This window comes from Pristiophorus japonicus, chromosome 18 (genome assembly GCF_044704955.1).
Source record: "Pristiophorus japonicus isolate sPriJap1 chromosome 18, sPriJap1.hap1, whole genome shotgun sequence".
Classification (NCBI taxonomy): Eukaryota; Metazoa; Chordata; class Chondrichthyes; family Pristiophoridae; genus Pristiophorus; species Pristiophorus japonicus.
In genome coordinates this window covers 18,030,922-18,103,010 of record NC_091994.1, presented here as the reverse complement: position 1 = coordinate 18,103,010, position 72,089 = coordinate 18,030,922, and the positions used below count along the sequence as shown (strand labels likewise).

General features: G+C 44.5%; 1 protein-coding gene across 1 annotated transcript; it reads right to left on the bottom strand.

The window, feature by feature from the left end:
- Window positions 1–30,737: 30,737 nt before the first annotated feature.
- Window positions 30,738–65,637, bottom strand: fstl3 (follistatin-like 3 (secreted glycoprotein)). Its single transcript, XM_070859712.1, has 5 exons — window positions 65,430–65,637; window positions 58,283–58,468; window positions 45,741–45,959; window positions 36,711–36,938; window positions 30,738–33,749 (listed from the first exon to the last, which is right to left on the bottom strand). The coding sequence occupies exons 1-5, from the start codon at window positions 65,512–65,514 to the stop codon at window positions 33,673–33,675; spliced, it is 795 nt and encodes a 264-aa protein (XP_070715813.1). The 5' UTR covers window positions 65,515–65,637; the 3' UTR covers window positions 30,738–33,672.
- Between the last annotated feature and the right edge of the window lie 6,452 nt (window positions 65,638–72,089).

The window sequence follows — 72,089 nt, the reverse complement described above, 5'->3', positions numbered from 1 at the left end:
CCAATTGGAAAACCGCAAATGTAACGCCCTTATTTAAAAAAGGAGACAGACAAAAAACAGAAAACTATAGACCAGCTAACAGCTGTCGTTAGGAAAATGCTGGAGTCCATTAAAGAAAGCAGTAGCAGAACATTTGGAAAAGCATAATTCAATCAAGTAGAGTCAGCATGGTTTTATGAAAGGGAAATCATGTTTGACAAATTTTCTGGAGTTCTTTGAGGATGTAACGAGCAGGGTAGATAAGGGGGGACCAGTGGATGTGGTGTATTTGGATTTCCAGAAGACATTCAATAAGGTGCCATATAAAAGGTTACTGCACAAGATAAAAGTTCACGGGATTGGGAGTAATATATTAGTAGGGCTAGAAGATTGGCTGACTAACTGAAAACAGAGAGTTGGGATAAATGGGTCATTTTCCGGTTGGCAAACAGTAACTAGTGGGGTGCCGCAGGGATCGGTACTGGAGCCTCAACTATTTACAATCTATATTAATGACTTGGATGAAGGGACCGAGTGTAACGTAACCAAGTTTGCTGATGATACAAAAATGGATGGGAAGGCAAATTGTGAGGAGGACACAAAAAATCTGCAAAGGGATATAGACAGGCTAAGTGAGTGGGCAAAAATTTGGCAGATGGAGTATAATGTGGGAAAATGTGAGGTTATCTACTTTGACAGAAAAAATAGAAAAGCAAATTATAATTTAAATGGAGAAAAATTGCTGCAGTACAGAGGGACCTGGGGGTTCTTGTGCATGAAACACAAAAAGTGAGTATGCAGGTACAGCAAGTAATCAGGAAGGCAAATAGACCATTTACCTTTATTGCTAGGGGGATAGAGTATAAAAGCAGAGAAGTCCTGCTACAACTGTATAGGGTATTGGTGAGGCCACACATGGAGTACTGTGTGAAGTTTTGGTCTCGGTATTTAAGGAAGGATATACTTGCATTGGAGGCTGTTCAGAGAAGGTTCACTAGTTGATTCCAGACATGAGGGGGTTGACTTATGAAGATAGGTTGAGTAAGTTGGGCCTATACTCATTGGAGTTCAGAAGAATTAGACGTGATCTTATCGAAACATATAAGATAATGAGGGGGCTCGGCAAGGTGAATGCAGAGAGGATATTTCCACTCATTGAGGAAACTAAAGACAAAGAGCCCGAACTCGGTCCAAGCCAAGGCCGCCCAAGTGCCACCCAAGGGGCCACCGAGAGACCGCCGGTACTTTACCTGAAAGATTCCTCTAAAAGAGGTGGCAGTACCATCCAGCAGCCAAACAACGGCTTATGCCGTCAATCTGGGCGGGAGCTCTCAATTTCGGCGGCAAAGGCTCTTGCCCCCGCCAAGTGCTGCCGAGAATGGAGTCGGGCCCAGGGAGGGTGGAAGACCTGCAAATAAAAATCATAGGAAACAAAATAAAATGGAACACCTTCAGGGGACCCCATTCAAGTAAGTTGCTGTAAAAAAAAAATGTAAATTATGTTCACTAACCTTTTTTTCCCATGCTTCATATTTACCGTCGGGGTTAGACCGGTCTCCTCGCAGCGGTCCTTCCCCCTGCTGGTGCTGATTCCCGTCGAATCCCACCGCACCAATCTGGCAGCTCGGCGGGCGGGAGGCCACTTAGTCGACTTGGCCACCAGAGGATATCAGCGGGCAGTTCCCGGCGGTACTCCCCTCCCGCCCACTCCAGCTCAAGTAGAAACTGGCAAGGAGAGGAAAACGGCAGCAAAACTCGGCGGCAGCAGGCGGCAGTGGGCGGTAAGGCCTCCAATATCGGGGCCTTAGTCTCAGAATAAGGGGCTGCCCATTTAAAACTGAGATTAAGAGGAATTTCTTCTGAGGGTTGTAAATCTGTGGAATTCTCTGCTGAGAGCTGTGGAGGCTGGGTCTTTGAATATATTTAAGAGAAACCCAAGGCAAAAAACAAAAAGGGCCACATTACAGCAACATTCTAAAGGGGCAAAGTGTGTTAGAAAGACAAGCCTGAAGGCTCTGTGCCTCAATGCGAGGAGTATTCGAAATAAGGTGGACGAATTAACTGCGCAGGTAGCAGTTAACGAGTATGATGTAATTGGCATCACGGAGACATGGCTTCAGGGTGACCAAGGCTGGGAACCCAACATCCAAGGGTATTCAGCATTTAGGAAGGATAGACAGAAAGGAAAAGGAGGCAGGGTGGCATTGCTGGTTAAAGAGGAAATTAATGCAATAGTAAGGAGGGACATTAGCCTGGATGATGTGGAATCGGTATGGATGGAGCTGGGGCATTCCAAAGGGCAGAAAATGCTAGTGGGAGTTGTGTACAGAGCACCAAACAGTAGTAGTGAGGTTGGGGACAGCATCAAACAAGAAATAAGGGATGTGTGCAATAAAGGTACAGCAGTTATCACGGGCGACTTTAATCTACATATTGATTGGGCTAACCAAACTGGTAGCAATGTGGTGGAGGAGGATTTCCTGGAGTGTATTAGGGATGGTTTTCTAGACCAGTATGTCGAGGAATCAACTAGAGAACTGGCCATCCTAGACTGGGTGATGTGTAATGAGAAGGGACTAATTAGCAATCTTCTTGTGCAAGGCCCCTTGGGGAAGAGTGACCATAATATGGTAGAATTCATTATTAAGATGGAGAGTGACAGAGTTAATTTGGAAACTAGTGTCTTGAACTTAAGGAAAGGTAACTTCGATGGTATGAGGCGTGAATTGGCTAGAATAGACTGGCAAAGGATACTTAAAGGGTTGATGGTGGATAAGCAATGGCAAACATTTAAAGATCACATGGATGAACTTCAGCAATTGTACATCCCTGTCTGGAGTAAAAATAAAATGGGGAAGGTGGCTCAACCATGGCTAACAAGCAAAATTAAGGATAGTGTTAAATCCAAGGAAGAGGCATATAAATTGGATAGAAAAAGCAACAAACCTGAGGACTGGGAGAAATTTAGAATTCAACAGAGGAAGACTAAGGGTTTAATTAAGAGGGGGAAAATAGAATTCAAGAGGAAGCTTTCAGGGAACATAAAAACTGACTGCATAAGCTTCTATAAATATGTGAAGAGAAAAAGATTAGTGAAGACAAACGTAGGTCCCTTGTAGTCGGATTCAGGTGAATTTATAATGAGGAACAAAGAAATGGCAGACCAATTGAACAAATACTTCGGTTCTGTCTTCACGAAGGAAGACACAAATAATCTTCCGATTGTACTAGGGGACAGTAGGCCTAGTGAGAAGGAGAAACTGAAGGATATCCTTATTAGGCGGGAAATTGTGTTGGGGAAATTGATGGGATTGAAAGCCGATAAATCCCCGGGGCCTGATAGTCTGCATCCCAGAGTACTTAAGGAAGTGGCCCTAGAAATAGTGGATGAATTGGTGATCATTTTCCAACAGTCTATCGACTCTGGATCAGTTCCTATGGGTAGCTAATGAAACACCACTTTTTAAAAAAGGAGGGAGAGAGAAAATGGGTAATAATAGACCGGTTAGCCTGACATCAGTGGTGGGGAAAATGTTGGAATCAATTATTAAGGATGAAATAGCAGCGCATTTGGAAAGCAATGACAGGATTGGACCAAGTCAGCATGGATTTATGAAAGGGAAATCATGCTTGACGAATCTTCTGGAATTTTTTGAGGATGTAACTAGCAGAATGGACAAGGGAGAACCAGTGGATGTGGTGTATTTGGACTTTCAAAAGGCTTTTGAAAAGGTCCCGCACAAGAGATTGGTGCGCAAAATCAAAGCACATGGTATTTGGGGGTAATGTACTGATGTGGATAGAGAACTGGTTGGCAGACAGGAAGCAGAGAGTCGGGATAAACGGGTCCTTTTCAGAATGGCAGGCAGTGACTAGTGGAGTGCCGCAGGGCTCAGTGCTGGGACCCCAGCTCTTTACAATATACATTAACGATTTAGATGAAGGAATTGAGTGTAATATCTCCAAGTTTGCGGATGACACTAAACTGGGTGGCGGTGTGAGCTGTGAGGAGGACGCTAAGAGGCTGCAGGGTGACTTGGACAGGTTAGGTGAGTGGGCAAATGCATGGCAGATGCAGTATAATGTGGATAAATGTGAGGTTATCCATTTTGGGGGTAAAAACACGAAGGCAGAATATTATCTGAATGGCGGCAGATTAGGAAAAGGGGAGGTGCAACGAGACCTGGGTGTCATGGTTCATCAGTCAGTGAAAGTGGGCATGCAGGTACAGCAGGCAGTGAAGAAGGCAAATGGTATGTTGGCCTTCATAGCTAGGGGATTTGGATATAGGAGCAGGGAGGTCTTGCTGCAGTTGTACAGGGCCTTAATGAGGCCTCACCTGGAATATTGTGTACAGTTTTGGTCTCCTAATCTGAGGAAGGACGTTCTTGCTATTGAGGGAGTGCAGCAAAGGTTCACCAGACTGATACCAGGGATGGCTGGACTGTCATATGAGGAGAGACTGGATCAACTGGGCCTTTATTCACTGGAGTTTAGAAGGATGAGATTCTGTCGGGACTGGAAAGGTTAGATGCGGGAAGAATGTTCCCGATGTTGGGGAAGTCCAGATCCAGGGGACATAGTCTTAGGATAAGTGGTAGGCCATTTAGGACTGAAATGAGGAGAAACTTCTTCACTCAGAGAGTTGTTAACCTATGGAATTCCCTGCCGCAGAGAGTTGTTGATGCCAGTTCATTGGATATATTCAAGAGGGAGTTAGATATGGCCCTTACGGCTAAGGGGATCAAGGGGTATGGAGAAAAAGCAGGAAAGGGGTACTGAGGGAATGATCAGCCATGATCTTATTGAATGGCGGTGCAGGCTCGAAGGGCTGAATGGCCTACTCCTGCATCTATTTTCTATGTTTCTATGTTTGTAAGGCGGAGATAGACAGATTGAGCGACAAGGGAATAAAGGGTTATGGGGAGCGAGCAGGGAAGTGGAGCTGAATCCATGATCAGATCAGCCATGATCTTATTAAATGGCGGAGCAGGCTCGAGGGGCCAGGTGGCCTACTCCTGCTCCTATTTCTTACGTTCTTAAAACCAAACGCGTCATGAGGAAGAACTTTTTTATGCAGCGAGTGGTTAGGATCTGGATTGCACTGCCTGAAACGGCGCTGGAGACAGATCCAATCGTGGCTTTCTGAGGGAACTTGACAGGGTAAATGCAGAGAGGACGTTTCCCCTTGTGGGGGAATCTGGAACTAGGGGGTCATAGTTTCAGGATAAAGGGTCACCCATTTAAAATGGAAATGAGGAGGAATTTCTTCTCTCAGAGTGTCGTGAATCTTTGGAGTTCTCGACCCCAGAGAGCTGTGGAGGCTGGGTCATTGAATATATTTAAGGTGTAGATAGACAGATTTTGGAAATATAAGGGAGTCAAGGGTCATGGGGAGAGGACGGGGAATTGGAGTTGAGGCCAAGATTAGATCAGCCATGATCTTATTGAATGGCGAAGCAGGCTCGAGGGGCCAGATGGCCTATTTCTGCGCCTGTTTCTTATGTTCTTTCAAAAGGGAATTGGATAAGTAGCTGAATGAAAAAAAATTGCAGGGCTACGGGGAAAGAGCAGGCGAGTGAAACTAGCTGAGGTGCTCTTTCAGAGAGCCGGTATGTGCTCAACAGGCCAAATGGTCTTCTTCCGTGCTGTAACCATTCTATGAATCTAACACCAGGCACATCAATCAATGTTGTAGAAGACCTACGGATGGAACAGGCTAACCTGATGGTATGGTTTTAGACTATACTTAGTCCAGCAGTAAGCAATGAGTTTTTACTACAGTCTGCAAAATAGGGATTTTATATTCAATTAATCTGTTGCCAATTTTTGCTGGTCATCTTTTACCTTTGCTTGTCCCATTGTAGAATTTACAAATTTGCCAGGCCAGAATGAGGTGTTTGGATTTTTCATGGACAAAATGTTCGACAGGGCCCACTAACTTCTTTGCCCAAATTCTCAATATGTGTTCCCAGCACACAGATATCGACAAAAAGCGACATACTACAGCTGCTGGCAATATGAACACTCAGCAAGCCAGGCAGCATCTGTGGAAAGGTCTGATGAAAGGTCATCGGCCTGAGCCATTAACCTTTCCTTCCTCTCTTCCCAGATGCTGCTTGAGCTGCTGATTGCAGCATTTTCTGTTTTTACATGTTGGGAGTACAATATCTTAAACTCTACCCTTTGATGTGTTAACTGTTCTGTAAAGCAAGGTATCATCAACAAAGAATTCAATCTACAAGATGCACTGCAGCGATTCCCCAAGGCTTCTTCGGCAGCACCTCCCAAACCCACGACCTCTACAACATGGAAGGACAAAGGCGGCAGGCGCATGGGAACACCATCACCTGCAAGTTCCATTCCAAGTTACATATCTTGACTTGAAAGTATATCACCGTTCCTTCCTCGTTGCTGGATCAAAATCCTGGAACACCTTCCCTAACAGGACTGTGGGAGTACATTCACCCACAGACTGCAGTGGTTCAAGAAGGTGGCTCACCTCCACCTTCTCAAGGGCGATTAGGGATGGGCAATAAATGCTGCCTTGCCAGTGACGCCCGCATCCCAGAACAAATTGTGTCCTCTGGTTCTCAATCGTTCTGCCAATGGGAACAGTTTCTCTCTATCTACTCTGTCTAGAACCCTCATGATTTTGACAATCTCTATCAAATCTCCTCTCAACCTTCTCTGCTATAAGGAGAACAACCCCAGCTCCTCTAGTCTATTCATTTTAAATGCACTTCTAATTTAACCTGTAGTATATCTGCAACAATTTAATTTACTGATGTTGCCGACAAGTGCCTTCATTCTAATGTATTTTCAAAATCAGAAAGCATGGGAGAAGGGCCAAAATTCATAGTGCTCAACACCACCAATTAATGATTGGCAGCGTGAATTTTCAATGTCTGAAAATTGCAGGAAAAGACTTGCATTTATATAGCGCCTTTCACAACCACCAGACGTCCCAAAGCACTTTACAGCCAATGAAGTACAGTCGCTGTTGTAATGTAGGAAACATGGCAGGCAATTCTTCGCACTGCAAACTCCCACAAACAGCAATTTAATAGTGACCAGATAATCTGTTTTAGAAATGATGTTTGAGGAATAAGCATTGGCCAGGACACCTGGGATAACTCCCTGCGCTTATTCAAAATAGTGCCATGGGATCATTTACATCCACCTGAGAGAGCAGATTATGCCTTGGTTAAACATCTCATCTGAAAGATGGCACCTCTGACAGTGCAGTACCACACTGGAGTGCCAGCCTAGATTTTTTTTGCTCAAGTCTCTGGAGTGGGACTTGAACCTACAACCTTCTGATTCAGAGGTTGAGGTGCTACTAACTGAGCCACAGATAAGGAGGAAACCTTAATGGTTTCATGTCAGTTCCAATCTCCTATTCTGTGCAACCAGATCTCCAAGGCTATGTTAGTATCTCCAGTATCTGGAAGAGTGTCCACAAAATGCCACACATGCATACTCAGCACTTTGTCTCACATGTGCACAAGCGCACATTGACACACAAGCGCACACATGCACTCAGCCTTAAGTTTGTGAAGGGCAAATTTATAAATTCGTATATTGGGAATTCCGGCAAAGAGGTCAGTGTGCCCTGCAGGACATTCCATCCAATAAACTTAATGACAGAAAATCCCATGGGATGTACTGATCAAATGTCCAATGCACAAATTCACAAGATTGCCCCATCAGAAAGACAATAGTGCTTCAACAGATCACCCAAGCGCTTAATTAACCTTAATCGTAAATTTTTAAAAGCTGACTTTGCACTGTGTCACCCGGTCACGCAAGGACAGCCAATTTGCATAATTTTCTGGCGGCCCCCAGGAGGGTTGCTTAAGACATGCCAAAGTTATCAGGGCTGTGATGTCAGGGGCCAGCAGCCAATGAAGGGCTGCTGACTACCTGTTGTCCACCGGTTGATTTTCTGCCATGAGAGGAAAGAGCGATCCATTTAATCCCATTCCCTGGCCCTCTCTCCATACTTTTACAAAGGAAAGCTACTTCAAATATTTATCTGGTTCCCTTTTGAAATACTTTATTGCCATTTGATTCTTTTCATCTCTGATCTCTGGAGTTTGTTGTGCATCAATGCACAAAAAGAAGTATTTCCAAATAATTATCTTTACGACACATTGGCTGGAAGGATGAGGATGGAATGGGAGGATGGGGTCAAAGGCGGGTCACTGTTAAATTTGTAATGATTGACAGCGGGTCAGGACCCCGCTGCCAACCCACTCCATGATCGTCTCCCAGGTGTCGGGTCTGTCAGTGCAGAACAGACCCGACACCAAGCGGCGGGGGAAACAATTTAGATAATTAAGAGCTTGTTGATCGGTAATTAAACACCATTTTGAGCTGAAGTTATGATTTTTCCAGCTTTTTCACGAGGTTTATGGCGCTCAGAGATCACGTCAGGTAAGTAGGTCAGGTGTTCAATCAGAGGTGAAGGTGCTACCAACTGAGGTACTGGCCGACACACTTAAGGAGGAAATCTTAATGGTTAACCAGATCTCCAAGGCTATGCTGATAATGCTGGCATGCTATCTCCAGCATCTAGTATCAGAGGCTGAGTATACTGTGGTGAGTGTCTCACCTCCTGCCTCCCCAAATCCTTTCCAACATCTACAAGGCACAATTCAGGAGTGTGATAGAATACTCTCCACTTGCCTGGATGAGTGCAGCTCCAACAACACTCAAGAAGCTTGACACTATCCAGGACAACAAAGCCTGCTTGGTTAGCACCCCATCCACCACTAATGTGTCTGTAAGCACTCTAGTAATGACTCCACGAGGCAAGGTATTGTACTTGAGCTGTTATAACCTTCGTCCATTTATTACAGCTCCTGAGTGAGGGTACAGCATGGTGAGCTCCCTTTTATACCTGGTTACCTGTCATGTACAGGTGACCCCTAGGTCTCCACCAGTTGCACCCTCTGGTGGTACAAGCACAGTGTATACAGTGTGAAGATACATCCAGCAGTCTTATGTAATTGTACATTGAGTGTACAGGGTATATACTTAAGTTATACATACACAACAACCACCATCAACATTCACTCCCTCCACCACCAGTGCACCATGGCTGCAGTGTGTACCATCTATAAGATGCACTGCAGCAACTCGCCACGGTTTGTCTGGCAGAACCTCTCAAACCCGCGACCTCTACCATCTAGAAAAACAAGGGCAGCAGGTGCATGGCAGCACCATTACCTGCAAGTTCCCCTCCAAGTTACACATCATCCTGACTTGGAAATATATCGCCGTTCCTTCATCGTCGCTGGGTCAAAATCCTGGAACTCCCTCCCTAACAGCACTGTGGGAGCACCCTCACCACAGAGACAGCAGCGGTTCAAGAAGGTAGCTCACTACCACCTTCTCAAGGACAACTAGTGCCGGGCAATAAATGCTGGCCTTGCCAGTGACGCCCACATCCCGTGAACAAATAAAAAAAATGTCAGCACAAAAAATGTTTAAAGTATGTTTTCAATTGATAAAAGTACAGATGACTTATAGAGGTAGATTTTTGTCTTTACTGCCTGGATGTTAGGCATTGCTTGGACGGAGCACAGACAGGAAGGTTAGGTGGGGAAGATAGCATGCCCCTCACATGTATAATCTAAGGCAGACTTTGATTGATGCCCTCAGTTTTCAACAGCAACAATTTGCATTAATATAGCGCGTTTAATGTATTAAAACATCTCAAGGTGCTTCACAGGAGGTTATCAAACAAAATTTTGACAGGTGATCAAGAAGCTTGGGTCAGGTTGGGTTTTAAGGAGCATCTTAAAGGAGAGAGAAGTAGTGTAAGGGGTTTTCACAGGGTTGTTGTTGTGCCTTGGGTGTCTCTCTCTGGGCTTCTGCCCTCACAGCTTATGCCTGGCCTGTGAGGTACCCTGAGTGCTGCAAGAGCACTCCTGGAGAGACTGTGTCCACAGCTTATGAAGGGGGTTTTGAGACTCGTGCGTCCCCACAGCTTATGCCTAGCCTGTGAGGCACCTGTGAGTGTCAAACACTCCTAACCCCTTCTTCCCTAGCCTGTGACACACAGTTGAGCGTTTTCGAGGCGCTCCTAGCTTCCCTTACACGGTTCTGACATAAGACTCACGATCAGGAGATGTAATACAATAGAACTGAGACAAGGTGATTCCAAGAGGAACTTTAGGCTTCCAATTTATTTGGCAAGGTGTAACTCAACAAAACAGCAATACACCAACAAAACAATCCCCCTAAATCCCACTAAACGGACACAACGAAAATCTTTACACCAGTTTAGCAGTACAATGCCCAACCTCCCACCTTTCCTGGCCTAACTGAGTTGGGAGTTCTGGGGACCAGAGGTTATACTCACTACTGTGCCTTCCGCAGTCTGGTGGTTTGTTTCTTCTATCTTCAGTGTCTTCGGACACTGGTTTTCCTTCCGTGTCGAGAGGCCTGTGGTTGTGGTTGTTGAATCAACCAGGGCAGGGAAAATCATCACTCCTCTCCCTCACTACGTCAGAAACCCCTTTTTTATAGCCAGATTATCCAGTCCGCCTCTCCTGCTGAAGTCGATTCTTCTCATTGGTGGACTTTTGATTTTGAAAAATGCAACAGTTTGAGGTTTTTAGGTTTTTTCCCCCACTGATCTTAACCTACTCAAGGTTTGAGTGGGTGTTGATTGCATTGGCCTCCTGTAGCCATTGTGCTAGTCTGGCCTGAGCCAGATATTTCTATGCCTGATGAAAAAGGTGTTGGAATATGTATGAACATAGAAACATAGAAACATAGAAAATAGGTGCAGGAGCAGGCCATTCAGCCCTTCTAGCCTGCACCGCCATTCAATGAGTTCATGGCTGAACATGAAACTTCAGTACCCCCTTCCTGCTTTCTCGCCATAACCCTTGATCCCCCGAGTAGTAAGGACTTCATCTAACTCCCTTTTGAATATATTTAGTGAATTGGCCTCAACTACTTTCTGTGGTAGAGAATTCCACAGGTTCACCACTCTCTGGGTGAAGAAGTTTCTCCTCATCTCGGTCCTAAATGGCTTACCCCTTATCCTCAGACTGTGACCCCTGGTTCTGGACTTCTCCAACATTGGGAACATTCTTTCTGCATCTAACCTGTCTAAACCCGTCAGAATTTTAAACGTTTCTATGAGGTCCCCTCTCATTCTTCTGAACTCCAGTGAATACAAGCCCAATTGATCCAATCTTTCTTGATAGGTCAGTCCCGCCATCCCGGGAATCAGTCTGGTGAACCTTCGCTGCACTCCCTCAATAGCAAGAATGTCCTTCCTCAAGTTAGGAGACCAAAACTGTACACAATACTCCAGGTGTGGCCTCACCAAGGCCCTGTACAACTGTAGCAACACCTCCCTGCCCCTGTATTCAAATCCCCTCGCTATGAAGGCCAACATGCCATTTGCTTTCTTAACCGCCTGCTGTACCTGCATGCCAACCTTCAATGACTGATGTACCATGACACCCAGGTCTCGTTGCACCTTCCCTTTTCCTAATCTGTCACCATTCAGATAATAGTCTGTCTCTCTGTTTTTACCACCAAAGTGGATAACCTCACATTTATCCACATTATACTTTGTTTAAATGCTAATGTTTTCAAGGGGCAAGTTTCGAGGGTATACAGTTCCCAGACAATTTGATTAGTTCCAATGTCCAAACTGGCCCTTTTGATATTGACTCCACCCCTTTTCTTGCAGACCTTTAAAAAAATCCCAAATTCGATTAAAGTTCATAGTTTCTTCCATGTGCACTTTAGGATTTCAAACTTTCTGGTAGATAGTTCCAAATTAAATTCCCTTTCCTATGAGTCCAAACACGGGGGGGTCTCCATTTGTGTCCCAAAGTTTTCCTTCCATCGGTTTCAATTCACAGCACAGACTGATCCCACAGCCCTTTTCCTTCTGGGTAAAATGAGGGGTTTTCGTCCTCCCCTACATAATCCCCCATCTGACACAGTCAGACACCACTCGAGTGTGTCAAAGTTCAGGGTGGTGAGAAAACCCTAGGTCTCCCAAATTGCCCAACTTTCCCCAGTTTAACTCTAAACTGATCCCGTCAATATATATCGTAATTCCTTTTAACGCGGTACTAAACACAGAAATCCAACAGGTTACAATACACGACAGCAACATACATATATGTACTTAAGGTTACAGCAGTAATTGTACATTGAGTCTCATTTCGGTCTCAAACGTAAAACAAAGAAACCTGCCCTGCAAACTCCCCAGGAGCCATGTATGAAAACGCAGTCATCCCTGGAAATAACAAAACCGCCTAAGTGTCACGGTCAAGCTTTGTTTACACGCCTTGAGTGTTTAGCAACGGCTCTCCTGGCTGTGTAGTAGCCTGAGGAACTGCGTTCTTTTTCTTTTTCTCCTGAGCTTACAGCTTGTAACTAGCAGATAAGCTACAATCAGGAGTTGGCCGATTACTAAGGCATGCGATCCCACCCGGATCCATGCAGGTATGTCTGCCCGTATTCCCAAATCCCACCATGCTGGGGGTTTAATCTGGGCAATCTCCCCTGCTAGAATTTCAGTTTTCTGCTCCATGGTGTAAAAATGTTTTTGAGACAAATCCACTGCCTGGAGGAGGGCTGTAAGTTTCTCAGGTAGTGGGGCAATGGGATAGCCAAACTGGGCGACATATTGTTGTAGATGGCTGAGGTTGTTTTGTACCGTGAGGTGAATCGTGGAAGGTTCAGGGATGGGTGTGATTCTGGTGTGTGCCACTTGAACCTCTGCCCTGGGTTTAAAGCAAAAGCTGCTGTACGGAATTGGACACCACCTTCCCGGTCCGTGTTCATACCGTTGGGCACTTGTGGTGACACAATATGTCCCACCGCCTACATATGCTACCTATGGAGGCATGTGGTTAGGGGCCATTACCTCCATTGTGCAATTGATAGGCTCTGCCCCAGCAGTGCTGAACCCGCACTGTGGCCTTGCAAAAGCGTTCAAGTGCTGGGGGCACAGGATTACCTGTGCTCCCCTGCTCCGACAACCCGAGAGGTCTGTACCTGTCACAGTGTGCTCCCACATTGTGACATAAGGTGGGACCTCTTGGAATCGAACATGCACCCCTCCACGAATGACTCCCACATTCTCCACTCGGTGCAGGGGTGCTGGTCGTGGGGACGCCCCCATCACGGGCATCCTGACCACCACACCCATGATGGTATGATTTGACTTTCCACAGTCCACCGGTACCGGGTAGGCTTCCGATGCTACACAAAGTTGGCAAGGACTCAAAACATTATCGTAAGGGTGCAGTGCTGCTAAGTGCTGGTTGCTGATCCAGGAGGGGACCTGTCCCTGTCTCAGATCCTCAAGGTTACTCCGTCCCTCTCCCAGCAACCAGGCCCCATAGAGCACGCACACCTCATTTTGGGCGGCTTGATCGGAGGCGTTTCTATCCTCCCGAATCAAGGCGTTTACAGCCCTGGCCTGCGCCTCCAATTGAGAGATAATCTCCTTTAAGTGAACTGTCATTGCCACCTCTTCGTGGAGCGCGGATCCCACGACGGTATTCTCGTCCCCCAGGACTTTGCGCAGCTGATTCTTTAACCCATTTATCTGGAGGGCCAGCTGCATGTTATCCAAACTGTTTATGGCGGACGCCCCGGTGTTAAACCCCGTAAGAATGTCATTTAAAGTGCCACGCCTCTGCCTGCCCGGTTCGGCCCTATCCCACTGTTTATACAAGTCTGTCACTTTGACATCCCCAAAGTCCAGTTCATAGAACTTCCGGAACATCTCCCGCAGCAGAGCCTGGTCTAACAGCTCAGTTTCCCGGGGACACCACGTAGGTAGGCGGACTTCTGTCAGATTTAGCACCACTGATGCCACTGCGTAGTGTACCCCCTGATAAAATAGTTTCTCGGTAGGGACCAACACTAAACCATTCCCCGGCCCCCTGGTTGTTGTCGGGCACTCGTGTGGGACGGTGGGCTTGGCCGTGGGTGGGGGCTTCCTTTCCCGAACTACAAGTTCAGTGGCATTTACTGGTACCCGGGGATTAGGGATCACACACGCCTCCCCGCTGCGATCCCATACCACCCCATCCCCGACATCCTGCCACCACCTATAAAAAGCAATGGAGACCCCCTCTGAACACACGCGAGTGGATCCCCACATACACAAATAAATTCCTTGGTCGTGCGCCCACCATTTCTCCCAGCACACCGTGACCCCGCCAGATGACCCACTGATGGTTCGGTAGGTATCATTATCCAGACGTTCCCAGTCCGAGTGTCGGTCTCTCATTTTCCTCTTGAGCTTTCTGAGCCACCACCACCGTCCCAGAGGTATGTCCCCTCGGCAAGTTAGGCATACCTTCCTGCCTTCTGTCACTCTCACTCTGGAAGTGGCCACAGTGATCTCCGGGCAGGGGATGGAGGCCTCTCCGTAGGTAAAGTCCTTATGGTTGGAGTACTTGGTGGAGTTCGATCCCAACCACCCAGGCCATTTCCCCTCATGGGAGTAGGTGACCCGGCCATCCACCACCGGAGTCCCTTCTCCTGTGGTCACTGTCGGCGCTCTGCCCCCGGAGCATCCGAAAACTAGGGAGTCCTCGGTGTCCCCTCGGTGCCCGGTGCAGATCCTTAGCGATACCAGCATCACTAACGGCCAGTAGGGAGGTGTTGACATCTGAAAGGCAAGAAGAACATGGCCTTGCCTTGAGAGACCTCTCCAGGCTCGGCCCACTTAACATGTTCCAAACACAAAAATGCTGTACCCAACCGTCACTGCCTTACCTAAACACATATACTCACAACACAAAGTAACAAAACAGGAAGTGAAAATATATACACCGCCACCCGTCCCCGGGTGGCCAGGCTATATCCTGTCACTGTACAGGCGTCGTCGACCACTTGGCTGACCGTACCCTGGGGACCAGGATGTCCTCCGCTGAGGGGCTCGTATGGTCCCCCTAAATGAGTCTTGTGCTGCCCTCCAAGGCCGTCCCGAGCCCCGGATGATCGGTGGGAGACCCTTGCTAGCGCAACAGAGCACCCTCCCTGTTGTCTTTCGCCGTATCAGTCTGGGGCGGGAGGCTAAGTTAACAGGGGACCACGGCGCCCTGGGCTGTGGCACTCTGTTACTCCTCCTTACTGTCGGTGCAGAGTCCCACGTTATGGGCTGCAGTGCCATCTCCTCCACCTCTTGGGCTAGCCCCAGCTGATCCACCATGGGAGGTTCAGCTTCCCCTTGAACCTTGCTAATGGTAGAGCCTTTCTCCCTGCTTCTGTTAGTGGGCTGGGAACCTCTACCCAGTGGTGGGATAGCCTTACAGGAGCAGTGAACCAGCCCCGGCTGTAGAGCTTCGGGGCCCGCTGCCTCCTCCGGAGCCTCCAAATCCACCGGGGCCTGTTCTTCCCCCAGTGCCTGATTCCCTTCCCTTGCTCGTCCCCTCTGTTTTTTACCTCTTTTGGGGTCAAACAATTTACACTGATTAATGTGATACCACTTCACCCGGCGAGGCAGTCGAACCGCATAGACCATAGGGCTAGCCTTGTCGACTATGCTGTATGGTCCCATATATAATGCTTCAAAAACCCCGACCCGAGCATAGTTCCTCACCATTACCTGGTCCCCTATCTCCCATTCGTGGTGTTTGCTGGGTTCTAGCAGCAATCGGTTACTCTGATGCTGTCTGCCCATGTTACTAGCAGCCTGCCAGTGAATCTGTTTCAGGTGTTCAAACAGGTTCCTGACAAACCGGTCCCGGTTCACCTCTCGGAGCTGCCCTTCGGTGAGAACCGGCGCCAACACATGCACTGGGGTTCTCATGATCCGGCCCGTCATCAGCTCATGGGGTGAGTACCCTGTGCTCTTTGACTGACTGGCCCGGATTCCCATGAGGACCAACGGTAAGACCTCCACCCACTTGTTTGGTGAGTCTCCCGTCTCCTTGCGCAGCCTTTCCTTTAGGGTCCGGTTCAGGCGTTCTACGGGGCCTGAGGACTGAGGGTTGTAGGCGACATGCCATTTGGCTCTTATCCCCAGCACCTTTAGGGTGGCCTGCATCACCTGGCCGGTGAAGTGGCTTCCTCGGTCGGACTCCACGATTTGAGGTAGACCCCACCGAGAGAACACCTCCCTCACCAGGATTTTTGCAGTCCCCACCGCGGTAGCTGTTCGGCAAGGGAAGGCTTCCACCCACTTGGAAAACACATCCACCAGGACAAGGCAGTATTTATAACCTCCCTGGGCGGCCGGTAGGGGTCCGATGTAGTCGATCTGGATCGACTGCCATGGTCCCTCTACCCGCCTGACGTGTCCTATAGACGCCTTCCTTTTCTGAGGGTGCAGCGCAAACCAGACAGCCCGCACAGAAGTTGCGAACGTCTTCCCGGAGGCCTGGCCACCACCCTGCCTTTTCTACCCGTTGCCAGGTAGATTCTGGCCCAGGGTGTCCCGCACCTGGACCCTCATGGGCCAGCTGAAGGAATTTCCTCCGGTGTTGTGGCGGCACTACCCATTTGTCCCCTTTAAACAACATGCCTTCCCGCACAGCAATATCTACAGCACTGTATGGGCCCTCTGCCTTTTCCCCCCTTTTGATAGCAGCCAAGGCAGCCTTCAGGATCGGATCCTGCATCTGGACTACTTTAAGGTCCGGGGCCGCAGCCGCCCCTACGCCCCCTTGTGTCCCTGGCTTGCTTCTTGCTGCTGCTATCCTGCCTGCCTCGTATGGGTCCCATGGGCGACCTGTGCGAGCACCTTCCCTTGCCAGCAGGTCTGCCTGCTGGTTACCTTCCCCCCGTGGCTCAGTTTTGGAGTGGGCCTTTACCTTATGGATATATACATCCCCGGTTTCTCCCACTGCAGCCACGATCTTTTCTAGCAGGGGTTTGGTCACAAGGGGCTTCCCATCCGCAGAGGTGTACCCCCGGCGTGACCAAATCGCCAGATACTCTGTACATGAATTGCAAGTGAACATGCTGTCCGAGCAAATCGTGTATGGGGTAGGGAATTCCTCGGGGTGTGTGACCACATACATCACCGCCGAGAGTTCCGCCTGCTGGGCGCTCAGGGTGCATGGGAGTTTAAGAGCCAAGGCAATTCCTGCCTTGGGATCCCAAACTCCGCAGCCCGTGAGTCTTGTACCCGCGGACACTGAACTGGAGCCATCAACATAGATCTCGCGGCCTGTGGGGTGTATCCCTGCCCGAAATCCAAAGTTAATGTCCCATACTCCCTCCACAGAGCATCGATGCGGCTGCCCTGGATAGATTAAATTTGCTGCGAGCCTGGGCTCGCAGAGGCCCTTGACCTTTAAAGTGATTTGGGAGAGGAGGAGGGTCCAGCGAGTGATTCTAGCACTGCTCACTGTCCCATCCTTAATCCTCCCGTCCAACAGCATCTGCGTCGGGGTATGATGGGTGAGGAGTGTAATGGGGGATATTCCGGTAAAGATCTGAGCTCTCTTTACTGCCCAGTGGGTGGCAAGCAAGTGCCTCTCACAATTGGAGTATCCCTTTTCTACCTCCGTGAGGACCCTGGAGGAGTACACCACTGGTCTCAGCTGACCGTTTCGCCCCTGGAGCAACACTGCACTTAAGCTGTCGCCACTGGCTGCCACCTCCAGGAAGAATTCCTCCCCCCCATCAATTGCCCCTAGGGCTGGTGCTACCTGCAGGTCTCTCTTAAGACGGACAAATGCTGCCTCACAGCCCTCGTCCCATTCCCACTCGACCCCCTTATGTAGGAGTCTGAGCAGAGGGGCGGCAGTGGCTGCATAGTCCTCGATGAAGTCCCTACAGTAGCCAGTGATTCCCAGGAAAGACCTTACCCCCGACACATCCCTAGGGACAGGGAGTTCCTGCACTGCCTTTCTTCTAGCCTCATCAATGGCCCTTTCTCCTGCCCTTATCGTCAGGCCCAGGAATTTTACCTCTCCTAGACCTATCTGGGCTTTCTTGGGGTTAACTTTAAAACCCCCTTCCTTCAGTAATACCAGCAGTTCGGCCAGCAGTGGACCGTGTTCCTCACTGCTGTCTGTGAACAACAACAGGTCGTCCACATACTGGACCAGCTGGTGTGGCTGGCTGAAGCCTTTTAAGCAGTTCGCCATGCATTGGTGAAAAATGCTGGGACTATTATGAAAGCCCTGTGGGAGGCAGCTCCATGTATACTGCTGTTCCCGGAAAGTGAAGGCAAACTTGTACTGGTCTTCCCTCCGTACAGGGATAGACCAGAACCCGTTGGATATGTCCAACTCTGTGAACGTGGTTGCGGATGCAGGGATTTCCCCTATCAGATCCGCAACCGCCGCTACTGTGGGGGCACAAGCTGGGATGTTTTTATTGAGCACCCTATAATCCACCGTAGCCCTCCAAGAATTATCCGGTTTCCTAACCGGCCAAAGCGGGGAGTTGACATGGGTGGCTATGGGTCTCAAAACACCCTGCTCGACAAGCGAGCTTAAAGCTGTCTCCAAGTCTGCTTCTGCCTCTCGGGGAAAGCCATACTGCTTTTGCGGGCGCGACATGGGATCCCCATCTATTCGAACCTCCACTCCTGTGACTCTCCCACAGTCGTGTTTATGGGTGGCAAATGCTGCAAGATTTGCTTGCACATAGTCCCGGTACTCGGCCGGGGTGTTACTGACCAGAACCTCCAGGTCGTAACCCCCTTTTGGCTTCATTGTACACAGAGTCCCTTTTCCCTGTTTCTTATCAATAACCATGACTTCTCCCTCTGCTCCCATGCCCACTGTGCCCCATAGACAGTGATTCCTCAAGTCTACTAGGATCTGGCGAGCGATGATAAAATCAGCCCCCAAGATCCCTTTTCCCACCTGCTCCCAGTTCATCAGGACGCACTTCCATTGTGTTTGGAGTGCTCCTAAACGAACTGCAAGCGGGACTGAGAAAAACCCAGCCTTCTCATTACCTGTGAACCCAACTAGTTGATACGGCACCCCGTTTGATAGAGGTGAGGTTGCGGGGTCCTCCGAATGGACTATCGTGCTGGAAGCACCAGTGTCCAAAAGGTAGGCACCCAATACACCCTCAACCTCCATCTTGACCCAGGGTCGTCCCCAGGGGTCATATTCTAGTGGGCACAGGTATGCAGGCTGGGTCTGGGCTAGTCACGGTCTCTGTACTGGCAGGGTTGCTGGTGCTTCCCTGCCTGTTGCCGTGGCTACCTTCCCAGTCCCCTCTAGCGCTGTCCTCACTGCAGCTACTATCTGGTCAAGGGATAGTGAGGAGCTCACTCCACTTCCCTCACTCTGGGCGGCTCCTGAAGGACTTCTCCCCCCATATCTCTTTACTGGGCTCCTGCAATCCCTTTTAAAATGCCCAGCTTTCCCGCACCCGTAGCACACACCCTCCTTATCAATCGAGCGGCCACCCTCCTGGTGCCATTCCCTTTTGGGAATCGAGTTGGGCTTTACTTCATTTACCCGACCTTTGGAGGTTTTCTCCTCCTCCCCTCCTCCATTCCGTTGGACCAGTGCCAGTTGCCTGACCACTGCTTCCTCGGTGAGGTTGGGGTCCCGGGAATCGAACCACAGTTCTGCCCTGGCCTTGAGCCGGGGCAAGCAGTTTGCCACCAGCATCCTCAGCCAGCGGCCAGTCTGTACCGCGGAAAGATTCGCCCGGTCGAGGAGCTCCCCACAGGCTGCGTGGTATACCACCCACAGCCTGTCCGCAAACGCCTGCGGGGTTTCCCCTGCGAGCTGCCTTGTCCTTTCGACCTGTTCGAAAGGACTGCCGTCATCGAAGCCCATAGCCTCAAGGACGGCCCTCTGGACCTCAGTAAATGTACGCTGTCCTCTCCGGCATTCTGCCGGTAGGGCCTGGTACAATTTGCTGTCCAGAGAGAAGAGCAGCAGCTTGGCTGTCTCTTCCTCGTCGCACCCATTAATTTCCCCTGCCTGCGTCACCTCCATGAAGTGGATAGACGGGTCCCCGCTGCGAGTGAGTTTGGCCAAATGGGCCACCATGGCCCTGAGTGATTGAACTCCATGGGGAATAATAAAGTCGCTCTCCAGTGCTCCCCGACCTTGGCCACCTGCCTGTGGAGGACCGTACTTGCGCTGCCTGACCGGGCACATCCGCCCTGGTTCAGGATCTTTCTGCGCTGGTCCCTCTACCTCCGGCTGTCCCACCATACCCGGTGCAGCAGACAGTGCCTGGTCGCCTGATCCAGCCTTTAACTGACCCTCGGCTGGAGCCTCACATCCCTGCTGCTGAGCGGGACACATTGGTCCTGCCCCCAGCCCTGGGTATGCTACTACCTGCGTGCCCCGCCCCTCCTGGTACCCCACCAGACAAACCACCGGTGCCTCAGGAGGCGGTCGGGCGTCTCTTGCCTTTGGATTCTCCTCTACCCCCCAATACTCTCCTTTGTCCCCTGTGGACCCTCCAGGTCCTATCAGGGCGACCATCCCCTTTGCCTGGGATAAAGCGTGGGTGAGAGTTTTAATCCTCTCCTGGCAGGGACCGTGATCTGCGAACTCACTGCTACTGGCCACTTTATAGGCTGCCTGTACGTCTTTTAATTTATTCTCCAGTTCCCAAATTTTCTGGGTGTGCCGAGAATTCTGTTCCCGGAGGGACCCCTCACTACCCTTGGCCTCAGTGACCTGACACTGAAGATAGTCCCGGCTATTTCGGAAGGTCTCCTCCAACTGCCGGTTCCTTTGCTGCTCCCCAGCTAATTCGGCCAGCAGGTTGTCCCCAACCACAGCCCGGATAGCAGAGAGCTCCTCTGATTTCTGAAGACTCTGTTCCAAGTCCTTCACCCGCTGGTCGAGCTTTCGGACTTGGCGGGTGAGGCAGATAAGCCAGATGGCCTTTTCCACCTTGTGGTTGTGGTCCTTCCCTGCTGTCCACTGAGCAGCAGCATCCACTGGGCGCTCTGCCCGAGTGAGGGCTTGTACCCAAGGTTTGGTGAGGTTCACCTTGCCAAAAATGTATGAGGAAATTCTCTCCTCCATTTTAGTTTCCTCTCTTATCACCTCATCTGTTATATTAACATCTCCTGTTTGCTTATGTCCCTTCGTGGTTGCCATGTTCTGTAAGGGGTTTTCACAGGGTTGTTGTTGTGCCTTGGGTGTCTCTCTCTGGGCTTCTGCCCTCACAGCTTATGCCTGGCCTGTGAGGTACCCTGAGTGCTGCAAGAGCACCCCTGGAGAGACTGTGTCCACAGCTTATGAAGGGGGTTTTGAGACTCGTGCGTCCCCACAGCTTATGCCTAGCCTGTGAGGCACCTGTGAGTGTCAAACACTCCTAACCCCTTCTTCCCTAGCCTGTGACACACAGTTGAGCGTTTTCGAGGCGCTCCTAGCTTCCCTTACACGGTTCTGACATAAGACTCACGATCAGGAGATGTAATACAATAGAACTGAGACAAGGTGATTCCAAGAGGAACTTTAGGCTTCCAATTTATTTGGCAAGGTGTAACTCAACAAAACAGCAATACACCAACAAAACAATCCCCCTAAATCCCACTAAACGGACACAACGAAAATCTTTACACCAGTTTAGCAGTACAATGCCCAACCTCCCACCTTTCCTGGCCTAACTGAGTTGGGAGTTCTGGGGACCAGAGGTTATACTCACTACTGTGCCTTCCGCAGTCTGGTGGTTTGTTTCTTCTATCTTCAGTGTCTTCGGACACTGGTTTTCCTTCCGTGTCGAGAGGCCTGTGGTTGTGGTTGTTGAATCAACCAGGGCAGGGAAAATCATCACTCCTCTCCCTCACTACGTCAGAAACCCCTTTTTTATAGCCAGATTATCCAGTCCGCCTCTCCTGCTGAAGTCGATTCTTCTCATTGGTGGACTTTTGATTTTGAAAAATGCAACAGTTTGAGGTTTTTAGGTTTTTTCCCCCACTGATCTTAACCTACTCAAGGTTTGAGTGGGTGTTGATTGCATTGGCCTCCTGTAGCCATTGTGCTAGTCTGGCCTGAGCCAGATATTTCTATGCCTGATGAAAAAGGTGTTGGAATATGTATGAGGCATTGTTTAAATGCTAATGTTTTCAAGGGGCAAGTTTCGAGGGTATACAGTTCCCAGACAATTTGATTAGTTCCAATGTCCAAACTGGCCCTTTTGATATTGACTCCACCCCTTTTCTTGCAGACCTTTAAAAAAATCCCAAATTCGATTAAAGTTCATAGTTTCTTCCATGTGCACTTTAGGATTTCAAACTTTCTGGTAGATAGTTCCAAATTAAATTCCCTTTCCTATGAGTCCAAACACGGGGGGGTCTCCATTTGTGTCCCAAAGTTTTCCTTCCATCGGTTTCAATTCACAGCACAGACTGATCCCACAGCCCTTTTCCTTCTGGGTAAAATGAGGGGTTTTCGTCCTCCCCTACAGTAGAGAGGCAAAGAGGTTCCAGAACTTAAGGCCTCAGCAGCTGAAAGCATGGCTGCCAATGGTGGGATGGTGGAAATCAGGGAGGCACAAGAGGCCAGAATTGGAGACGTGTGAAGGTCTCGTAGATTCTCTGGCTACAACTGGGACAGATAGCAATGAAACGAGGCAAGGGCAGGACGAAAGAGATATGTTGGAGGAGGATGTCGTGGTCAATCATGTCAAAGACTGCAGATAGGCCAAGCAGGATGAGGAGGGGTAGTGCACTGGGGACTATCAGTGTGCTAATTGTGCTCATTCACAGCAGTCCTTGCTCCATACCTAACTCGGAGTGAAAGACTGATACATGCTGTAGGGTAAAGAATATCGCCCTCACAGCAATGACAAAAATTAATCCAGATCCTCTTAGAAATGATCCAGATTTCACAGCTTTCACTTCATTTCCTGCAGGGAATCGGGCCCCGGAGTGTACGAGGATCACAGCACTGCATATACAGCATGCAATGCGCCACTTACTTCATGGATACGATTTGCATGCATTTCCAGACCTAATTTTGGGGGAAGAAAATAGTGGGAGATATAAATTCCTTTTCTCATTCGGGAGGAAAAGTCTGGGAAATTAATGATGAAAATAGGTAAGAATTGATTTTAAAGATCCCTTATCTTTCTGACATGGTAAGTCCTCACAAATAAAGATAATATGGTAAATTAAGCAAACCTGTAAAACAAGACAAAATGTGGTATATACAAGATACAAGATGGGACTTGATTGTTTATATCAAAGTAACCCACCAGGGAGTCACACTTCAAGCACATTAAATATGCCAGACATTACTTAGTAGTGGATTCATTTTATTGAAACCACCAAGTCTTATCATGTGTCCTCTATATACTTAAAGACTGAAGGCAAAAGCGGCTGGATTTTCGGCTTTCTCCGCTCCAGGGCGAAAACTACCATTAACGTTACCAATTAATTGCCTAACTTTCGGCATTTGGGGTCAGGTGCGCAGCGCAAAGGGAGGCGCAAAAACGGGATTCTCGCCAACTTTAGTGCAGGGCCGAGAGAGACTTTGGGAGGGGGAAAAAAACCAAGACAAAAATTCAAAAAAATATTTTGAAAACATTGCCAACACCTTTACCTGACAAATCGGTGCAAAAATATAAAAAAATAAAAACTGTAACTTACCTTTCAGTTTTTCCAACTTACCATCGCCGACAGGGCAGGACCGCCGTGTTTTCCCTGGCGTGCTGGTCGGGTGAGTCTCGAAGCTCAGACATTGTCGCAATCTGAGTCGTTACCCCCCAACCCCCCGCCCCAGCACAGCCCTCCCCGGCGGTGCTTCTCAACGCCACCGCAAAAACCGAGCCGAGGATCGCGACTGAGCAAAAAAACAGCTGAGCACCGGATTTTTTTGCTGCGGAGAGTCAAAACGCAGAGGTGCATCATGAACATTCTGCAGAATAGTATCTGTAATGGATCTATGCAACAACGTGACTTGCCCATTATAAAGTGATATATAGAAGAATGTATTATAAAATTCACACAATCAGCTTGCAGACTCTGTAGGACAAACAATGTTAACATTTTTATTTTTGATTCCGTCGTACAATGATATTTGCACAGTACCTTACACTGCATAATCAATTAAGTCCCAAAAAGAAAGATCTGCATTTATATAGCACCTTTCATGACCACAGGATGTCCCAAAGTGCTTTACAGCTAATTAGTTACTTTTGGAGTGCAGTCACTGTTGTAATGTAGGAAATTCAGCAGACAATTTGCCCACAGCAAGCTCCCACACACAGCAATGTGATAATCTGTCTTTGTTATGTTAATTGAGGGATAAATATTGGCCAGGACATCGGGGATAACTCGCCTGCTCTTCTTTGAAATAGTGTCATAGGATATTTATGTCCATCTGAGAGAGCAGATGGGGCCTCGATTTAACGTCTCATCCAAAAGATGGCACCTCCAACAGCGCAGCACTCCTTCAGTACTGCACTGGAGTGTCAGCCTAGATTTTTGTGCCCAAGTCCCTGGAGTGGGCCTTGAACCCACGATCATCTGATTCAGAGGCAAGAGTGCTACCCGGAGAAGCCGTGTAGTGCTGCCAATCCCGCTGCCGATCCCGCCCGAGTATTGCCCCGAATACCACTCTAACAGGAAGTGAACAGCGCGACATTGCACTCCACTTCCTGTGAAGGGCGGTAACCCCAATTTTGCGGCCGAGGCAGGACTTCCGACTGGACGCAGGAAGTCCCTTCCTGACTGGGTCACCATCTCCAAACGGGACGCTAGGGAATTTCTCCCCCATAACATATTAGAAATGTTTGGTTTGTTTCAGACATTTTAACAAAATTTTGTATTTTTCTGTTTGTTATTTGCTTGTATTATTGACTGTGGACTTTCATTCTAAGATAATCTGTGTTTCCACATTTCACCTATCCTTCTGTTTATTTTACCGTCGCAGAATTGTTACTTTAGTGGGTGTTCAGATAATTATTATAGAACTAAGAGAAACAAGGTATTATCATATCTTTTGTCCTTTAATCACTCCTGCTTTCCACCCTATCACAGACCTTCTCTTTTGTTCTTTCCTCCCCTCACCCCCCCTTTCCCTGCCCCGGCACTTGCTTAAATTACATCTCTAACTTTTTACAGTTCTGCCGAAAGGTCACAGACCTGAAACGTGAATTCTGTCTCTCGCCACAGATGCTGCCTGAACTGCTGATTATTTCAAGCATTTTCTGTTTTGGTTTCCGATTTCCAGCATCCGCAGTATATTGCTTTTGCAAGAGAAACAAAATATGATTTCAACCAGCAGTCCGAAGTTCATGTGAGTTGATTGAATGCCACTGAATACAAGTCCAGTTGTCTTACTAATTCCACATGGAATGGATTTTTTAACCAAAACACCTGATGCAAGTTCCGTAACAATACAGACATACTGCATTTGCATGTGAATACAAAAATAGTATTCTCTCTCCCCATTTTTAATGCTACAAGCCTCAAAGATTTCAACCTCTTTAGTGTCAGCTGTGGCTTAGTGGGTAACACACTCATTTCTGAGTCAGAAGGCTGTGGGTTCAAGTCCCACTCCAGGGACTTAACTACACAAATCTAGACTGACACTCCAGTGCAGTGCTGAGGGAGTGCTGCATTGTCGGAGGTGCCGTCTTTCGGATGAGACGTTAAACCGAGGCCCTGTCTGGCCTTGCAGGTGGATGTTGCTACTTTGCAGAAGAACAAAGGAGTTATCCCTGGTGTCCTGGCCAATATTTATCCCTCAACCAATGCAGATTATCTGGTCATTATCACATTGCTGTTTGTGGGAGCTTGCTGTGTGAAAATTGGTTGCTGTATTTCCCACATTACAACAGTGACTACACTTCAAAAGTACTTCATTGGCTATTAAGTGCTTCAAGATGTCCGGTGCTATATAAATGTAAGTCTTTCTTTCTTTTTTACTTAGGATTAAAATTTAAGGTGCTCTTGAAACACTGCTCCTTGTTTGAATGTTTTCCAATATGACACTATTACCAATCACAGCTAGCATTTCCCTGACAGCCACACAAAAAACAATTTTACCTTTCTTCCATGGTCACGGAGGAGTATCCAGGGATAGAAAATAGGACATCAATACAAAGTATTTTTTAAACAGTGAGAGATTGGGAAATGTTGGTGTTCAGAGTGGTCTGGTTGTCCTTGTACATGAATCACTGAAAGTTAACATGCAGGTACAGCAAGCAATTAAGAAAGCAAATGGTATGTTGGCCTTTATTACAAGAGGATTTGAGTATAATTATACAGGGCCCTGGTGAGACTGCACCTGGAGTATTGTGTACAGTTTTGGTCTCCTTACCTCAGGAAGGATATACTTGCCATAGAGGGAGTGCAATGGAGATTCACCTGACTGATTCCTGGGATGGGGGGATTGCCCTATGAGGAGAGATTGAGTAGACTAGGCCTATATTCTCTAGCATTTAGAAGAATGAGGGTTGATCTCATTGAAACTTACAAAATTCTTACAGGGCTTGACAGGGTAGGTGCAGGGAGGATGTTTCCTCTGGCTGGGGAGTCTAGAACGAGGGGTCACAGTCTCAGAATAAGAGGTCGGCCATTTAGGACTGAGGAGAGGAGAAATGTGGTGAATCTTTGGACTTCTCTACCCCAGAGGGCTGTGGATGCTTAGTCGTTGTGTATATTCAAGACAGAGATTGATAGATTTTTGAATATTAAGGGAATCAAGGGATATGGGGATAGTGCACAAAAGTGTTGAGGTAGAAGATCAGCTATGATCTCATTGAACGGCTACCAAGAAAGAGTAATTATAGGCTCTGGTAAAGATTCTGAGGAAGATAACAAAATGAACACAAGTTCTCAGTATTTCAGCTCGAGGGGCAGAATGGCCTACTCCTGCACCTAATTCTTATGTTCTTATCAAGGTGTAGAAATTAAATTGCTCTGCCTCCGTGTTCCAGGCAGAAAACAAGTGCAAAGAGGTCCAATTGAGAGAGCCAACATCCCATGTCTGAACGGCATTGGAAACATGTCTGACCACATGTTGGGTTGGGTGCTGTAGAAGGGTCCTTGGTGGCAGCCCAGAACAGGTGTTACACCTTGAGTATGCTAATATGGGACCTAATTTAGGACCTAAACTAAAAATGGCTTTACACTGAATGCCATAGATGTCGGGCCTGTTGCGTTTAGGATTGCCCGGACTACATGCGGCCTAACCAGCAGTTCTGCAGTAATAAACAATTGAGGCCGGCGGACTCAATTTGCCTTAGTCTTGCAGCTGGCCTGTTTAGGCACATGCAGCCTGCCCTGCACCCGGAAAACGCCTCAATTCAGGCACGATACAATTTCCAAATCCAAATTATTTGTTGGCACATAGTCCTAACAAAACAATTTTAAAACCTTTAAAATAATTTCACATGTAACTTAGAAAACCTGTGAAGTAGATGCAAATCATAAAGACCTGTATTTATATAACGCCTTTCACAGCCGATGAAGTACTTTTGGAATGTAGTCACTGTTGTAATGTGGGAAACGAGGCAGCCAATTTGCGCACAGCAAGCTCCCATAAACAGCATTGTGATAATGACCAGATAAACTGCTTTTGTTATGTTGATTGAGGGATAAATATTGGCCAAGACACCCGGGATAACTCTCCTGCTCTTCTTCGAATAGTGCCATAAGATCTTTTACGTCCACCCGAGAGTGCAGACGGGGCTTCAGTTTAACGTCTCATCCAAAAGAAGGTACTTCTGACAGTGCAGCACTCCCTCAGCACCTCACTGAAGTGTCAGCCTAGATTTATGTGCTCAAGTTCCTGGAGTGGGACTTGAACCCACAACCTTCTGACTCAGATTCAAGTGTTAAGGTCATGTTTGCTATTACATTTATGCAACATGTTGATCTAACATCCTATATGGCTGGTATGGTTTGTTGGATAAATATTCCATTTAATGGGACCCTTTTGTGCATCCTCTGTTCATCCTATTCCTGAGCTTTGAAACCAAATTTGAATAAGTACTTGGCTAAACGTTTAATAACTATTCTTTTAAAATTGAGAAACCAAAGTGGCAGGTGAACTCCATACTCCAAGACACCAACAAGGCTGAAAAGAGTCAGGTCATGGTAAAGTTTGCAGGTTGTGGAGATGCTGCCGAAATAACTTTGGAGAGTTGCTGCCAGTGTTGAAGGTGTGGGTACTGAGTGCAGTCGCAGGGGCACTGATCAAATGACCAATCTGAGCTAGATGCTACCAGTTAAGTGAAGAGTGTTGCATTACATTCCTGATGAGGTTTGTAGATGGTTCGTAGGTTTTCAGGAGTCAAGCCATGCATCGCAGAGTACCCAGCCGCTGCCCTGCGATTCTAAACATGGCGTTTATATACATATGGCTTGTCCAGTGAAACTTCTGATCAAGCTTCCGTCAGCTGTGGCTCAGTGGGTAGAACCCTCGCCTCTGAGTCAGAAGGTTGTGGGTTCAAGTCTCACTCCAGGGATTTGAGCACCAAGGCATCCTAGCAAAACTGAGGTCAAAGGAGAACCCTGCAGTGGCTGACACAAACTAAGATGGTTCTAGTTGTCAGAGGCTCCAGGGATGTTAAAGCGAGGTCCCGTCTGCTCCCTCAAATGGACGTAAAAGATCCCGTGGCACTATTTCGAAGAAGTGTGTGATGTAGCCAAGTTTGCTGATGATACAAAGATGGGTGGGAAAGCAAATTATGAGGAGGACACAAAAAATCTGCAAAAGGATATAGACAGGCTAAGTGAGTGGGCAAAAATTTGCCAGGTGGACTATAATGTGGGAAAATGTGAGGTTATCCACTTTGGCAGAAATAATATAAAAGCAAATTATAATTTAAATGGAGAAAAATTGCAAAGTGCTGCAGTACAGAAGGACCTGGGGGTCCGTGTGCATGAAACACAAAAAGTTAGTATGTTGGTACAGCAAGTAATCAGGGAGGCGCGTGGAATGTTGGTCTATATTGCAAGGGGGATAGAGTATAAAGTCCTGCTACAACTGTATAGGGTATTGGGGAAACCACACCTGGAGTACTGCGTACAGTTTTGGTCTCCGTATTTAAGGATGTACTTGCATTGGAGGCTGTTCAGAGAAGGTTCACTAGGTTGATTCTGGAGGTGAGAGAGTAGACTTATGAAGGTAGGTTGGGCCTATACTCATTGGAGTTCATAAGAATGAGAGGTGATCTTATTGAAACTTATAAGATAATGAGGGGGCTCAACAAGGTGGATGCAGAGAGGATATTTCCACTCACAGGGGAATCTAAGACTAGGGGACATAGGCTTAGAATAAGGAGCCACCCATTTAAAACTGAGATGAGGAGAAATTTTTTCTCTCAGCGTTGTAAATCTATGGAATTTTCTGCCGCATAGAGCTGTGGAGGTTGGGTCATTGAATATATTTAAGGCGGAGATAGACAGATTTTTGAGCGGTAAGGGAGTAATGGGGAGCGGGCAGGGAAGTGGAACTGAGTCCATGATAGGATCAGCCATGATCTTATTGAATGGCGGAGCGGGCTCGAGGGGCCAAATGGCCTACTCCTGTTCCTATTTCTTATGTTCTTATTAGCAGGGGAGTTATCCCCAGTGTCCTGGTCAATATTTATACCTCAATCAACATACCGACACACCAAAAATACAGATTATCTGGTGATTATCACATTACTGTTTGTGGGAGTTTGCTTGTGCACAAACTGACTGCCGTGTTTCCTACATTACAACAGTGACTACACTCCAAAAGTACTTCATTGGCTGTGAAGCGCTTTGAGACGTCCGGTGGTCATGAAAGGCGCTATATAAATCCAAGTCTTTTTTTCTTTTTCAATAGTAACCCCCAAGATGTTGATAATGGGCGACTTGGTGATGGTGCTGCCGTTGAGGGTCACAGGAAGTTGGCTGGGATTTCTGTTGTTTGAGGTGGCCAGAGCTTGGCATGAATGTTACCTGCTACTTGTCAGCCCAAGCCTGGATGTTATCCAGGTCCTGCTGTAGGCCGACATGGTTGCTCCATTATTGGACGAATTATGAATGGAGCTGAAAACTGAGATCTTCAGTGAACAGTCTCACTCTGGACCTTACGATGGCAGGAAAGTCATTGATTAAGATGGCTGGACTGAGTTTGCTTCTCTGAGGAACTTCTACAGTGATGTCCTGGGGCTATGATGACTGGCCTCCGACAACCAAAACCATCTTAGTTTGTCTCATCCACTGGAGGGATCCCCTGTGACTTCAGTTTTGCTAGGATGCCTTGGTGTCATACTGTAAAATGCTGTCTTGATGTCAAGGACGTTTACTCTGACCTCTCATCTGATATTCAGCTCTTGCATCCATGTCTGGATCAAGTCTGTGATGCAGTCTGGAGCCCAGTGCTTCTGATGAAATTCAAATTGAGCATCTGTAAGCATATTATTAGTGAGTAGCTGCGACTCCTTCCATCACTTTACTGGTGATGGGGAGAAGGCTGATAGGGTGGCCAGATTTAGATTTTCCTGTTTTTTGTGAATGAGGCATACCCGGTAAATCTTCCACATCGTAGGGATGATGCCAGTATCATAGTTGTACTGGAACTATTTGGTTAGGATAGCAGCTAGCTCTGATGCACATATCTTCAGCACTATCCTGATGTTGTTAAGGTTTAAAGCCTTTACTGTGTCCAGTACACAGTAATTTCATTGGAGTGAACCGAATTGGCTGGACCTTCATTAAAAAGGTACATTTTGTGATTGTATGCTCTCAGTGGGCGAGGCTTAATGCTGAGGAAATGCGATTGGAAAGCCTTTTTTAAGTCTGTACCATACAGGAGACAGGAAAGACCGAGGGGTGTAGAGAATTTCACAATGACAACTGCAGTACAGATAGCATTTATTTATGATGTCCAAAAATAATACAAGGTAAAAAATATCCATTCTGCTCAGATAGTTTCATAAACAGAGATCTATTCCATAAGATAATACTTTGCATTCATTATGACCTACAATATCCATCATTATTAATTTTTTTGAAAAAATATTTTAAGGATGAATCTTCATTGTTCAGAATGAAAAGTCCAACAAAGGCGTAAAAGGTACAATTGAAAATCTAAATTATACTCTTCTTTGTGAGAAGGTTTACATTCTAATAGACTTATGTGAGAATCTTTGTGTAAAAAAACATGCCTCATTTATGTTAATACTTCACCCCAAAATTATTTCTGTACTTGGACCTTCATTACTAATAGATGGGGCAAACTCTTCCATTACGATGTTAGTGCATTTACATTTTGCATGAAGATTTCTCTCCAGTATTTCAGTGGGAGCATTAGCCCGTAAGTTTGAACAGGCTAATACATTTCATATGAGTACTCGATAGCTCAAAGCATGATTTCATTCCAATAATGTTTGACATATAGAAATAATCTTCAAACAGTAATTTTCACAAACCAAAACATGTTCTACAAAACAAGGATAACATAAGCATGTTAAAATATAAAATTCCTTGTAACTGCAAACATTTAAGTTGAGTTGGAGATGGCTACTATAAAGTGGGTTGATAATGCACTGTGTGTTATGAGTTAACAAGGCCATTTATGTGAACTCCTGCTTACTATTTCAATGAAGGTACTGATCAGTTTATTTTTAAAAAATCAGACCAATCATTCATTGTTAATATCACACAATGCAATTTCAACCCCAAAGGGTTTATTAGTATATACATCTTTCACCTAACATGATTGATAATATATTCCAAATGAGGCTAGTGGTAGGATTGAAACAGCTTAACACCGTTGAGATATAATACGAAATACATCCATTTTTACAGTTGGAAATGTGTTCGAAAAGTAGCAAACTTTGTGACAAATAATTATAATTACATCTGATGGATATGACAAACAATAATAAGGTATAAATAAAATGGGAGTACTTTCTTCATTGTTTTTCTTACAATAAATATATGGTTTGAGTATGTACAATATAAACATAACAGGGTTGAAATTCCTCTTAGTGCACGGAGAATGTGTTAAGTGAGAGTTAACTCCTCTATTAGCTGTAATGGATTCAGAGTTAACTTCTCTATTAGCTGTAATGGATTCACAGGAAAACACAATTTTTGTCAATGATTGTTATGGAAAAATGGACTACTCTTAATACACAATGCAAAAGGCTATTGGAGGAAACTTGCAATAAAGGTGCTGAGGCAGTTGTGGATGAACTCAATAGGCAGCTAACGGGCATAAGTAGCGCACAGTGGGACAATTGAATTGTGCATTATGCAATTTGCAGCGCTCGTGCAGGGAAGATGAAAATCTTGAAGTTCTGTTTACAGAAAATGCCCTGGAGATTATCGCACATTGTTCAAAGGCCCAGCAAAGCACCATCGTCTGGGAAGAACAGTAACTTACAATTACAGAGCACAGCAGGCGTGGAGGCCAATCACACAGACAGTGTCTGTGGTGCTGGCCACACACCGCACATGGAAGGATGTACACACGCTGCCTGACCTGAAGAATGTGCAACGCTATGCAGTGAGCAAGCAACTGAATGACTCAAATCTGCCATATATGGATATGAAAGGACTTTGCAGCCGTTTGCTGAGTCAGATTGACAAAGAGTAATGCAAACCTACATTTATCAAATATTGCAGTGAAAGTAGAGCGCAAAGAAAACTAACAAAGACTAGTATGTGAACAGGCAATGTATGAAGTTACAGGTCAATAAAAAGAATATGATAATAACCAAATAATCTGTTTATGGAGATGTTGGCTGAGGGATTAAAATTGGCCAGGACACCAGTGATAACTCCCCTGCTCTTCTTCGAAATAGTGCCATGGGATCTTTTATGTCCACCTGAGAGGGCAGACCATGCCTCGATTTAACATCTCATCAGAAAGATGACACCTCCAACAATGCAGCACTCCCTTAATACTGCACTGGAGCATCAGCTTGGATTATATGTTCAAGTTTCAGGAGTGGGACTTGAACCCACAGCCTTCTGACTTAGAGCCAAGAGTGCTACCCACTGAGCCACAGGTGAGAATGATTAATATCTAACGATCATTATGCACACCAAGAAGTGACAGCACAAATACATTCAGCTATGTGTTTGCAGTTCAGCCATCTAGGTAACTCCCACCATCTTGGTAACTCAACCTGTACAATGCTGTACATGATATTATATAGGCTATGCTGCAGTGCACTTTCAAATTACACAAGAATCTAGCATTCAATGCATTCTGTGGTTCTCTTTGCAAAAGAAAGTAGCCTTCAATGGGTACAAGTATCTGCGGACTAGTTATGCTGAACAACTAAAACCCCATTTCAAGGAGACCATCATGAGGATCACACACTGGAAGACCATTGAGGATCTGGACAACTGGATGCGATAGCCAAGCTCCTGTTTGTACATTTATGTTTGGTTATTTAAACTCCAGTAATAAATTTGCTCTGTACTCTGCTGAAACTCTGCCATTACTCTCTGTTGTTTTAGCAGCAGTTTTTACTGGGTATAATTAAAGGGATGTGCACATGACATCTAGCCTGAACAATTTAGCACAAGCCCCTTTAATTACTCATTAATCAGCCCTTGGAAGGGAAAAAAATTGTGCGCAGATCTACGCATTAATACATGTGACAACGAATCAGATACATGAGCAGTTTAAGGAGGCGGGGAAAGAAGTGAATGGATGTTTTGTTAGCGCTGAAGTGTCAAATGACTATGCATCAGCGCTCACATAGCAAAGGCATCACTCGAATGCCCAGAGGAATTTTTGCCCCAATGTCGTTTTCTTCTCTACTTATAACTTCTTTATTCATTATAAACTACCATCCAAGGAGAAGTTTCGAAAACACCATATTCTCATGATTGTCTCCTTTTTGCTTGATACCTTCTTGCGAAGCTGCAAACAAAAGCATACAATTAGTACAGTGCTGGGAAACATAATTGAACGCAGAAATGTCAAAGTTTCCTAAACTACATACCACATAGCACGTAAGATTACAGCTGTGTGTTAATATGGTGTGCAGTTCAGTGTCGGTGTTCAGGCCGAAGTAAAACCCAGGGGAGTCATTTTGAATTTTCAAAATTGTGTAAACATAGAAACATAGAAAATAGGTGCAGGAGTAGGCCATTCGGCCCTTCTAGCCTGCACCGCCATTCAATGAGTTCATGGCTGAACATTCAACTTCAGTACCCCATTCCTGCTTTCTCGCCATACCCCTTGATCCCCCTAGCAGTAAGGATCTCATCTAACTCCTTTTTGAATATATTTAGTGAATTGGCCTCAACAACTTTCTGTGGTAGAGAATTCCACAGGTTCACCACTCTCTGGGTGAAGAAGTTCCTCCGCATCTCGGTCCTAAATGGCTTACCCCTTATCCTTAGACTGTGACCCCTGGTTCTGGACTTCCCCAACATTGGGAACATTCTTCCTGCATCTAACCTGTCTAACCCCGTCAGAATTTTATATGTTTCTATGAGGTCCCCTCTCATTCTTCTGAACTCCAGTGAATACAAGCCCAGTTGATCCAGTCTTTCTTGATAGGTCAGTCCCGCCATCCCGGGAATCAGTCTGGTGAACCTTCGCTGCACTCCCTCAATAGCAAGAATGTCCTTCCTCAGGTTAGGAGACCAAAACTGTACACAATACTCCAGGTGTGGCCTCACCAATGCCCTGTACAACTGTAGCAACACCTCCCTGCCCCTGTACTCAAATCCCCTTGCTATGAAGGCCAACATGCCATTTGCTTTCTTAACCGCCTGCTGCACCTGCATGCCAACCTTCAATGACTGATGTACCATGACACCCAGGTCTCTTTGCACCTCCCCTTTTCCTAATCTGTCACCATTCAGATAATAGTCTGTCTCTCTGTTTTTACCACCAAAGTGGATAACCTCACATTTATCCACATTATACTTCATCTGCCATGCATTTGCCCACTCACCTAACCTATCCAAGTCGCTCTGCAGCCTCACAGCATCCTCCTCGCAGCTCACACTGCCACCCAACTTAGTGTCATCCGCAAATTTGGAGATACTACATTTAATCCCCTCATCTAAATCATTAATGTACAGTGTAAACAGCTGGGGCCCCAGCACAGAACCTTGCGGTACCCCACTAGTCACTGCCTGCCATTCTGAAAAGTACCCATTTACTCCTACTCTTTGCTTCCTGTCTGACAACCAGTTCTCAATCCATGTCAGTACACTACCCCCAATCCCATGTGCTCCAACTTTGCACATCAATCTCTTGTGTGGGACCTTGTCGAACGCCTTCTGAAAGTCCAAATATACCACATCAACTGGTTCTCCCTTATCCACTCTACTGGAAACATCCTCAAAAAATTCCAGAAGATTTGTCAAGCATGATTTCCCTTTCACAAATCCATGCTGACTTGGACCTATCATGTCACCTCTTTCCAAATGCACTGCTATGACATCCTTAATAATTGATTCCATCATTTTACCCACTACCGATGTCAGGCTGACCGGTCTATAATTCCCTGTTTTCTCTCTCCCTCCTTTTTTAAAAAGTGGGGTTACATTGGCTACCCTCCACTCCATAGGAACTGATCCAGAGTCAATGGAATGTTGGAAAATGACTGTCAACGCATCCACTATTTCCAAGGCCACCTCCTTAAGTACTCTGGGATGCAGTCCATCAGGCCCTGGGGATTTATCGGCCTTCAATCCCATCAATTTCCCCAACACAATTTCCCGGCTAATAAGGATTTCCCTCAGTTCCTCCTCCTTACTAGACCCCCCGACCCCTTTTATAACCGGAAGGTTGTTCGTGTCCTCCTTCGTGAATACCGAACCAAAGTACTTGTTCAATTGGTCCGCCATTTCTTTGTTCCCCGTTATGACTTCCCCTGATTCTGACTGCAGGGGACCTACATTTGTCTTTACTAACCTTTTTCTCTTTACATATCTATAGAAACTTTTGCAATCCGTCTTAATGTTCCCTGCAAGCTTCTTCTCATACTCCATTTTCCCTGCCCTAATCAAACCCTTTGTCCTCCTCTGCTGAGTTCTAAATTTCTCCCAGTCCCCAGGTTCGCTGCTATTTCTGGCCAATTTGTATGCCACTTCCTTGGCTTTAATACTATCCCTGATTTCCCTTGATAGCCACGGTTGAGCCACCTTCCCTTTTTTATTTCTATGCCAGACAGGAATGTACAATTGTTGTATGAATCAGCTGCCCATATACATCTCTCCCAATTTTCATTTCTAACGACTTCAATGCATCAGGAGAGATGTATGAGGAGGCTAATCATTGCATAGAATTTGTATTTTCAATATTACCATTTGTAGCAACCAAAGCAATTCCTTTACATTAGTGATTACTGCACTATAGCCTGAAGATTCCAAATCCACATTTGACATTTCATGTTAAAAGTTTCTTACTTTGCATTGGTATCTGCAAAAATAATTTTCTCAATGTTCCTAATGTACATGATAAAGGAGCATTGAAGACATATGCAGCTATGAAACATTTAAGAAATCCATGGGGTTAGAAATTAGTCTGGACTCGTTTTAGCCCAATGCCTACCTCTTTCATGAGGTGACCAATTTGTCCAAGAGGTTCGGGATGCCTAAAAATGGGCCCCACGAATTTGGCAGTGGGTGCAACACCTGCGCAAATTGGATTGAGGCCGTTCTACTGCTAAATTGGTATGCACTGCACCCATTTTACACCCAACAAATGGGCGCAATGCATAGCATTTGCTACCCGTATGGTATTTCCAAATACATATAAAATGTCAATTTTATCGTTTATTTTTAATTTACAAAACTGCAGTACCATTTTCTAACCTATGCATTTAAGCTCTGAGACAGTTGATAAACACAGTTAACTTACAGTTGCATCTTCCATAGTGGGCAACACCAATGGATTTTCCCAGCAAGCAAGTAGCACGTCTCAAGTGGCACACACTATGATAGGTAATACCATTGTTCCCACAAAGCGCTTGCTCAGATGACAATGGTTCCGGGCATGGCATCACTCTGCACATCACACAGTGCGCGCTGTGAGTTTGGTCTATCACACACATGGAGGTGCCAGGGCATAAAACCTGCGTGCAAGACTCTGGAAAACATTTGTAATATGCAACGGTAAGTAACACAAGCAGAAGACTAAAAAAGTGCTGCATTCGATGTCAATAAATTAAAACTTAGAATGGATGCAGCTCAGAACTATTTACAATCTATATTAACGACTTGGAAGAAGGGACTGAGTGTAACGTAGCCACGTTTGCTGATGATACAAAGATGGGAGGAAAAGCAATGTGTGAGGAGGACACAAAAAATCTGCAAAAGGATATAGACAGGTTAAGTGAGTGGGCAAAAATTTGGCAGATGGAGTATAATGTTGGAAAGTGTGAGGTCATGCACTTTGGCAGAAAAAAAATCAAAGAGCAAGTTATTATTTAAATGAGGAAAGATTGCAAAGTGTTGCAGTACAACGGGATCTGGAGGTACTTGTGCATGAAACACAAAAGGATAGTATGCAGGTACAGCAAGTGATCAGGAAGGCCAATGGAAGTCTTGCTACAGCTATACAGGGTATTGATGAGGCCAGACCTGGAATACTGCATGGAGTTTTGGTTTCCATATTTATGAAAGGATATACTTGCTTTGGAGGCAGTTCAGAGAAGGTTCACTAGGTTGGTTCCGGAGATGAGGGAGTTGACTTATGAGGAAAGGTTGAGTAGGTTGGGCCTCTATTCATTGGAATTCAGAAGAATGAGAGGTGATCTTTTCGAAACGTATAAGATTATGAGTGGGCTTGACAAGGTGGCTGCAAAGAGGATGTTTCCACTGATGGGGCAGACTAGAACTAGAGGGCATGATCTTAGAATAAGGGATCACCCATTTAAAACTGAGATGGAGGAATTTCTTCTCTTGGTGTTGTAAATCTGTGGAATTCACTGCCTCAGAGAGCTGTGGAAGCTGGGACATTGAATAAATTTAAGGGACAGTTTCTTAAATAAGGGGATAAGGAGAGCGGACAAGGAAGTGCAGCTGAGTCCATGATCAGACCAGCCATGATCTTATTGAATGGCGGAGCAGGCTCGAGGGGCCATATGGCCTACTCCTGCTCCTATTTCATATGTTCGTATGTAGAATGAGGTGTATGTATCTTAGTAAATTATAATTTGCATTGCCCACTAAATATCAATATTACCGTGAACGGCCGAATTTGCAGTTGTAATAACAGCGAAACTGTCAGCGTTCGTCATTATTACAATCGTCAATCTAACAGTATCTTCTGGAGTACGCACATGCGCAGTTAGACGTGGGAATCCAGAAGTTGCTCGGTCATTCCCTGCTTGGCCACAGGGTACGCTACTGAGCTCTCCGGAGCTGGCAATCAATTGAAATCACTGAACTGATGAAAATTTTCGCTTTTACGCAGAATATCACTGGTAAAAACCCACAAATGAACTAAGTCTTGTTGAATGAGATGTAACTGGGTTTTTAAACAGTGTACTGAGTCATAATTACTGTTGAACAACCGCTCTAACCCTGAAAAACTAATTTTATATTTGTGGAACGTCCAATTTTTCCATTATGATAAATATTAAAAAATTTTTTAATAAAGTAATTTTTTCTAAAAAGTTTGTTTATGATATTTCAGCTTCTGCATTAATCCCATATGTATGTCCCAATCTTTATTCCATTCTCTGTAAAATGATTAAAATGTGAAGAAAAATCGGTGCATTTTATTTCCTGGTTTTGCTGTCTATGAGAATTCTTCAATGCAATTGGCTGCTTAGCCAGCTTGATGACATCACTGTTGCTGGCGATCGTTAAGACTTGGCGCCAGATTCAAATTAACGTCGGGAGAGGTGAAATCCACGCCACAGAGATCGCTAGATTTCTGAGGCCAGCTTTCGTCAAGGTCAGCGGCGAGCGCCATCACTTCAATGATGAGCGCAAAATCCGGGCCAATGTTTTAAAGTCATTTTTGAATTATGTTAACTGCAGTATCATAAAATGTACGTATTATCAATAAAAATAATTTGTATCATTATTCATTCTCCACTTCTCTGAATTCGGAACATTGATTTGGACATTTTATGACAACAGCTTTTCATGGCATTAGCAGCGGGGAGGGAGAGATGTTAAAATTATGTTACTATAAATCATTTTATGAGCAATTTTTTATTGCTTTGGATTTTATTCATTAATACAGTTTTATTAAATCCAACCAACCAAAACATGTTTTCCATTTGCACTACTGTAAATAAACCGATCCAAGTATATTACACTTCAATAAAGAACTCAATCAATAAAATACTTTTTGTTTGCAAACGCTTTGTATTGAAAGGATGTTTATATTAATTGTGGATTTACAGTAACAGACTGATGTTTTCTATTACTGACTGGCAAGTCTGTTTCACCACAAATCTATACCGTAAACTATAATCGTCTACTCCTGATAAGTCTTCGTTTTCACTCAAAATTAGAATTATTTAGTCATGTAAATTAAGTAACTTAAAAAACATAGGAAAGTTGGAAATTAATGCAATAAATGGAATAGCAGATGATCTGAATTAAGTGATTTTAAATTAAGTGTTGACTGTACTAATATTCTATTTATTACCAAATATAATTCCGTCAATTATTTGCAAAAAGTGACGGCATGGTGGTAAATGAAGACTAGGGTACAAAAATCACATTCGATGGCATGTTACAGCTTGACAGCAAATCCAATGCTGGCAACATTATTACTTTGGTCAACTATTGTGTCAGAAACTTGTATACATAAGCACGTAGTTCGCGAGCGGAGTCATCTACAATGACCTGTGTACTAAAGTTTATGGGGCCAATTTTCCATCGACCCTTAGAATGGCGCACCTCCATGAGATCCGCCGACTTTCTGGAACAAAAAGCGGCCAAATCCTTACCATGGTATTCTCCACGATCATCAGGCCTCCTTCGGACTCGGCGGAGCTCAGCAGAACCAGCGGGGGGGCCTCCTGTGCTATGTGGGAAGTCAGGGACGCTTCCAGTGTCCCTGATGACTACATATGCGGGAAGTGTATCCTGCTGCAGCTCCTGACAGACCGCATTGCTGGAGCTGCGGGTGGATTCACTCTGGAGCATCCGCGATGCTGAGGATGCCGTGAATAGCACGTTTAGTGAGCTGGTCTTACCACAGATAAAGGTTACACAGACAGATATGGAATGGGAGTCCAACAGGAAGAGCAATGGAAGGAAGGTAGTGCAGGGGTCCCCTGCGGACATCCCCCTCCAAAACAGATATACCGTTTTGGGTACTGCTGGGGGGATGACTCATCATGGGAGGGCAGCAGCAGCCAAGTCCATGGCACCATGGGTGGCTCTGCTGCACAGGAGGGCAGGAAAAAGAGTGGGAGAGCTCTAGTGGTAGGGGATTCTATTGTGAGGGGAATAAATAGACGTTTCTGCGGCCGCAATCGAGACTCCAGAATGGTATGTTGCCTCCCTGGTGCAAAGGTCAAAGATGTCTCGGAGCGGTTGCAGGACATTTTGGAGGGGGAGGGGGAACAGCCAGTTGTCGTGGTTCTTATAGGTACGAAGGATATAGGTATAAAACGGAATGAGGTCCTACAAGGTGAATTTAGGAAGCTAGGAGTTAAATTAAAAAGTAGGACCTCAAAAGGTAGTAATCTCAGGATTGCTACCAGTGCCACATGCTAGTCAGAGTAGGAATCGCAGGATAGCTCAGATGAATACGAGGCTTGAGGAGTGGTGCAGAAGGGAGGGATTCAAATTCCTGGGACATTGGAATTGGTTCTGGAGGAGGTGGGACCAGTACAAACTGGACGGTCTGCACCTGGGCAGGATCGGAACCAATGTCCTAGAGGGAGTGTTTGATAGTGCTGTTGGGGAGGGGTTAAACTAATATGGCAGGGCGATGGGAACCTATGCAGGGAGACAGGGGGAAATAGAATGGGGGCAGAAGCAAAAAATAGAAAAAGAAAAGTAAGTGGAGGGCAGAGAAACCCAAGGCAAAAAACAAAAAGGGCCACATTACAGTAAAATTCTAAAGGGGTAAAATGTGTTAAAAAGACAAGCCTGAAGATTTTGTGCCTCAATGCGAGGAGTATTCGTAATAAGGTGGATGAATTAACTGCACAGGCAGCAATTAATGAATATGATATAATTGGCATTACGGAGACATGGCTCCAGAGTGACCAAGGCTGGGAACTCAACATCCAGGATATTCAACATTCAGGAAGGATAGACAGAAAGGCTGGTTAAAAAGGAAATTAACGCAATAATAAGGAAGTACATTAGCTTGGATGATGTGGAATCTGTATGGGTGGAGCTGCGGAATACCAAAGGGCAGAAAACGCTAGTGGGAGTTGTGTACAGACAAACAGTAGTAATGAGGTTGGGGACAACATCAAACAAGAAATTAGGGATGCATGCAATAAAGGTACAGCAGTTATCATGGGCGACTTTAATCTACATATAGATTGGGCTAACCAAACTGGTAGCAATGCGGTGGAGGAGGATTTCCTGGAGTGTATTCGGGATGGTTTTCTAGACCAATATGTCAAGGAACCAACTAGAGGGCTGGCCATCCGAGACTGGGTGATGTGTTATGAGAAAGGACTAATTAGCAATCTTGTCGTGCGAGGTCCCTTGGGCAGAGTGACCATAATATAGTAGAATTCTTTATTAAGATGGAGAGTGACACAGTTAATTCAGAGACTAGGGTCCTGAACTTAAGGAAAGGTAACTTCGATGGTATGAGATGTGAATTGGCTAGAATAGACTGGCGAATGATACTTGAAGGATTGACAGTGGATAGGCAATAGCAAACATTTAAAGATCACATGGATGAACTTCAACAAGTGTACATCCCTGTCTGGAGTAAAAATAAAATGGAGAAAGTGGCTCAACCGTGGCTAACAAGGGAAATTAAGGATAGTGTTAAATCCAAGGAAGAGGCATATAAATTGGATAGAAAAAGCAGCAAATCTGAGGACTGGGAGAAATTTAGAATACAGCAGAGGAAGACTAAGGGTTTAATTAGGAGGTGGGAAATAGAGTATGAGAGGAAGCTTGCCGGGAACATAAAAACTGACTGCAAAAGCTTCTATAGATATCTGAAGAGAAAAAGATTAGTGAAGACAAATATAGGTCCCTTGCAGTCAGATTCAGGTGAATTTATAATGGGGAACAAAGAAATGGCAGACCAGTTGAACAAATACTTTGGTTCTTTCTTCATGAAGGAAGACACAAATAACCTTCCGGAAATACTAGGGGACCGAGGGTCTAGTGAGAAGGAGGAACTGAACAAAATCCTTTAGGCGGGAAATTGTGTTAGGGAAATTGATGGGATTAGAGGCCGATAAATCCCCGAGGCCTGATAGTCTGCATCCCAGAGTACTTAAGCAAGTGGCCCTAGAAATAGTGGATGCATTGGTGATCATTTTCCAACAATCTATCGACTCTGGATCAGTTCCTGGAGGATAACTAATGTAACACCACTTTTTTAAAAAAGGAAGGAGAGAGAAAACGGATAATTATAGACCGGTTAGCCTGACATCAGTCGTGGGGAAAATATTGGAATCAATTACTAAAGATGAAATAGCAGCGCATTTGGAAAGCAGTGACAGGATCGGTCCAAGTCAGCATGGATCTATGAAAGGGAAATCATGCTTGACAAATATTCTGGAATTTTTTGAGGATGTAACTAGTAGAGTGGACAAGGGAGAACCAGTGGATGTGGTGTATTTGGACTTTCAAAAGGCTTTTGACAAGGTCCCACACAAGAGATTGGTGCGCAAAATTAAAGCACATGGTATTGGGGTAATGTACTGACGTGGATAGAGAACTGGTTGGCAGATAGGAAGCAGAGAGTCGGGATAAACGGGTCCTTTTCAGAATGGCAGGCAGTGACTAGTGGGGTGCCGCAGGGCTCAGTGCTGGGACCCCAGCTCTTTACAATATACATCAATGATTTAGATGAAGGAATTGAGTGTAATATCTCCAAGTTTGCACTAAGCTGGGTGGCGGTGTGAGCTGTGAGGAGGACGCTAAGAGGCTGCAGGGTGACTTGAACAGGTTAGGTGAGTGGGCTTATGCATGGCAGATGCAGATAAATGTGAGGTTATCCACTTTGGTGGCAAAAATACGAAGGCAGAATATTATCTGAAAGGGGAGGTGCAACGAGATCTGGGTATCATGGTGCATCAGTCATTGAAAGGTACAGCAGGCGATGAAGGCGGCAAATGGTATGTTGGCCTTCATAGCTAGGGGATTTGAGTATAAGAGCAGGGAGGGATTACTGCAGTTGTACAGGGCCTTGGTGAGGCCTCACCTGGAATATTGTATTCAGTTTTGATCTCCTAATCTGAGTAAGGACGTTCTTGCTATTGAGGGAGTGCAGCGAAGGTTCACCAAACTGATTCCAGGATGGCAGGGCTGACATATGAGGAGAGACTGGATCGACTAGGCCTGTATTTACTGGAGTTTAGAAGGATGAGAGGGGATCTCATTGAAACATATAAAATTCTGACGGGACTGGACAGGTTAGATGCAGCAAGAATGTTCCCGATGTTGGGAAAGTCCAGAACCAGAGGACATAGTCTAAGGATAAGGGGTAAGCCATTTAGGACTGAGATGAGGAGAAACTTCTTCACTCAGAGAGTTGTTAACCTGTGGAATTCCCTACAGCAGAGAATTGTTGATGCCAGTTCATTGGATATATTCTTCAAGAGGGAGTTAAATATGACCCTTATGGCTAAAGGGATCAAGGGTATGGCGAGAAAGCAGGAAAGGGGTACTGAGGTGAATGATCAGCCATGATCTTATTGAATGGTGGTGAAGCTCGAAGGGCCGAATGGCCTATTCCTGCACCTATTTTCTATGTTTCTATGGAGCCAGGTCCTGGCGCTGAAAACAGTGCCCGGACCTCTGCACATGCGTGCTAGAGTGTGCGCGCATGTGCAGTATCTCCTCACCCCCAGATTCTGTGTGCATGTGCTGCAGGCTGTGTGGGAGGGGCCCGAAGCACGCCGCCCCTAGCCCTGACCGAATGGGCTCCCCGCCGCAACCTGCGTGGGAACAGACGGCAATGTCTGTCACAGGAGGCAGGAGATCCCGGGAACAGAAAGCCAAACAATAAAGGGAGAAGGAGCTGGCAAAAGTGACCATCAAGAAGGAAGATGGCTGAGGCCATCGAGTGTTCCTTGGGACTGTCTCGGAGATGTTTGGGAGGGCGGGGATAGCAGGAAAGCAAAGAGATTGGGGGCAAGACGTGAGTAGAATGGGACCTGGGCAAGCTCGTATGTTTAACGTTGCCCCCCCCTCCTCCTCCTCCTCCTCTCTCCCCTGTTGTCCTCCCTTCCTCCTCCTCCTCTAGTCCCCCTCCTCTCCCCTCTCCCCCCCTCCGCTCTCCCCCACCCACCCCTCCTCCTCTCCCCTCTCTCCCCCTCCTCTCTTCTCCTCCTGCCCCTCATCGGCGGCCCGCTGCCTTCCCTTCACATAAAGGTAGGACTTCTATTTTTTATTTGTTATCGATTGATTGATAGCTTATTACTTTGGTCTTGATGCTTTAGGTGCAGGGTTCCTTCCATTTTTTATTTGTTAATTAATTGCTTATTACTTTTTGTGCTTTGTAAGTCTTGGTGCTTTCCTTGTATTTTTTATTTGTTATTGAATGCTTATTTTTGTGCTTTGTTTAGTGCTTGGTGCTTTAAATGTACTGTTTTGTTTAGTGCTTTGTGCTTTAAATGTACTTATGCTTCTTCAATGTTGTTGTGAAGGTGTTTAGTGCTTTGGAAAATCCTCGAACTTCCCTCCCCCCCCCCCGCCATCTCTGGCTACCTGCACCTGATTTCTAAAGTGTCCGCAAGGTTTTTCTGATCGTACAAAAGTGGACACATACGCTGGCCTAAGTTCGTTTGGTGTAACTATTGGCTGTCTAAACTTAAATGGCCAAAACAGGCGTAAATGACTGGTAACGCCCCCTTTTGAAAAAAAACTGAACTAAAAAGAAACTGAACTAACTCACTTAAACTGGAGCAAACTAAATGGGGAGAATCGAGATTTTTAAGATACTCCAAAAAAAACTAGTTGCTCCAAAAAAATAGGAGCAACTCCTGTGGAAACTTGGCCCCTATATTTCTATCACATTTGTACCACGTTGCCATTTAAAATATCCCTGTTTGACAGACCATTGGATTTCATCACTGTAAACGGTCTGGTTTATTCAAATTAATAATAAAACTATATTTATTTTAATGCCGTTTATAAACAATATCTAAACCCAGGATCTAAAGTCAACAGTTCAGTAAAAGAACAGAGGTCCAAAATTTAGAATGGCTGTTTTTCTCTGTAGATGTATATACCCATAATATTAATAATTAACAACAAAAAATGTGTCTGATCTGCTGTGTTGCTTGACAAGTGGTGATCTTCTCACAAATTATACATGGATCAGAAACAGTGCACAAAATAAAATAAAAATTCTAAACCCTGAATGTGATCTCAAAATATTACAACAGTGACTACACTCCAAATGTACTCCATTGGCTGTAAATCGCTTTGAGACGTCCGGTGGTCATGAAAGGCGCTATATAAATGCAAGTCTTTCTTTCATATTCATATACATTATTGAACAGTGCACTATAAATAATTCATTTCAAGACAAATATATATACACAGATTGAGCCCAATGATTCTCAGTCAACCCATACGGAGGAAGCACAAATGGTGATCGTGCACTCCCCTCATTACACCAGGCCATCCCCGTCATTAGGGAACACCATCTACAGAAACAGGTCCCCTTAACGGGAGAGGGAAGGAATGACCTATAATGGTGGGAGACCTAAAATGGTCGGACAAGCGACCTAAAATTTGCAGGAAAACTGAAATAAAAACATACTTTTGCATTCTCCTTGATACTGCACTTCTAATTCTGGCAGTCCTCTGCACTTTGCCAAAAGGAGACCGCATTCATCTTTGTAGACTTTACCGTCAGTTCCACACACAGGTACCTTCTTTGTGACATTTGAACAGTCAGGCGCACAGATGCATGTTGGCTTGTTGTGCTTATTCATTTTGCAAATCTTCCCAGGTCCACAGTCCACACCCTCACAAGTTTCTAAAGTGAGAGACAAAAAAAAAACCATAATGAAGTAATAATACTGACGTGCCAACTTGACAATGGTGTAGACTTTCACCAGAAAACTACAAACATGAACTGTAACATTGTGCCCATTTTAAACTATCAGTAAGTTCATGGAAAAAAAAAAAGTCCAAAAGCGTATCTTCGTTCAGAGAGCCACATTGGATCAATTTGGATTATATCAATTTTTTGATGTTGTTGCATAAAGCTGGCCAATGATGATATTAGTCACAGTTTTTTGAATGCATCCACGGGTCCGCACTCGTAGTATTTTGGAAAACAGTGGCAGTTATGTCAGGTGATATAGTTTGTGTGTGAATGGCTGGCTGATTACCTGTACATTTGTATAGTAGCTGTGGGCTTGGGCTGGGGGCTGTGGGTGTGGGCGGGGGGGGGGGCAGTTTGGTACAATCGGTATGATACGACCGACTTTCTCGCAGGACTGTTTTCAACAAGATATCTCATGGGACACAATATCACTCTGCTACAGTCACTGCTTTCTATTCGAATTTCAGGCAAAAGTGTAATGTATGCATCTATGAGTATGCTCACAGATTTGTCGAGCTGTTGCACTGTGAGTGGCTTAGCCTGCAACGTGATGTTCACAAGACTCAATAAGACCCCATTCAGTTGGGTCCAGGCCATCCACGAGGAGGCATGCAGTTGTGAGCCTAGCAGATGAACTGGTAATGTGTAGTGTGATTGTTAAACCTTTGCCAACTAGTTCTTAATAGCAATGTGTTGCTAGAAATTCTTATGCAAAGAACCCATGAAGCAAATACATTACTAAAAGCAAAACAAAAAGGACACCGTGAATGAAGAATTAATTTTATTATATAATTATGTGTTTATTGGTCTTTATACTTAGAAAAAGTATAAAGACCTTAGAAAACCACTACCCCAATCTACATAATGCCATATAATCCTAATATCACAAAAATCACTCAATTGCTCACATATGTCCATAAATTGTTGTCTTGAAAAAATAATATAGTTCAACATGTAATTTCCTTTATAAGGAAACAGCCATAGCTTCATCACAAATGTAATCAGTTGTTCGGAGTTACTTGTGCTGACATTGGCAGCACTTTTGGAAGCAATCATTAATGAAAATTGAAATAAAAGTGTTTATACTGCAATTGAAGTTTGAAGCTATGAATTCTGAAACAAAATATTACCTTGAAGGTACTGCCAATACTGGCAGCCTGAGCACAGTTTTGTTCCAAGTATAACTCATTTTCCTGTATAATTTGTTCTGGCAATTGAGAGCACTACAAGTGTCATTCATTTTCTGTACTGTAATATAGCACTAGCTAAAAGGATTGTATGTGTATTCCATCACTCTCCTGCCTGGCATCCCACCTTCCACCCTCCATAAACTTGAAATCAAAAACTCTGCTGTCCGTATCCTAACTCGCACCAAGTCCCGCTCACCCATCACCCCTGCGCTCGCTGACCTACATTGGCTCCCGGTTCGGCAACGCCTCAATTTTAAAATTCTCATCCTTATTTTCAACTCCATCATGGCCTTGCCCCTCCCTATCTCTGTAATCTCCTCCAGACCTACAACTGCCCCCAATTCTGGCTTCTTGCGCATCCTTGAGTTTTATTGTTCCACCATTGGTGGCCGTGCCTTCAGCTGCCTAGGCCTGCTCTGGAATTCCCTCACTAAACCTCTCCTTTAAATCGCTCCTTTAAACCTATCTTTTTGACCAAGCTTTTAGTCACCTGTCCTAATATCCCTTTACATGGCTCAGTGTCAAATATTGTCTGATAATGCTCCTGTGAAGCACCTTGGGATGTTGTTTTTACTACGTTAAAGGCGCTATATAAATGCAAGTCATTGTTGTCTATGAAATGTAGTGCACGACCAAAGCTAATATGCAATTCGATAGAAATGAGTGTGTCATTGTACTCATCAATGAGCAGGTTGACATGGGAGGTATTATTCAATAAAGATGGCGCAGCTCGCAAAAGTTCTCAGTATGATCCATCTGTTCACCTCAATGAATCTTATAATCAATAATAAATCACCATATTAATCCGTTTTTGTAAAAATGCACATTAGGAATCTGGAATTTACTGTCATTATATGTTAAATAATCAAGCTAAAACATTAGTAAGACACCACTATTAAAGCCACAGTGGTTGTGTTCTATTTTCCTTTATACTGAATGTTATCCTAATATTCAAAGAAAGAGTAAGAAATTAATTGAAGGCTGCCACCTTTTGCTCAGTCCAAAACTGGAAAGAACATAAGAAATAGGAGCCGGAGTAGGCCATTTGGCCCCTCGAGCCTGCTCCGCCATTCAATAAGATCATGGTTGATCTGATCTCGGCCTCAACTCCACTTCCCTGACCACTCCCCATAACCCTCGACTCCCTTATCATTCAAAAATGAGCGAGAGTGGGGCTTATACCTGGAACCAGCAATGTATGGATAGAGGCACGAATGGAACTGCTCACGTGCAGGCAGAACATTTATAAAATGCAGCAACTGAATACAAAGCTTTTGCTGTCAGGGTTCCAGTTATGAGAATTCCCAGGCACCCACCTTCTGAACTGGACTGTTCAAAACCAGATGGTTGGCCATTCTACATAAGAGTTTAGAATTATAAACCTACCACAAAAGGATGTTATGGGCTGGTATTAATGTGCACCTGAAGAATTCATAATTAATCAATATGGATTGAGCTACAATAGGTTATGCTTCATAAACTTACTGAGGAAGTAACTATATTATAAAGTGGGACATGTCCATCGAGTGTAATTTACTTTGACTTTCAGAAGAGACCAGCGAGGGAGTGCAAGAAGGTTCACCAGACTGATTCCTAGGATTGGTGGATTGTCCTATGAGGAGAGATTGAGTAGACTAGGCCTATATTGTCTAGAGTTTAGAAGAATGAGAGGTTCTCTCATTGAAACATACAACATTATTACAGGGCTTGACAGTGTAGATGCAGGGTGGATGTTTCCTCTGGCTGGGGAGTCTAGAACTAGGGGGTCACAGTCTCAGAATAAGGGGTCGGCCATTTAGTACTGAGATGAGGAGAAAGTTCTTCACTCAGAGGGTGATGAATCTTTGGAATTATCTACCCCAGAGAGCTGTGGAGGCATTTCATTGAGTATATTAAGGAGTAGATTTTTGGATAATAAGGGAATCAAGGGATATGGGGATAGTGCAGGAAAGTTGAGTTGAAGTAGAAGATCAGTCATGATCTCATTGAATGACGGAGCAGGCTCGAGGGGTCAAATGGCCTACTCCTGCTCCTAATTCTTATGTTCTTAAGTAAGACATCATGTAAAGAACCAAATGTGAAGCTCTTAAAGAAAATTAACATTTATGGAATTAGTGGTAAATTAATTAGCTGAACTGAAAGCTGATTTGGCAATAGAAAATAGGTGGTGATTAATGGAAAAAGATCTGTATGTTGGGCAGTAACTGGTAAAGTTTCACAGGGATCTGATGTAGGGTGTAATGATTACTGATTCACTGAAAGTATCCAGTCAATGTGAAGCTATTATTAACAAGGGTAATTAATCATGCTGATGTGTAGTCCAAGGGCTTTAAACTATAAGTTAATGCACAGTATTGTAACTTTGTTCGATCAGTCTACAGCTGAAATTGCACGGTTTCACAGCGCAAAGCCTCACCAGACTTGAACAGAGGTGGGACCGAGAACTATAACCCTGAGTCACCGACCTGCACTTGCTGCCAGGGATGGTCCAAGGTGGGAAAGGAACCTTGCAATTTCAGATCTGCTACCTTCAAAAATGAGTGGATGCATTGAACGGGGTTTAGTGATGAGTAACACAGAGAATTCTAGAAGTTAGAACTCTTGCGTTTTGAGGAAAGATTTTGAAGAGTTATATTTGTTTTTAATAGGGAAAAGTTTGAGGGAGGGGTTTTAAAATGCTGAGTCATGAGTAACAGATGTAAGTAAGCTTTAAATGAGGACTCTCAGCATTGAACAAAAGGATGAGTACAAAATTAGCATGCCCCAAATAATGTTAATTATTGGAAGATTTTTTCCCAGGAATAGTGGATGTGTGAAACAATCTCCCAGAATAAGCAGCTAATGTTGTATTGACCAGATCCCTTTTTAAAAAAACACATACACATATCTATATAAGAAAATACAAACAGAGATCACTAAATGTTCTATGACACCAAATGGTTCTGAGCAGCTGGGACGACAGAAGTATCATGTCATGGAAAACAAATCGGTCGAAGATGAGGAATGCAAGTTGTAAGGTAGAGAATTAAACTGGAATTTTGCACAAGTACCTCTGGGGGAAAGACAGAAACTTGGGAGAACCTTCCCTTCGGAAATCAAATAAGTTTAGTAAACTCCATGATAAGGTGAATTGTCCATGAGCTGTGCAAAGAAAGGGCTTGAGGGGGGCCAAATAATCATTTATTTTTCTAGGTTTCTGAATTTGTTATGCACATTTGGAATTTCTCTGAGGAGTAACAGATTCTCTTCTGTTTCCAGTGGTATTAGGGTACAAAGGATCTTGTAATGTATTTGCTTCATGTGTCCTTTGCTTAAGAATTCATAGCAACACATTGCCACCAAGAACTAGTTGGTTTATTAGCAAAAAGGTTTAACAATCACACTCCACATTACCAGTTCACCCATCAGGCTCACAACCACCTGCTACATCGTGGACCCAACTGGCTAGGGTTTTAATGAGTCTTGTAAACATCACGTGACTGGCTAAGCCACTCCCACTCAACAGCTCTACAACTATTTTGTTGTATCTGTAAACAAGTGCCCCCGGTTAAAAAGGGGGGGGGGGGGGGCACACTCCAAAATCTTTCCGTGCCCCCTTGTTTTTTTTCGAGAGCACCAAAAGCACAAATTATACAAGTGCCCCCTGGCTAAAAGGTGGGGGTGGGGGGGGGGGGGGGGGGGAGGTGGGGAGGGGCATTAAAACCGACAAACTTAAACAAATTAAACCTTAGATATTGTGGTTCAAATTAAAATTTGGTTGCCGGAGTGATGATGCACTCCAGTCCCTCCGGCGCCCACCTCTCGCAGAAGGCCGCGAGCGTACCGGTGGACACCGCGTGCTCCATCTCCAGGGACATCCTGGCTCGGATATAATCACGGAAGAGAGGCAGGCAGTCAGGCTAAACGGCCCCCTCGACCGCCCGCTGCCTGGATCGGGTGATGGCCCCCTTGGCCATGCCCAGGAGCAGTCCTATGAGGAGACCTTCCGACCGGCCCGCTCCCCTCCGCACAGGGTGCCCAAAGATCAGGAGTGTGGAACTGAAGTGCAACCAGAATTTGAGGAGCAGCCCCTTCAGATATTGGATGAGGGCCCTGCAACCTCGCACACTCAACATACACATGGAACTCGAGCTCCTCTAGACCACAGAAATTACAGGTGGCCCGGGAGCCTGTGAACCGACTTAAAAACTTATTGTACAGGACTGCTCCGTGCAACACCCACCAGGCCAAGTCCCCAATAAATAGAGGGAGGACTCCCACGTAGAGAGCACTCCATTGGGGACCCCCACCTCCTCTCAACAGCTCTACAACTATTTTACGTTGTGATCAGTAATCAAGTTCCCCCTGATTAAAGGCGGGGGGGGGGGGGAACACCAAACACTTTCAAACAAGTGCCCCCTTGTTTTTTTTTGTTTTTTTGATGGTTTTTTTTTGAGGGCACTGAAACACAAATTATACAAGTGCCCCCTGGCTTAAAAAGGGGGGGGGGGGGAACTAAAACCAACAAATTAAACAAATTAAACTTTAAACATAAAATCAAATTAAAATGTGATTGCCGGCAGTGATGATGCACTCCAGTCCCTCTGGCGCCCACCTCTCGCGGAAGGCTGCGAGGGTACCGGTGGACACCGCGTGCTCCATCTCCCGGGACACCCTGGCTCGGATGTAACCGCGGAAGAGAGGCAGGCAGTCGGGCTGAACGACCCCCTCGACCCCCCACTGCCCGGACCGGCTGATGGCCCCCTTGGCCACGCCCAGGAGCAATCCTAGAGGAGGCCTTCTGACCTGCCCGCTCCCCTCCGCACAGTGTGCCCAAAGATCAGGAGTGTGGGACTAGAGGTGCAACCTAAATAATGGAATAGGGGCTGCAACCTCGCACATTCGATAAAAACATAGAACACGGACTCCTCTAGACCGCAGAAATTGCAGGCGGCCTGGGAGCCCGTGAACCGGCTTAAAGACTTATTGCACGGGACTGCTCCGTGCACCACCCTCCAGACCAAGTCCCCAATAAATAGAGGGAGGACTCCCACGTAGAGAGCACTCCATTGGGGACCCCCGCCTCCTCTCACAGCTCTACAACTCTTTTGGTTGGATAACAAAAACAGTTAAGTCAAATGCCCCCAATCTGGGGGACACTCCAAACATTTTTCAACTGCCCTTTTTTAGTTTTCTTTTACTTTTTTTTTTGTGATTTTTTTTTGGGCAATAAAATCATAAATTTTTTTACAAGTGCCCCCTATAAAAGGGGAGGGGTACACTAAAAACCCGGCAATTAAAACAAATTAAACTTTAAAACATATAAAATCAAATTAAAATTTGGTTGCCGGGGGTAACAATGCACTCCAGTCCCTCCGGCGCCCACCTCTCGCGGAAGGCTGCGAGTGTACCGGTGGACACCGCGTGCTCCATCTCTAGGGACACCCTGGCGCGGATGAGGGCACGGAAGAGAGGCAGGCAGTCAAGCTGAACGACCCCCTCGACCGCCCGCTGCCTGGACCGGCTGATGGCACCCTTGGCCGTGCCCAGGAGCAGTCCTACGAGGAGGCCCTCGGACCTACCCGCTCCCCTCCGCACAGGGTGCCCAAAGGTCAGGAGTGTGGGACTGAAGTGCAACCAGAATTTCAGGAGCAGCCCCTTTAAATATTGGAACAGGGGCTGCAACCTCACACATTCAGTAAAAACATGGAACACGGACTCTTCCAGACCGCAGAAATTGCAGGCGGCCTGGGAGCCCATGAACCGGCTTAAAAATTTATTGCACGGGACTGCTCCGTGCACCACCCTCCAGACCAAGTCCCCAATAAATAGAGGGAGGACTCCCACGTAGAGAGCACTCCATTGGGGAGCCCCGCCTCCTCTCACAGCTCTACAAACCTGTGAGCATCCTCACCAGGTGCATACAATACAGATCTCATATCTCATGTTTTGATATACAGAAAAGTAATCAATACAGGTTTCTTATCATCTACATCAGTTATTGAAAGTTGGCATACAGGTACAGCAGGCGGTGAAGGCGGCAAATGGCATGTTGGCCTTCATAGCGAGAGGATTTGAGTATAAGAGCAGGGAGGTCTTACTACAGTTGTACAGGGCCTTGGTGAGGCCACACCTTGAATATTGTGTTCAGTTTTGGTCTCCTAATCTGAGGAGGGACATTCTTGCTATTGAGGGAGTGCAGCGAAGGTTCACCAGACTGATTCCCGGGATGACAGGACTGACATATGAAGAAAGACTGAATCGACTAGGCTTATATTCACTGGAATTTAGAAGAATGAGAGGGGATCTCATAGAAACATAAAAGATTCTGACGGGACGGGACAGGTTAGATGCAGGAAGAATGTTCTCGATGTTGGGGAAGTCCAGAACCAGAGGTCACAGTCTAAGGATAAGGGGTAAGCCATTTAGGACCGAGATGAGGAGAAACTTCTTCACTCAGAGAGTTGTGAGCATGTGGAATTCTCTACCACAGAAAGTTGTTCAGTCCAGTTCGTTAGATATATTCAAAAGGGAGTTAGATGTGGCCCTTACGGCTAAAGGAATTAAGCGGTATGGAGAGAAAGCAGGAATGGGATACTGGAGTTACATGATCAGCCATAATCATATTGAACAGTGGTGCAGGCTCGAAGGGCCGAATGGCCTACTCCTGCACCTATTTTCTATGTTTCTATGTTATCCGTGAAAAATTTAAAGTGCAGGAAAGCCACTTATGTCAGGATTTTTGCAGTGAATGTGAACATATGGCATTATAACTTCTTCAAAAGTCCTTAGGTTGTAATTGTATAAACCATGTTGCAATGTCTTGCATTTAGGCAGTGGTTCTCACTACTTGAACTTACAGTAAATTGTGAAAGCTTCAGATTTCTTTCATATCCCACTCCAGGAACTTGAGCACATAAATCTAGGCTGACACTCCAGTGCAGTGCTGAGGGAGTGCTGCACTGTCGGAGGTGCCGTCTTTCGGATGAGAGGTTAAACCGAGGCCCCGTCTGCCCTCTCAGGTGGACGTAAAAGATCCCATGGCACTATTTCGAAGAAGAGCAGGGGAGTTATCCCCGGTGCCCTGGCCAATATTTATCCCCCAAGCAACATAACAAAAACAAGATTATCTGGTCATTATCACATTGCTGTTTGTGGGAGCTTGCTGTGTGCAACATGGCTGCTGCATTTTCAACATTACAACAGTGACTGCACTCCAAAAGTACTTCACTGGTTGTAAAGCGCTTGCGGACGTCATGAAAGGCACTACATAAACGCGTCTTTCTTTTTATATTCTATTCTTCACTTCTGTGCCTAAGGCAACCTATTTCTTCCATTGCTTTTTACTGCCAGCAGATCATGCTCTGCGTTGTTCATGTAACAAAGGCCCCTTCTTATATGGCCAGGTCGTTAGCCTGACCAGTTGGGATAGGCTAGATCCGATGAGGGTAGTCACCATGCCACTCCCAACAAATGCAAATAATCCCTCTGGATGTCAGGTCAGTATTCAGAGGTCAGATCACTGGTATGCTGCTCACTGGGGATGGGTGGGGTCCTTTCATGTTACTGCAACATAATGCATGTCATGATATAGTATTTTGTTAATTATTCATTCATGGGATGTGGGTGTCACTGGCAAGGCCAGCATTTATTGCCCATCCCTAATTCTCCTTGAGAAGCCTTCTTGAATCGCAGCAGTCCAGTGTGGTGAAGGTACTCCCACAGTGCTGTTCGGGAGGGAGTTCCAGGATTTTGACTCATCGACGATGAAGGAACGGCCGATATATTTCCAAGTTAGGATGGTGTGCGACTTGGAAGGAAACTTGGAAGTGGTGGCATTCCTATGGGCCTGCTGATATTGTGTACTCGCCTATTTCTTCAGGCAAGTGTTATTTAGGCCCACTGAACGTTTATCAACCTTTGCCTTTGAAATTAATTGTTAAAACCGTGTGGGCAGGTTCTCTGGTGGTCAAGTATTGCTTGGGTTTACTTCTCCGACAGGGATGAATTCTTCTCAATAAAATCTCTATCACTATATTTTATAGGAACCATATGACAATAGCAGTGTGCACAGAGCTTAACTCGCTGCAGATGCAGCCCCCAAGCAGTGCTTAGATCAAACAACTTGCCATGTAGTTCTGGTCGAGCAGTACTTGGTCCTAATATTTATTCAACTTCACTGCGTTTTAAGAAAAACAACTTCACTAAAGTAAAAATATTGTAACAGCACTCTTGAAGCTAGATCCATTGAGGCAAATACGCCATTTGTACACCTCACTGTAAAAACAAACTTTATCAGCAGGCAGTTTTGAAGTGGTAAAAATGGTAAACGTTTAGCCATGTGCCAAGATAAGCAATGTGCTGATGAAGTTGTTTGCAAAGAATTCTGTAAAGGATGGGATAAGGCCTCAGAACTCGAAGCCAGATTTCTAGGAGAATAAAGTTTACAGAGAAAATTGTAGAAATGAGGGACCAATCAAAATTTCAGAGGGTTCTGGCCCCTATAGCACAATACAAAAATGAAGTCATTTCATCCATGAAATCCAAGGAACGGCTCCAAAGGAAGCATTTTATGACTAATATTCCACCCAAAAATGATGCCAAAATGACTAAACAGCCCAGTGCTACATCGGAAGACAGAAATGAAGGATAGATGAAAGGAGATGATTTACTGTCATGAAACGTGAAGTACTACTGTGTTTTTAAAGTTTTGGCAAAAATATGCTCATTCCTGCCACTTTATCTCATGTTAGTACACCCATTTCTAATTAAAATATACACTGGAGGTGAAAAATAACTTTCTAATTCATAGAATGTTGATAAGAACATAATAAATAGGAGTAGGCCATTTGGTCCCTCCAGCCTGCTCCGCCATTCAATAAGATCATGGACTTAGCTCCACTTCCCTGCCCCCTCCCCATAACCCTTTATTCCCTTATCGCTCAAAAATCTGTCTATCTCCGCCTTAAATATATTCAATGACCCAGCCTTCACAGCTCTCTGGGGCAGAGAATTCCACAGATTTACAACCCTGAGAGAGAAGAAATTCCTCCTCATCTCAGTTTTAAATGGCTGGCCCCTTATTGAGAGACAATGTCCCCTAGTTTTGGTTTCCACTATGAGTGGAAATATTCTCTCTGCATCCACCTTGTCGAGCCCCCTCATTATCTTATATGTTTCGATAAGATCACCTCTCATTCTTCTGAACTCCAATGAGTATAGGCCCAACCTACTCAACCTATCATCATGTCAACCCCCTCATCTCCGGAATCAACGTAGTGAACTTTCTCTGAACAGCCTCCAATGCAAGTATATCCTTCCTTAAATACGGAGACCAAAACTATAAGCAATACTCTAGGTGTGGCCTCACCAATACCCTGTACAGTTGTAGCAGGACTTCTCTGCATTTATACTCTATCCCCTTGCAATAAAGGCCAACATTCCATTTGCTTTCCTGATTACTTGCTGTATCTGCATACTAACTTTTTGTGTTTCATGCACAAGGTCCCCCAGGTCCCTCTGAACTGAAGCACTTTGCAATTTTTCTCTATTTAAATTATAATTTGCTTTTCTATTTTTCTTCTGCCAAAGTGGATAACCTCACATTTTCCTACATTAAAGTCCATCTGCCAAATTTTTGGCCACTCACTTAGCCTGTCTATATCCCTTTGAAGATTTTTTTTTGTGTCCTCCTCACAATTTTCTTCCCCACCCATCTTTGTATCATCAGCAAACTTGGCTACATTACACTTGGTCCCTCCATCCAAGTCATTAATATAGATTGTAAATAGTTGAGGCCCCGGCACCGATCCCTGCGGCACCCCACTAGTAACTGGTTGTCAACTGGAAAATGATCCATTTATCCCGACGCTGTGTTTTCTGTCAGTTAGCCAATTCTCTATCCATGCTAATATATTACTCCCAACCCCGTGAGCTTTTACCTTGTGCAGTAACATTTTATGTGGCACCTTACTGAATGCCTTCTGGAAATCCAAATACACCACATCCACTGGTTCCCCCCTTATCCCTCCTGCTCATTACATCCTCAAAGATTGTAAACATTTCTTATGGCTGAGCTTTTCTCAAAAGCTTCTCCTAAATCCCATGCTACTAACCTAAGGAATATGTGTCTGTGTATGCTTTTCATTCTAAGATGGTGGTCCAGGCCAATGCAGGAAATTGGGACTACACTGCATGACGTTCTGAGAACATTTTCTACAATTGCTGTCCATTAAAGGGAAACCATTTTCAAAATGATGTTAGCTATTAGTATAATTTGGTTATGATTGTAAAATCAGAATTATTAGCACATTTGGCTCTCAAGATAAATCTTGATTGGTCCCTCATTTCTACAATTTTCTCTGTGCAAACTTTATTCCCCTAGAAATCTGGCTTAGAGTTCTGAGGCCTTATTCCATCCTTTACAGAATTCTTTGCAAACATTCTGCCTGCTCCCGACCACTTTTTTTAGTGGATCCTTGCAGCTCCCCCCATTTATTGGTGGCTGATGGAGAGTACACCTGCCCTTATTTGGGAGAGAGCGTGAAAATGTGATGCCAATTGAGAAAATACATCCTCCAATGTTTTTCCACCTTTTGCATCCTTTGAACACTGGACGCCCACTAGGCTCAGCCATCTCTTAATGGTAGCAGGACACTAAATTTTCTTTTATGGCAATTGGAGCCTGTGCAAGTGCTCACAGAGCATGGCCTTGCATAGGCTGAAAAGGTCATATTTAAACAAAACTACTTTTTTCCCAGGCAGAGGCTGCCTGCAAAGCCCTCGCTGTAGCAGATTCCCAAGGCTTGCCGCAACTGAACCCCACCCCCATTTAGGTGGGACCACCCCAGGCAGGGGTCCTCCATATAAATGACCCCCAAGGTAGGAAGATTGGCCAGGGTTAGGGGTGTACCTCCATGGAAAATGGCCATGGCAGGCAGCTACATCCCAATGAACATGGAAACAAGGCCATTATGACTTCGTACACATTTATAATAGATTTTCATATCAATTGATTTGTAAATATTGAACAGCAACATGTTTTCACAGCTGTTCCTGATCTGTCACAGGTACTATACTTACTGTGGCATGGGTAGCAATTGATTCCGCCAAGAATGATAAGTTTTAAAATGTCACTTTCTGGTATATCCTGACTTGTCCATGCAGCTTGTGCACTTCCACTACTACAGCACTCCTCTCGATCAATCCGGGTCATGGACAAAGCCTGGCATTTCCCACTTCGTCCTTGCTGTAGCCAGCACACCCCAGCTGAAGGAACCATAATGCAGAAAACATGGGTGAGCAACATCGAAAACATCTGCTTTCACCAATTTTTTTTTTTAAATACATGTAATTACATTGCTTACAATTTGTAAAATTGTACCTTGCCTCCACCAGTCTCTGTAAAGAATTATTTCAATGATAGAAAAAGGACTAGTAATATGTTCTGTCTATAGTATTTCAGGTTGGGCAGCGTATTAATAGGCTGTAAGCTGAATATGTCATAAATCATGACAGAAAAATTCAGTTTATGAAATCTTCAATTTTTTGGAAATCCTGCTGCTCAAGTCTAACACAACTTTGAATATGCACAAATGACAGCAAATGAGCTATGCAGCAGAACTAATCGTCCTTGTTTGTGAAGTTCTGAGACAGCAAAACCACTGATAACCCAATTCTTGAATACACAACAATCTTCTGAAGACAAATGCATATTTTACATTACCATGTCGTAAGAGAGCTTTTAATAAAAGTTCTCAGCTTGATTTCATTATAAAAATAAATGTGATTGATAGAGGGAAAACATTACAGTGTTATATGCTGATTTTTTTAACACCAATTGTGAAGATTTTAATATCACATTTATCTATAAAATTCAATCTTTCTCCAAAACTAAATAGAATAATTATCACTGAAAATATTCCTACTATACATGTCACCAATTTATTCTTACAAAAATATTTTCTTTTATGCATCTCCAATAAATAAAATTCTGCAACTGAATCGGTTGTACTTTCCAAAACAAAAATACTGTTGTTAAGTTTCTGTATCTTAATTTCAAATAGTTTTTTTTTTTAAAAAGATATCTAGAGTTAAAATGGAGGAAGTGACTTCCCTCACCAAGATTGAAAATGGAAGATCAGAAAAGGTGTGGCTATGGAGTCATAGCAAATGTACATGTTCACAAATCGATTGAAGCCAAAATAGCTTTAATGGCTGGGACACCTTATCAGAAGCAATAAACATATGTAGATTGACAGATAGAGACATGGATGACTCTATTCTCCCAATAATATTGTACCATTATACTGGGAAGGTGTGGACTAGTAATATGTTCTATCATTGAAATAATTCTTTACAAAGACTGGTGGAGGCAAGGTGTGAACATCACTGAGAAGACACTTTTTTCCTGGACCATTATACTGGGAAGGTTTGAGTGCCCCATCGATAATAATTTCCTGGATCATTAACAAATGGTTTGCTGTAATAGGACTTTTTCACTAAAGAAAAAAATGTATTCAAACCCACAGGCATTCTCTGAGTCATCAATTTCCTACTTGGCCACACCCGACAAGTGAAAGTGTTAACAGGGGACTCAAAAGAATGCTGGGAATAAGCAACAAGGATTTTGGACTTATTTGTTTCTTTTGAAACAGGTTTATATATTGTACAAGTTTGGTTATTGTATCTTTCTGTGCCTTTCTGCTTCTATGCAATTAATACAACGTTAAATGAATTTTGCCAAGTAGTTTCCACTTGTCTGGAAATTGGTTATTTTTCATCTTTGGGAAAGGGATGGGAGAATATGGTGGACATCACATGTATTCCGCAGTGATCTACAATGATTAGGAGTTTTTTTGTTAAAGCTGGGCATGCCAGCCGACACACACTGTGCTTAAGAGTACGAGTGTTGGTGCACAAGAGACTTGTGGTCTGCTCATGAAAACTACCATCCAACCATGAACGCAGACAAGAAATGTTGGGAGAAAGCCCAAACTGTGAAATTCCCTTCATCAGCTGCACATGCATGAACGTCAGTGAAGTTGACAAATCTTGATAATGCTATAACTGCATTGTTGAAAGCATTCAGTTTAAATCAAAGACTTCACGGAATCATTGAAATTTACATCACGAAGGAGGCCATTTCTGCCCATCGTGTCCGTGCCGGCCAACAAGAGGCTATTCAGCTCAATCCCACTTTCCAGCTCAAGCTCCGTAGCCCTGTAGATTACAGCACTTCGGTTGCATATCCAAGTACTTGTTAAATGTGGTGAGGGTTTCTGTCTCTACCACCCTTTCAGGCAGTGAGTTCCAGACCCCCACAACCCTCTGGGTGAAGAAATTTCCCCTCAAATCCCCTATAAACCCCCTACCAATTACTTTAATTTTATGCCCCCTGGTTGTTGACCCCTCTACTAAGGGAAATAGGCCCTTTCTATCCACTATATCTAGGCCCCTCATAATTTTATACACCTCAATGAGGTCTCCCCTCAGCCTCCTCTGTTCCAAGGAAAACAAACCCAGTCCTTTCTATCCACTATATCTAGGCCCCTCATAATTTTATACACCTCAATGAGGTCTCCCCTCAGCCTCCTCTGTTCCAAGGAAAACAAACCCAGCCTATCCAATCTGTCCTCATAGCTAAGTTTCTCCACTCCCGGCAACATCCTCGTAAATTTCCTCTGTACCCTTTCCAGTGCAATCACATCCTTTCTGTAATGCAGTGACCAGAACTGCATGAAGTACTCTAGCTGTGGTCTAACCAGTGTTTTATACAGTTCAAGCATAACCTCCCTGCTCTTGTATTCTATGCCTCGGCTAATAAAGGCAAGCATTCCGGAGTAAGGGAAGTCATACTTGCCCTTCAATCCAATCTCTGAATTCTACAGTGGAATTGATAATTTAGTAATCTTTGATAATGATTTACAATGCTACCTGACTATAGATAATGTCGTGCCTTCAACATGAACTTCGAAGTCTATGACATGAGAAAGGGGAAGAGATCGCCTGCAAAGAATGGCCTTACATCAACATGGAATGTTTATTGGGTGCTGCGCTAATCTCTTTTTATTGAACAGCTGGGAGTTACTCTAAGCCCTGCAAATCCCTCGCACTTTGTTATTTTCTTCTAACATTCTAAGACCTGGTAACTATTTTATTCACCTTGGGAGGATAAAAGACTGAGTTCAGATCCCAAGCCTGGTCCTCAACCAAAAGAAGGATCTATTCTTGTAGCCAATGACGTGGCACTGAATGAATAAAAGGGCAACGAAGATACAGTGGAGCTTCTTCTCTGAACGAACACTTTAGAAAATTGCACTGATGACAATGTAAGATCAATAAGTGCTGTATTTTCCCCTAATGGTTACCACTAGGTTTGGCTTCAAATTATTTTCATTTTCTTTGAATTTGAAGATCGTTTTTTTGATGTGGCTCTTTTAGCGACTGTGTTGAAAGATACCAAACATTTAAAATGGACAGTTTTATTATCGCTGATTCAAGAAGAAAAAAATCATGAACATCACACAGGAGATTTTACTTTATTTTGTTTCTTTCATTTCAATTTTCTATAAAAGACTGAAAGTGACATGTTAGAACGTCAACGCCATTGCAACTGTACCAAAAACTAATTTCAGGAACAGACCGATCATCTATCCCATCCAATTTTGGTTAAATACTTCAATGTATTGCTGAGGGTAACAGCATCTCTCTGCAGCCTACAGAGTATTACTTTCAGCTGATACTGGATCAAGTTGAACTTCAGAACTTTCCCTTCAAAGTGAATGCATTTGAATTAAATTTGGGGATGTTCAACATCATCAAATGTCAGTGCGACAAACGTAATTAAAAAAAAAAATCTTCTCAGCCTTTCAGTGGTGCTGTTAATTATTCTCAAACAACAGCTTACAACTTCGAAGATTATACAGCTTTGTACTTGAATAGGTTGAAGATAGAACTTGTGCTCAAGTTTTACTGTAGATACCTACATTTAGAACCATGTAAAGTGCCAGGAACAAGGTATACTGCCCCAGTAACACTACTCTCTCGTTATACTGCCCCATACTCTCTGGTCAGGTAAGCAGAGTTCGGCGTTAAATATGCACAAAACTCTGCTCATTGACTGGTGACATTTTTTTCATCGATTCATAGAAACTTATAGCACAGAAGGAGGCCATTCAGCCCATCATGCCCATGTTGGTTCTTTGAATGAGCAGTCGTGCTTAGTCCCACATCCCCGCTTTTTGTCCGTAACCCTGTCAGTTCCTCGTCCTCAAGTACCTGTCCAGCTCAGTTTTAAAATTATTTACGGAATCAGCTTCCGGCACCTTTTCAGGTATAGAGTGTCCCAGTTCCCCACAACTGCGTGAAAAAAAGTCTCCTCATCTCCCGCCTAGATCTTTTTCCAATGATTTTGAATCTATCACCTCTAGTTATTGACCCACTCGCCAGAGGAAATATTTTTTGCCCTATTTACTCCAACAAAATGTCTCACCATCTTGCAAACCTCTATTAAGTCACCTCTTAACCTCTGTTCCAAGGAGAACAGTCCTAACTTTTTTGACCAGCCAATCAGTGCCACGACTATATTCAGTGGCCCCCCCCACACACACACACACACACTTTTAAGCTATTTATTTAAGCTATACGAGAAATCCACTGTCAAATAAACACTTGCACTTGGATGATGGTAATTCTTTAGTGCAGTTAGGTTTTTATCCTTCCTGTTATTGAAATCACCCAGAGCATTAGCATTCGGAGCTAGTGCCTCTGAATGCACAACCGCATACCAATGGAATGCGATGGCACAAAAGCCTGAATTATGTTTATATGTTCCATCTGTGGGCGAATGACCCACAGAATGTTTTGTGTCGGGGGTAGTGGTAGAGCAAAGAATGTTTTTGTAAAAGGACTGATGTATTTGCGGGGAAATGCTCACACTGCATTGGCGAATGCCAACTTGCATTTCAAGGAATGTTTCCTGTGCTGGAATAACTGCAGGAAAAGATTTTGACGTTGCGAGTGTGGAGCCTGCAGGATGCTACAAGGTGGCCCTGGCTTGCTTCCCACCTCTGAGCAATGTCTTTTGCCCCTCATTCACAAAAAAAAAATTGACTCGACCCCAAACACGAGTCCCTGAAAGCCCCCTTTGCTGAAATCAAACCAACGGGATTGAGGCTGTCGGAAACTTTCTGTGAATCCCAACAGCCAGGCCAAAGGTGTTCCAAAACCCTATCATTTGCATCTTATGTTATACCTCTATGGCTGTATATGGAGAACGCATTGTATTTAACTTTTTCATATACTTTCCACGCTCTTTCAGAAACATTCTATCGGTATCTTTTAAAATGACTGTGAAACTTCAGCTTCACTGAAAGCACTTTCATTCTTTCTGGGAGAGGAACACCTGAGTTTGGAACTCCTGCACTTGAAAAGCGTTCTTGGCCCGGGACACACCTCACTTCTCATTGAAGGCCCGGTGAGTGTGAGTCCTGAGGCAGAGCTGCATGCCTGTAGCGCCCTGTCTGATCAACAGCTTTCAGATCATGTGAATCTTGTTTTGCCCGGGGACTCATAGCTCCTCCAGAGATTGTCTCACAGGCACAAGCCTCTTATCATTTCTTCGTATAGAAGGCCTCCTCCAGTAATACAGGCTCCTTTAGGTCCCTTTCATTCTTATGTGAAGGGATGCGGTGAGCTGTTATAAAACTGCACGTTTGTCACACTTTTCATTTACAGTAAGAAAATTGTCTTCTTGTCAGCTGTGGCTCAGTGGGTAGCACACTTGCCTCTGAGTCAGAAGGGTGTGGGTTCAAGTCCCACTCCAGGAACTTGAGCACATTAAAAAAAAAATCTAGGCTGACACTCCAGTGCAGTGCTGAGGGAGTGCTGCACTGTCGGAGGTGCTGTCTTTCAGATGAGGCGTTGAACTGAGGCCCAGTCTGCTCTCTCAGGTGGACGTAGAAGATCCCGTGGCTCTATTTCGAAGAAGAGCAGGGGAGTTATCCCCGGTGTCCTGGCCAATATTTATCCCTCAATCAACATCAATAAAACAGATTATCTGGTCATTATCATATTACTGTTTGTGGGAGCTTGCTGTGCGCAAATTGGCTGCCGTGTTTCCCACATTACAACAGTGACTACACTCCAAAAATACTTCATTGGCGGTAAAGCGCTTTGAGACGTCCCGGTGGTCGTGAAAGGCGCTATATAAATGCAAGTCTTTCTCTTCTCCACTTTTACCATGTAACCCTTCTGCTTTCACTATCTTCAGCAACACAAGCCCTTTATTTAGCCCAGAAGTACTTGTTTTTATTTTATTCCCTATTTCCCCTCTCTCCCTGCCAAAATCCCCTTCAGTTCTTCCATGGGTCCTTTTCACTTTTACACTCTGCACTTTCATCAGTCTCATGAAAAGAAAACAAAATCAGTCAGCTCATCTGGGCTCCACTGTGCCATAAACTGCTCTTCAACAGTCTGGGGCTAAGCGCTCCCTCTTTTAAACCTCCCAACCCCCCAAATACACACACCAGTCCAGACTGCCCTCAGCCCCCCACCGACCTACACTCCCATCCATAGCTTGGGCGACGCACTGAGCGGCGTTTGCCTTTGTCACTAGTTCTATAACCCTGCGCTGGCGTTTGACTGATTATTGGGGCTAAAAAGCAAAAATTATTGCAAATATAACTTTGTTTTAAAAAATTCAGATCATTTTGGAAATGCACAACAAGCCAGTCAGCATCTGAAAATAGGATAGGTTAACAGTTGGGGCGGGGCCCTGGATGAGTATCCTATCAAAATAATCCCATTAGATGCTGACTTTCGTGATGTACATTTGCAGGTTTTATGTAACAATTTATTATTCATTTCATTCAAAAATGTTTTCGCACTTTTCATCCACTGGCAGTAAATGGGGCAGCTGGTGGGTATGTATTTAACCAGTCCAACGCCCCGAAATACATTAAGTGAAAGTTTAAAACAAACAAACAAACATCATCGAACTTTTCTTTATGAATATATTGCAACTTTTGTTGCATCGAACATATTCCTACCGATTCAGTGCGGCACCAATACAATAAATACTGTTTCCAACAATCTCTGATATATTTCAGAAAGTTACAAGTTAGTTTCAGCAACCGCTTCACCATTAAAACACGTGTTTGTGATCAACCCGCCGCTGAAGGTGCTCTGAACAAAACGAATTCTTAAAATAACAGCCTTCGCTTCTTACCATAAGAGGGATTGCCACCGATGAGAATACACAGGATTTCAAAAAAGAAGGGGGTTACGATTAGGTTCTTGATTAACAACTTCATGGTGAGAGAGAGAGAGAAAGAAAGAGAAATTAAATCACAAGCCCCGAACTTTCTTGAACAGAAATTGGACCTCACTTTTCACAATGAATGTGGGCTGCGTTTTCCCAACTGGTCCTTAAGTAATGGGAGCGGGTGGGCGTGTGGATCAGACGCGTCTTCGGTGGGCGGGCTGACAGCAGCCAGTGGCAGAGAGGGGGAAGCAATTGTTTTTTTGTTGCAAAAGCCTGACTTTGATCTTGTGTCAAACCTCGCCCACTGACTGATCCCGCCTTGGGTCCCAACCAAAATAAGCACAGTCTCCCGCCAGCATCCAGGCACCCAGGTCACTTTTACTATGCTCTGCCCATTAGTCACCGTTTCCTATAAACACTCGGGACGAATGCTGAGTGTTACTCAGTCTTGTGTACATCTGTTATTTTCCAATACTTTTAACGAATGATTTCTCAATTTTCTCTCTGGCTGTAGTCCACAACAGTGATTACACTCCAAGAGTATTTCATTGGCTGTAAAGCGCCCTGGGACGTCCGGTGGTCGTGAAATGCGCTATGTAAATTCTTTCTTTCTTCAGCTGAGGAATTTATGCAGACAGACTTCTCCCTTCTGTATTGATCTCCGGAGAAGCTGTATTTAGCATTTCTATGTTGAAACAAGCAGCGGACGAGGTTAGGAGCCCCGGTAGAAAGTTGCAGTTTATGATCAGACTGTTACTGGCTTGTTTATACTTTAGTTGATTGTAACAGAGATTTAATCTTAGCGTTTCCCCTTGCCTGCAGTTTTCTGATGCAACTCCAACGAAATAAATTGTCGACATTCTCAGCCGTTGACCCTGGTGCTAACTTTGCGCGAAGATAAAGTACTGTACACTGTTACTCCGCAGTAAGCTAACTCTGTGCATGGCTACTTCTGAACATCAGTTAGGCATTTCATCGCACGCTGAATGGTCCGTTTACCGGGACGATATGACTTTTTAAAATTTGATATCACATTCGTCCAAGATCACAATGAAAAAAATCCAGGACATACATTTTTTTTTAGCTTCTAAACAAATGTTATTTTAAAGTTGGAATAATTACATGCCAGCTTTCTCCCGGAACAACGCGAATATATTGAAAACGTTCATCCAATATACATAAATCAGCCGTGTTGTATTGATTACAGGGGAAATTATTATAATAGCAAAGTGCAGTGAACTTACCTGTTGCATTTAGGATAAGTTCAGATTTCAGAAATGAGTATTCAAGTCGTGTTATAAGGCAATTTTAATCAGCTTGGATTATGCACCTGGAATGTACGGATTTATACAGTATAACGTTTAAAAATAGGTTTCCTCATAAATTAACAAAAATTGAGCGATCTTAGGTTCCATCACGGAACAGTCCAGCCGATATATTGGCATTTCTAATAGTGTTTTCAATACACAGAACGAGTGTAAAGTTCTAAGATTAATCGTAAAATAGTCTAGGAAGAACATCTGCAAACATTTATTTAAAAACAATACTCATTACTCTTTCTTCTTGATGGCACTTCAAGTGTTTGAAGTTGGGGGCAGTTCTAATCAATCCCAATGCAAAAAAAAATCATAAGAATATTATAAGAAGGATATAGAGGCACTGAAGAGGGTGCAGAGAAGATTTACAATAATTATACTAGAAATGCGAGGGTATACATATCAGGAAAGGATGAACAGGCTGGGTCTCTTCTCTTGAAAAAAGGCTGAGGGGTGACCTAATTGAGGTCTTTAAAATTATGAAAGGTTTTGGTAGAGTAGACACAGAGGGAATGTTTCCACTGGTGGGGAAGAGCATAACTAGAGGCCATCAATATAAGATAGTCACCAAGAAATCTAATAGGGAATTCAGAAGAAACTTCTTTACTCAGAGAGTGGTGAGAATGTGGTGCTTGCTACCACAGGGAGTGGTTGAAGCGAATAGTATCGATGCATTTAAGGGGAGGCTGGACAAGCATACGAGGGAGAAGGGAATAGAGGGTTATACTGATAGAGTTAGATGAGGAAAGGCGGGAGGAGGCTCAAATGGAGCATAAACACTGGCATGGATTGCTTGAGCCGAATGGCTATTATATCCAATGTAATGTAATCCTATTTAATATATATCTCTATCATGCCTGTTTTAATGCCTTTTGAGGCATTATTTTATATGGGGGCATTGAATTTGTTGTAATTCATCATCCAGAGGCAAGTAAGTCTCCCTTCACAACCTGATATCTTGTGAACATTTCCTTACCAAACTGATATTCTATGAAACTCTTACTTATGATAAGAGTTACGATGCCATGATATTCGGCGAGCCTCCCTCATCAACCTCATATTGTGGAACCTCCTCACTTACCTGATATCTGTAATAAAAAAGAAAATGCTGGAAATACTCAGCATCTGTGGAGAGAGAGATACAGAGTTAAAGTTTCAGGTCCATGACCTTTCGTTGGAGATATAACTGTAGTAAGAGTTTCTACGGGTACATAAAAAGGAAAAGAGTGGCTAAAGTAAATGTTGGTTCCCTGGAGGATGAGACTGAGGAATTAATAATGGAGAACAGGGAAATGGCAGAAACGTTGAACAAATATTTTGTATCGGTCTTCACGGTAGAAGGCACTAAAAACATCCCAATAGTGGATAATCAATGGGCTATAGGGAGGAAGGAACGTGATACAATCACTATCACTAATGAACTAGTACTTGGTAAAATAATGGGACTAAAGGTGGACAAGTCCCCTGGACCTGATGGCTTACATCCTAGGGTCTTAAAAGAGGTGGCTGTAGAGATAGTGGATGTATTGGTTGTAATCTACCAAAATTCCCTGGATTCTGGGGCGGATTGGAAAACCGCAAATGTAATGCCCCTATTTAAAAAAGGAGTCAGACAGAAAGCAGGAAACTATAGACCAGTTAGTCTAACATCTGTCATTGAGAAAATGCTGGAGTCCATTATTAAGGAAGCAGTAGCAGGACATTTGGAAAAGCATAATTCAATCAAGCAGAGTCAGCATGGTTTTATGAAAGGGAAATCATGTTTGACAAATTTTCAGGAGTTCTTTGAGGACGTGACGAGCAGGAGGGATAAGGGGGGACCAGTGGATGTGGTGTATTTGGATTTCCAGAAGGCATTCGATAAGGTGCCACATAAAAGGTTACTGCACAAGATAAAAGTTCACGGGGTTCGGGGTAATATATTAGCATGGATAGAGGATTGGCTAATTAACAGAAAGCAGGGAGTCAGGATAAATGGGTCATTTTCCGGTTGGCAAACAGTAACTAGTGGGGTGCCGCAGGGATTGGTGCTGGAGCCTCAGCTACTTACAATCTATATTATTGATTTGAATGAAGGGACCGAGTGTAATGTAGCCAAGTTTACTGATGATTCAAAGATGGGTGGGAAAGCAAATTGTAAGGAGGACACAACAAATCTGAAAAGGGATATAGACAGGTTTAGTGAGTGGACAAAAAATTGGCAGATGGAGTATAATGGGGGAAAATGTGAGGTTATCCACTTTGGCAGAAAAAATAGAAAAGCAAATTACAACTTAAATGGAAAAAATTCCAAAGTGTTGCAATACAGAGGGACCCGGGGGTCCTTGTGCATGAAACAAAAAGTTAGTATGCAGGTACAGCAAGTAATCAGGAAGGCAAATGGAATGTTGGCCTTTATTGAAAGGGGGATAGCGTATAAAAGCAGAGAAGTCCTGCTACAACTATACAGGGTATTGGTAAGGCCACACCTAGAGTACTGCGTATAGTTTTGGTCTCCGTATTTAAAGAAGGATATACTTGCATTGGAGGCTGTTCAGGGAAGGTTCACTAGGTTGATTCCAGAGATGAGGGGGTTGACTTATGAAGATAGTTTGAGTAGGTTGGATCTATACTCATTGGAGTTCAGAAGAATGAGAGGTGATCTTATTGAAACATGTAAGATAATGAGGGGGCTCGACAAGGTGGATGCAGAGAGGATATTTCCACTCATAGGGGAAACTAGAACTAGGGGACATAGGGCTAGAATTTCCCTAACCTGTTTTTCTGGCGCCCTCACCCGAGGCGCGACGTTTTTGTCCGCCTCCAAGCGCGTCGAAAAAAGACATTGGTATTTTGGCCGCTCCCCAGCCTCTCTTCAGTCGTGGCGAGCGTGGCCCAATGGATTGGGGGCAAAGCCAGGTCCCGGCGCTGAAAACAGTGCCGGGACCTCTGCACATATGCGCTAGAGTCTGTTCGCATGTGCAGTAGCTGCTGGCAGTCCGTTTCTGCAAACGCACGCTGCAGGCTGTGTGGGAGGGGCCCGAAGCACACCGAATCTGTGAGTACGTGCTGCAGGCTGTGTGGGGGGTGCCCAAAGCACGCCGTCCCTAGCCCTGGCCGAATGCGCTCCCTCATCGACGACCCACTGCCTTCCCTAAGGTTGGACTTCTATTTTTTATTTGTTATTTACTGATTGATTTTGGTGCTATAGGTGCAGGGTTCCTTCTATTTTTTTATTTGTTATTTATTGATTGCTTATTACTTTGGTTTTGGTGCTTTAGGGGCAGGGTTCCTTCTATTTTTTTATTTGTTATTTATTGATTGCTTATTACTTTGGTTTTGGTGCTTTAGGGGCAGGGTTCCTTCTATTTTATTTGTTAATTAATTGCTTATTACTTTTTGTGCTTTGATTGGTGCTTGGTGGTGCTTTAAATGTAGTTACTTGCGCCGATTCCTTAACTGTAAGTAAGGTCTTTCTGTGCGGACAAAAGTGGACACATACGCTGCCCTACATTAGTTTAGTACAACTTTTTTCTGGCCAAATTGGCATACATGGTGTAAGTGGCTGGGAACGCCCCCTTTTGAAAAAAAAAACTGACCTAACAAAAAACCTAACTAACTCACTTACACTTGCGCAAATTAAATGGCCATATTTGCAACTAAAAAGATACACCAGAAAAATCAAATTACACCAAAAAAAAACGGTGCAACTCATGGGGAAATTTGGGCCCATAGCCTCAGAATAAGGGGCCGCCCATTTAAAACTGAGACGAGGAATTTGTTCTCTCAGAGAATTGTAAATCTGTGGAATTCTCTGCCCCAGAGAGCTGTGTAGGCTGGGTCATTGAATATATTTAAGGTGGAGATAGATAGATTTTTGAGCAATAAGGGAGTAAAGATTTATAGAGAGCGGGCAGGGAAGAGGAGCTGAGTCCATGATCAGATCAGCCATGATTTTATTGAATGGCGGAGCTGGCTTGATGGGCCAAATGATCTATTCCTGCTCCTATTTCTTATGTTCTTATGTACTTATGTTCTTCTATAACAGGTTTTGGGCAAATGCAGAGGCAGGGAAAGGGGGAAGGGAAGAAAGAACATAAGGGAAGGTCTGTGATAGGATGGAAGGCAGGAGAGATTAAATGATAAAAGGGATGGTGGTGCGACGCAAAATGAGTTGGTAATGGGACTGAAACATTAACTCTGTTTCTCTCTCCACAGATGCTGCCTGACCTGCTGAGTATTTCCGGCATTTTCTGTTTTTATTTCAGATTTCCAGCATCTGCAGTGTTTTGCTTTTGATATTTTGTCAACTGCCCTCACTGAATTGAAATATACGAGCCCCTTCTATAAAATTGGATTTTCTGTGAGTCACCCTCCCCATTTTGTGAGTTCTTGTGTGGTTTTTTTCATGGACTAGTGGCAATGTCAGAAAAGAAGCAGCAGTCCCAGAAGTTGTAAAAATATAATAATATAAAAAGAAAATATTGGGGATGAATCAGAAACAATAATTCAATATTGGCATCACTAACTGCTTCAACTTCAGCGGTTCACAACTTCATCTGAACCTTTCCATTAAATTTCTGTGTTGTAATCCATTCGGTTTCCTCTGTGTATTCTATTCATGTAATAAATGCACAATTGCTATAACATTGTGGGGTCAGTAAACGGACATGTTTATTGTGTAACAGACAGTGTATGTTGGCACTCAGTCATTTTTTCGCATTATGTAACTTGTGTCAATAAAGATGTTAAGTAAATTTGTTGTAACAGATGCTGTTTGTGAAAGAAAATGGAACAAAACAAGTTCATTCTTAGATTGGTCAGAGAGGCCCCAAATTCTCCCAGGATCATTCACATCTTTACATTGTAAATAACTGTATGCACCAGAGATGGTCTGCTGTTCAACCTGTTATATGTTAAGGTCAGGTTTATACAGTTTGTTCTAAAACAAATTACCACATATGAAAGCAATTACAGCAGCAGGAAAATGAATTGGCAAGTATTCCGTCTCCAATGGTAATGTTAAGTTTTTAATACCAAACTTCTAACGGACTGCCACCGACTCAGTCTGGGGCCTATGTTTCTAAAGCACGCCCTCCTTAATTAAGGCCGTCTGCAAAGTTATGGTGAGAAGCACTGGGTGGGATAAAACAAAATAGAAAAAGGACTATCGTCGCATAAACCTTCACCAGTCCCACCTCTCCAGTATGATGCGGTTTTAAATCACGCTGGGTTCACTCACAAGGAGTCTTTTGAAATGAAGGAAGTATGAATTGATTAAAAGGAGAAAAAATAATTCCTGCAAGATACTGTTCACAATTCACAAGAC

What these genes read in the sequence shown, in the direction of transcription:
- fstl3 (XM_070859712.1), bottom strand. Translation starts at nt 65,514, where the DNA reads ATGAAGTTGTTAATCAAGAACCTAATCGTAACCCCCTTCTTTTTTGAA. An exon ending in CAATTGCTACCCATGCCACA is followed by an intron (nt 45,960 to 58,282) that starts GTAAGTATAGTA and finishes CTCTCACTTTAG; the next exon opens with AAACTTGTGAGGGTGTGGAC. An exon ending in CCACTATGGAAGATGCAACT is followed by an intron (nt 33,750 to 36,710) that starts GTAAGTTAACTG and finishes TTTTGTTTGCAG; the next exon opens with CTTCGCAAGAAGGTATCAAG.